Genomic DNA, 72,089 nt, shown 5'->3' with positions numbered 1-72,089 from the left:
ACAATGCTACCTTGTTGGTTTTCTGAAAATAAATCTACACCATCCAACTAGGCTAGCGAAGTTGGATGGACGAGATGATTTGCGGCAGTTGTTTATTGCCGTTGATGTAATTTTAGGGTTTAGGGGCCGTGTGGCCAACCCTATTTTTGCTAAACGATTTGAAGCGTTGCGCGCTAGTTCAAGCAGGCCGATCGACCCTATTCAAAAGCGGGGAGCCAGTGCCTCTTTTGGTCCGTCTGGAATTGAATCTAAGCCACTTACTTTGGCTGGCAAAGACGGACGATCGTGATTAATTTGCGACAGTACCTTGTTGCTACAAACGCAACTTAGGGTTTCTAAAGCAGCGCGTTCACCCTACTTTGGGTGAACGATTCTATACGCTCCTGGCTTGTCGTGAGCAAGTCGATCAACCATGGGTGTAGCTGGGTTGTCGGTGAATGTATTCGCACCCTACTTGTTGAGTGAGATCGAATCTAAGTCGTCTGATTAGGCTGACGAAGATGGGCGGCCATAATCGATTTGCGGCAGTAACATAATGCAGCAAATATAAATTAGGGTTTCAAAGCAGCCGCGTCCGTCCTAGTTCGATCGGATAGTTTAATGCGCCATTGACTTTCTATGAGCAAGTCGATCGACTGGGAATAAAATTGGACCACCTGTGAACACATTGACACCTCTTTGATTGTTCGGGATACGATCTAAGCCGTCCAAGCAAAGTTGGACGGGCGCGATGTATTTTGAAACCGTTTTTGCCGGTCTTGGCTCGCTTTGCCAACAACGCGATCACCCACAATGGGGTTAGCGTTCAACGACGTTGGAGTGCGCTAGATGGAGCTCGATGGGTTGGAGTATTATTGGGCCCGCCAGTGGTCGTCTTGTGATCGAATAGTTCCGCTAGAAGTAGACTAGGTCTATTGGAAAATCATGTGGCCGTGATTGTTTCTTAAGACTGATATGGACGTACATTCTAGATTTCCTTTAAGGAATTTAAACGCGTTCGATCGCGCTAACTTTTAATTAAAAGGTGTGTGAACACGCCGATCTCTTTGTCAGAGGGTGATGTAGCATATGTGAGTATTTTCATGCAGGTTTAATATTGACACTTCGGGAGATTTATGCTACTCTGTTGCGAGTGAACATTAATCGTCATGTCATGTCAATATTGAGAGTTCAGCTGAGAACATAGCATAGGAAAACACTAGGAAGGCTCTTACATTAGTGAGTAATGCAACTAGGAGCTTAAATACTCATTAGGCTCTATACTAGTGAACAATTCATCTAGGAGATTTTCAATATAATGTGAAGAGAGACATAGGCACTCATCAGATTCTGATATATTCTCCAAATTCCTTGCGAAATATAAATATATCACGGTCTACTACTTCTGATGTCGGGTCAGGTAGACAAACTTTTACAGTTTTCTCCCTAAGCTAAAAACCACCATCAACATTAAGTCCCCTGCTTAGCACGTAACAGTGACATTTTTGTGGGGTATGCACTCGATGGTGACAGATGAAAAATAAAATTGAAAATACGAAGCATGTAGATATTACCAGGGAAATCCAAATCGACCTTCAGCAGCGGGATCATGCGGCCAGTGGCTTTCGTAGTAGCGTTTTGATAGCTCATCTATGGGGTATGGGTGCGATGCGCTCAGTCATCCATTCCTGTTCATAGAGCAAGAAGGAATCCTTCGTCTGTTCAAACTCTAGAAACTCCGTTCATATGAAAAGGGGTATCGACCCTCTTCTGTCTTTGTTTCTCGTCTGGATCCGTGCTTTCGTCTGCAGCGTCCGACTCCTCTTCATCACTGTCAGCAGCTCGATCATAAGCGTGCCAATCCTCAGCGGCAAGGTAAGTTCAACTTGTCTTCGTATCTTAGTTGTGAGTGTAATATCCATGGGTGGTTGATCAAACTTGGATATTTAGCTCGGTGTGAATGACTTTCTTCGTTAGCGGCGGTAGAGCGAGCGTCAACGGCAACAAAGCAATCTCTAATAGTTATAATCAGCAGCAAGGCGATCCAGGAGAACTCAAGGTAGGTACTCTTTTCTATTGTGCGCATGTAGCCATCCAACAGTACCACCGATCTTCTCCATAATTTGTAATAAGGTTCTGACTCCAGAAGAATGAGTATCTAACCTCTCCAGTGGGTTTCGAAATATACCAAACTCCATTGCGCTCAATTACAAGAGGCCTTGACTTTAAGTTGCTTAGTGTCTGGACTGCTGAGTTGCAATTGAAATTTTCTTTAAACTCGTGAGCATTGACTGATACGAAATTGTATTTATTCTGACTCTTTAGCTCATAGACCTATTCTTTCCTTTCTGATTGCGATGATGACATGCTTGGAAAGCTTGTACGAGCAAGATCTTCCGGAGCCGTTGAGTGAAGTAGATGAGATGAGAGGCGTTCCGTTGCCGACGTGCTGCTATCAAGTCTTCAAGGAATTCGTTCCAAGAGACATCCTTTGAATCATCTTCTAAATCTTGGATTGTTGTATGGAATGGGATGCGATGAGCAGTCCCTAGTTATACTTCTGTCTGGTCACTAGAGCTATATTTTTGAGTCGAATTGGGAATAAAATGCGATCTTGTAAGGAGGTGTAGATGTGTACTAGATCCGATGGTGTGTCCGGATACGTGAAAATATCTCTGCGGCGTACTTTGAAGTCTTTGATGTAGTGTACGGCTTCATGTTGAGAACTTCCTGCAGCTCGTAAAGCTTTGACAATGATGATGTTATATCAGAAATAACCTGGTTGAGGGACGTGAAGGAATCCCGTGCTGGCAGTCCCCGGGTGTAATTATCCTGAGCCTATTTTCTCTTGAAAGACGTACTTCCATTGCATTTTCTGGTAAGGTGGTTGACGAATTGATGAAGGCGGCAATCTTTTGGATTCTTCACTTGTTGATAAGATTCGTGTTTGATAGATCTGTATTGTATCTAAACTTTTTGCAGCTCATGCACCCTATCCATAGGAATTGGAAATCTAAAAATACCGATTCTGATTTTGTCGGCAATGTGGCAGACATGATGCAGTTGTTCTGTGTGGCTCGCTGAGGTGTTGAAGCGGCTTCGGCCTCTGAAGAGAGAGCTGAAGCGGCTTCAGGAGAGAGCGCTGAAGCGGCGGCTTCGGGAGAGTGAGTGTTGAAGAGGCTTCTTCTAGAGAGAGCGTTGAAGCGGCTTCAGGAGAGAGCGTGCGTTGAAGCGGCTGCTGGAGAGAGCGTTGAAGCGGCTTCTTCTAGAGAGAGCGTTGAAGCAGCTTTAGGAGAGAGCGTTGAAGCGGGTTCTTCTGGAGAGAGCGTTGAAGAGGCTTCAGGAGAGAGCGTGCGTTGAAGCGACTTCTGGAGAGAGCGTTCGTTGAAGCGGATTCTGGAGAGAGGGTTGAAGCGGATTCTTCTAGAGAGAGCGTTGAAGCGGCTTCTTCTGTAGAGAGTGTTGAAGCGGCTTCAGGAGAGTGTGTGCGTTGAAGCGGCTTCTGGAGAGAGCGTTCGTTGAAGCGGCTTCAGGAGAGAGCGTGCGTTGAAGCGGCTTCTGGAGAGACCGTTGAAGCGGCTTCTTCTGGAAAGAGCGTTGAAGCGCCTTCAGGAGAGAGAGAGTGCGTTGAAGCGGCTTCTGGAGAGAGCGTTCGTTGAATCGGCTTCTGGAGAGAGCGTTGAAGAGGATTATTCTGGAGAGAGCGTTGAAGCGGCTTATTTTGGAGAGAGCGTTGAAGCGGCTTCAGGAGAGAGCGTACGTTGAAGCAGCTTATGGAGAGAGCGTTCGTTGAAGCGGCTTCTGGAGAGAGCGTTCGTCGAAGCGGCTTCTTCTGGAGAGAGCGTTGAAGCGGCTTCAGGAGAGAGCGTTGAAGAGACTTCAGGAGAGAACTCCAGTGAGGGTGCCCTTAACCCTTGAGTTCAAAAAATGAGTTCTTTTCATTCTTCTGAGGCAATATGATATGGTAGATGGGAAGACGACACACAAATAGTGCTGGGCGGCAAGTCGTGTTTTCTCCTCATGGGAAAGAATATCGTTTCTATTGTAACATCTCAACGCATGCAACGCTCTCTCTGTGATTCAAAATAGGGGAGGTAACAATAATGGTTAAGGATTCGACCAACCTTCAGTTTGATTTTTTCCTTGCAAATTACATGCTTTTTGATTGACCGTCTCTCTTGTGTTGAAGAAGTCCTTGACTGAAGGAATTTCATGCTGAGCCTCAGTCCCCAGTTTACGTGGTTCTATCCTGTATGGTCGATGGGTTGACCATGATAAGGGCATCACCCTCTTACGTCCATGTTGATGACTATGTACAAAACAAGTTGGCTGGAGCTTGGATGGCTACGATCAAGATCCTTGGTCAGCCACGACCATGGACGTGCTTTGATAAGTCACCTATGTGAGTTTATTCTGCCTTCTTTATTTTTGGAGAAGCAGCTTCTCCTTGATTCCCTGCGTGCGGAAACTCGCCTATTTTTGCTTACATAAATGCTCCATCATGGTCTGTATGGTTTCGTAGACGGAATCCCCAGAAACTATGAAAATCCTGACTGGAAGAGGATCTCTATGCACTCCTTCAGCGCTTAGTTGAAGTTCTCCTGCATCCACCTCCTCTTTGAAAATACGCTTCAATTTATTGCAATCGCTGGTGGGGTGATGGAAAAACCTATGGTAACGACAATATTTTGGATTTGCCATTTCTTCTTCGGTTGGAGGACGTCTGGTAGGAGGCATCTTGATGACGCCATCTTGAATCCACACTTCTAGGATTTCGATTACCTCTTCAATTGTACACAGGAAAATTAGAGCAGCCTCTCCAGTTTTTTGTTACTGTGCAGGCGTCTTAGTCGCAGCTTTCCGGGTTTGAGTTGTCTGCTGCGCTAGTGCCGCACGTTTGGGTAGTTGATAGTCGTTCCCCAGATGCATTCTCTTTCATCCCTCACTAGCGACTGTCTGGAGTTTGGATCTTTTATTGGAAGGACGCTTGCTTTCCTGAACATCTTTACGAGTTTTTTCATTCTGCGACGGTTCGGATCGACTGAGTAAAGCAACAGCTGATCTCTTAACAACTTCTGATTCAATATGGGAATTGATATTTTGCAGGAAGGACGCACATAATGAAATCACCTTTTCATTGCGAGGACTCTGATGAGAACGTGATAAATCCCACGAGTTTTCTTTCTGAGTTTGAGGAAACATCTCTCGATCTTCATGAGCAGACACATTAGGTTGGTGGATGCCTTTCCATTCGACGTGAGCATAGGCTTCATCTTCCTCACCAGGAATAGGAATACGAATCTTGGAAGAAGGACTACTACCATTAGTATTGATCCAAAATGAATTGTTGGTAGCGTTTCCTTCAAAGTGAATGTGCGTTGGTTCCTTTGATAGTTGATCTGTGAGGACTTTCAAAAGCGCAAATACTCTGTCATGCGTCTTGACAATAGTAGCTTGATTCCTAACAATATCATTCAGATTTTTCATCAAATCATGAATAGTTGTTAAATATTGAGACTCCATAGCCTCGACGAGGGTTTTGAATGAAAGAACGGATTCAAGAATAACATGTCAAGAATAACTCCTTGATGAATGTTGTTAGCTTCGGCTGTTATATTGCATCTAAATTAAGTTGGTATGTATTTTTCTTTTGGTCATGAAATGTCTCTTGTGGAAATTTCATTATGATCCCATTCTTGTACCTTTACCAAGTTTATTGATAAAAAGGGGGAGAAATAATGTAGTTCACACTACAAATACATATGGTTTTCGGATCATTGTGTAAGGGGGAGTGGTTTCCATAATCGAGATGGAGTATTGACTAAGGGGGAGTGATACATATCACTATAGTATTATTGTCAAAGTTGTGATATAATGAAACTTTGATGCTGTGTAATAATACTATGATGGATCTTCAACAAGTACAGGATGAACACATAAAGATTTGGAGAACCAAGGAAAACAAGATTGTAGTTTTTACTTTTAACAAGTACAAGCCATATGTAAAATGGTTTTGTCACTAAAATTGACAAAGGGGGAGATTGTTAGAGCACTGCTCGGTTCAACCCACTAGCGTTGGTATGTCAAGTTAGTTGTCAATTTTAGTTGCCAAAATGAATTCTTGATTTAGCATACTAAAGATAGTTTCGAACTAGATTAGGTCTAAGAAGTTGAATCGAAGCTATCCTTAAAGGATGAAGATTGAACACTACAAGAAGACATCAACAAGTACTTCATAAACAAAGGTATGTGATTGATTTCATTTGGATTCTTGTTCAATTCTACCTTTCTAATCTATCAAGATATATGCTCACTACATGGAACAATTCCGATGACGGTAAATGTACATTTATGTATATATACTTGAGGTTATTTGATTCATGCCCTTGGTGATATTAACCTTTATCCCTATAAAGGATCTCATGTTATAGTGAATGAGCTTGCGAATCCAATGAACCAAGAATCACTCAATTTCGAGTTATAACGACAAAGTTATGAGTGATTTAAGGTCATTAGTAGGAAACATTCCATGGGCTTTGGAGTGGTCCGCGAACTTGGGCCCAATACGTGACTAAAAGGGATTTTTGGTCATGTTGGTGATGTTTCCTTATCTAGGCAAGTTAGCTATTGGTCCAAACACTTTTGATTACCATATTAAAGTGTTTGTGATTCCTGCCTAAGTTAAAATGTGATTTATTCACATAAATATAATTTTTGTTAAATAAGTTATTTATTTAATTATTTTGGCAAGAGTTTTAACTTAGGTAAGACTCCCATATTTAGGAGAGTCTTGTAGAAGGAAAATAGCTTTGCTTAGCTTCCAAGCTATTGTTCATTATAAATAATGAGTTCGCAAGTTTACACGTTTTCATCCCTTTGGAAAATTGGCGTAAGCTCTGCAGGTCGTTTTCCACGTCTTCCATTCTTCGTGAACGAGAGTGAGATAAAAGTCTTTGTATTAGGGATCACAAAGCCAAGTTGGATTTACTCTTCGTGATTGATCATACAACTTGTAATCTAGGTTTTCACCTCTAGTCTATTCTAAGGTTTTCTCTTCTGAAATAAAACCATTCAAGAGTTGTTGATCATAAACCCTAGGTTTTGATAGATTTCAGTTTCCGATCGTATACAAACACTTGTTAGTCGAAATCGGAGACTAGAAAGAAAAACTTCTTTTGAGGCATCTCGTAAAAATCCTTGAGAAGTTTTAAACAAGATATCTCTAGATTTATTCTAGTTGTTCTTGTGGTAGATTTATTAGGGTTTTCTTAACTTGGAAATTGATCTTTGGAATCACCCAAGTTTACTTACGAAAATAAAGTTCACGGACTCCTTGTGTGTATGCATACTGATTGTAAGTTAAAACCCTAATCTACAAGTTTTTTTTGATATTACTTTTACCTAGTAATTGTTTTTATCAAAATAAACACAAGATTTCCAAAACCTTGATTCACATCTAAAGGGAAATCAAACTGGTGTTTTGTGCAAACAAAATATCAAATCGTATCGATCGTTGTGGTGTATCTTCTAAAGAGAACTTTGGGTTCTGCTAGAAGATTTGTGTGAAGAGTTCCTAAAGAGAATCGGTGTTCTGCTAGGAGTTCTACAAGTGCTGAAGAAGGTATTAAATCTAGTCCGAATAGGTAGTAGAAATTTGGTGTAACCGCTTATTATCAGTGTGTGTTTATTCTGGACTAGGTCCTGGGGTTTTCCTGCATTTGCGGTTTCCTCGTTAACAAAATATGGTGTCTGTGTTATTTCTTTTCCGCATTATATTTTATTTATATAATTGAAATAATACAGGTTGTACGTTAATCAATCATAGTTGTTAAATACGACCTTGTTTGTTGGATAAGACTTGATTGATCTTGAACAATTGATTTTGTTATTTTCACATAGTTAGACCAGTATGGAATAACCCTATTTCAAGTGGACACTGCGTTGAAATATTCCTTTAGTGATTGTTGCTTAAAGAGGTTTATACACAGTGGATATTGACTAGGTTGTTATTAAAACAAAAGACTTTGTTTCAAGAGCTTCACACTAAAATCAGGTTTACGGACTTGTTTCTGTTTAACTTTGATTGTGTTGAAATAGAGATATTAAACTCTTTGATATACTTTACTCTGGATTGAGTCTAACTGTCTAATTGATTCTCTAGAAAGTATATTGGAGTTTGTCTATTCAGATTACCAAACGAAATATTGGGTGGTGGTGTTAGACCCCCGCTTTTTCAGTTGGTATCATAGCAGGCAAACACGCGAAGACCTCATAAGTCTGTGTTTGTAGCAATCTGATTCTATGGACAGAGGTGCTATCTCTATAAACGTACCACCAGCCTTCGATGGCACATTACTTATATTGGAAAATTGCTATGCGAGCTTTTCTTCAAGCACGTGATTTTCAATCATGGGTATATATAGTTAATGGCTATGATGCTCCCGTTGTGGCAGTTTGAGATGTAAACGTTCCCAAGAACATTGGTGAATACAGTCCTGCTGAGATACTTGCTGCAAAGCAAAATTCCGACAGTTTGAATGCTATCATCCATGCCATTAACCTAGATCTTCAGCACCACGTGACTACGTGCAATAAGTCTAAAGATGCTTGGGATATCTTAGAAACCGTATTCAAAGGGAATGCCGCAGAGAAAGAAGCAAGGCTTCAAAATCTAGCTTCTGACTGGGAAAACCTTCGCATGTCGGATGATGAAACGTTTGATGAGTTTAATCACAAAGTGTGTGAAATTGTTAATGCATCTTTTGCATTGGGTAAGACTATTCCTGAAAAGGACATTGTGATGAAAATTCTCAGATCGTTACCATCTAGATACGATTCTAAGAAATATGCCATTGAAGAAGCAAACGATCTTTCTACACTCTCCAGAAATACTCTTGTTGGAAAGTTAAAGATCTTTGATAATGAACACGCTAGAAAAGAGGTGATTTCTCTTAAAGCTGCAAACAATTCTGAATGGGTATATTAATTATATGTCCCTACTTTTGACACCCAATAAATATATCCTTATTCAACAATAAATATGTCCCTACTTTTTTATAACCTTATCCACTTAATATTACATTACCTTAATACCCTCGCTTTTATTTTTTTTTTCTTTATTTCAAAATGGAAAAAATTTCTTCCTCTACCACTTCACCACCACCACTAGCACCACCACCACCAACATTCAACTACCATTCCACCATCACCGTTCAACAACCACCACCTACCAACCGCCACCACCACCAATATTCCACCACCACTCCTTTACCACCACCATTATACCACCAACAGTCCTCCACCACCACTAATCCGCCTCCGTCACCGCCGCCGCCACCACCACTACTCCGCCGCCGTTGCTGCCGGCGCTGCCGCCGCCGCCACCACTGGTTCAGATACTTTTGTATCAACAAAAGTAGTTGATCCATTTCAGTTGGATCAACAATGGATGTTTATCCTTTTCAGTTGGATCAACAGTAGAAGTTTATCCATTGTAGTTGGATCAACAATGGATGTTTATCCATGCTGATGGAAAACATGCTACCATTTCATTAGCTGCAGTTTCAGATACACCAACAAAACCATCAACCACCATTAAGTCCCTAAATTGTTAAAAAATGGGTATATTTTGAAGTCTCTAAATTGTTGATGGGCCTCTGATGGGATTATTGATAAAGAGGGACATAATTATTATATGATAAGGATATTTGTATAGACCATCAAAAGTAGGGACTATAATTCAATTACCACATTCTGAATCCTCTAAGGATAAATCTTGTTCGCCAGATACTAAGGATGTTACTCCTCGACAATTTAGAAAATTCTTGAGAGACAGGAAAAAGAGTTTTTCTAAAGGTGCAACATATCCTAATGATGATGTACAATGCTATAATTGTCGAGGTTTTGGGCACTTGCCTGCAGGATGTCCTAACTGAAGTCGTAGACAATCGGCATATGCAGCAGACTTGCCTACTCTTGATGATGGACCTGAATATTATAATTCTCAAAAGCTCATAGGCGAAGTTGCATTAGCTTCTGGAAAAATTATTTCTGATAATGATTATGATTCTGACGAAGAAGTGTTCCATGATGATCCAGTAGCTAATAATCTTCTTAAAGAAAGTCATCGGAAACTCTCGGAGGCTGAAAGCACCATTTTCAGTGAGAAAGTTAAATATGACAGATGATAGACACATTTTTGTGTCTAATTTGTCCTCAATGTCCGTATTGTTGGCACTCGATTTTGTACTAATTTTGTTATTTTATGTATTTGTAGGTATTTTTTGGAAATAAATATTTTAAGAAAATTCGGCTCGAAAAGTTGATTTTGGCACCCGGAGGACAAGTGTTATTCGGACTCTCGCTTTTGGATAAGGGGCGACCACTGGATAAGGGGCGACCTTCTTTCAAAATTCAAAATTTGTTTTGGCGGAAAAATTCTTTCCTTTACTGGCAGATTTTCAATTCGACATTTGAAGGTGTTTTAACGAGATTAAAGATCTGAGACTTAATGGGTATATGTGATATGAGTATATGAAGATATTATGGTGGTTGGGATCGATCAAATTTGTCCAGAAAATCAATTCCCAATCAAAACAGAGAAAAGAATATCGTCTCATTTTTGGAAAGAAAATCACGTAAAAGATGTTGCATGTTTGTGTAGTTAAGCCCAAATATTCTCCTAGGATGCGTATCAATCAGTTTATGAAGATTTCCAAGACAATTAACGTACACAGAGGAAGAAATAAGAAATTATTCTCAAAAATATTTTTCTTCATTGTGAAGATTTTTGAGGAGTTATGGCGAGATTCAATGAGGCTTAGGTGTATAAATAGGTTTCCACTATCACAGGGAAGGGCTGTCGAGAGTTTGGGGAGGTTTGGAGGCGAGCAGAGAGGCGCAGGAGGAGTTGCAGAGAAGTTACCTGCTGCTGCCATTAACACGCCTGAAGAACACGAAGAACGGACCAGCCAGAGCAGTCGTTCTTCAACAGTGACAGACAGCGGCTCGTGGGTCGTAGTGTGGGTCTTAAAACGCTACAACGACAGTTTATCTTTTTATCGTTCTTCCTTTTGTAACGGTGAACAGTGCCTTTGCAACAGTTATTTCTGTTGCAATTTTTCTGTTCACTTGTTTTACTCCCTTTAATCAACTTTTTGAGCTTAATACATGTATGATTAATATGAGGAGCTAAACCCCAACACTGGGGTGATGGAGAAAGCCTTATTTCACACTTGGGTAATTATATTTAATTCTTCTCATGACTTTTGCACTAATTTTAATTGAAATTATGATTTGAAAAAATTAGTTGTCATTTGATTTGATGCGGCGTGCTTAGCTTAGATGATTTGATGCCTCATGCTTAACATTTACATCTAATATTTGGAGAATTTATGTTGGCAAAAATAAGAGTCAATATATTTTATATATTTACTGAGCTATAATTGTTAAAAGAATCATTATTTGAACCTTAAGAAATGAATTCGGTGGAATCCTAAACCCCAGTACCTCTTGCACCATTGTTAATATTTTTGTGTATATAATTTTTATTAAATCTAAAAAATTATGCTTTCACAAGTCTGAAAAGAACCCTATTTTATAACCACTATTACTACAACCCCACAGAAAATATTTAATCAAAATGGCGCCGCCGACGCGGACTTGTATATAGATTGATTTATTTTTTTTAGGTTTATTATTATTTTATTTTTTAGAATTGTTTGTTCCCTTTTACGTTTCTTTTTGTCTTTATTTTGCAGGTTCAAAGGGAAAACTAAGGACTTGGAGAGGAAAAATCTTAAAGCGAAAAGCGAAAAGAGAAGAAAAAAAGGACAATTTTAGGATTTAATTTTTAATTTTTTTTTTTTAGAGTGTGTGAGGAAAACTGTAATTTTTTTTTCTTTATTTATTTATTTGGACTTTGGACTGGACTCTTGGACTTTGTTATTATTTTTTTTTAACCCTACGGAAGGGTATTATTAAAAAAAAAAAAAATTATATAAACTGTGTGCAGGGAAGGACGACGATTACTATATCGTCTCGGCCCCTCGGGTTCGTACACGGCATAGGAGTCGTGGCCCGAGTCGACGACAACGGTTCATCGCCCGTCTAGTACGGGAGGTAAGTCCAATCGAAACACCCGCGAATCTTCTGCAAGCGGGTTACTGTCTGCCTTAAGGTGATAATTGTTTGAGGACGAACCGGACTGTCTTTATTTTCCTAGTAAAGGGCAAGGCCTGGCCTAAACAAGATAAGGGTTCGGATTTCATCACCGTTCCCTTCTTGCCCGCCTTAGGAAAACGAAACCTAACGCGAACCTAAGCTTAAAATTTGGAATAGAACGAGACCGATAGGGTAACGAGCTTAATAGGAAACTCGTTCGAAAAATATTGGTTGCTCTTTAAGCACACTCCAAAGTTCATGATGGTTTCTGTGGGTTGAATGCGTGACTGCGCCGCCTTGTGATAGCGGTGAGGCCTTGGGTATCAAAGCTCCACTGAGCTTCCCTCGCCTCAATTCAACTTACTTTGACTCGGATTGATTCCAGAGGGGTTTGCTCAAATTGCAACGAATTCCCTTTCGAAAGATAGAAGCTGGTCTAGAAACAATCTAAGTGGAGCCATCATGCTTTTTGTTTGCTAGAAATCTTTAGGTTTGCTTTGGTGGAGTCGAGTCGGCCTTGTTTGTGATTGTATAGAATCCCTCTGTAGTTTATATTTCTTCGGTGATGAATCCTTTTGAGGAGACGCCACCTGCGATGACGTTGCGAGAATATATGTCTAGAAATTCTCGTTATCAAGAGACGTCTTCGGAAATGACTCTTGGTGAATATATGCGTGGGCAGCGATATATGGATACTCCAACTTTTATTGAGGAATCACCTCTAACGATCTATGAGAAATATTATAAACATAGACCATGTAGTTTGGAACAAAGATTGAGAATTCTTGAATTTCAAAAATTGTATCATGATGATGAGGATAGTGATGATGAAGAATCTGAAATATGTGGGAATAGTGATCAGGAATTTGTTACCCCAGTTGAGACTTATAATGATTATATTATTTCTGGTTCAGATCCTAATAATTTTAAAAATTATTCACCTATTCAAAAGGACGAGGATTTGACTAGAGATACCCTCGTTTCAGACGATGTAGTATGTCCTGTTTACGAAACCGATGATGGTTTAGAGGAACCAGTTTATCTTGAGATCGAGTCAAACGATTTAGAAACAATAGTCTTAGATGAACTCGTAGAGATTAGCGAGGATGAACCTGACTTAGAAAAATCAATTGCCGACCTAGAAATTAGGGAGGTTGTGACCAGTCTATCTAGAGACGCCAAAAACTCTAAGTTTGGGGGTGAGTATCATTCTCCATGTGCTTTAACTCTTAGTAAGGTCCCTCACTTGGGACTTGACATCAATGCCTCAACCATCTTACAAGATTATCTTCATAATCGTTTTCCAGAACCTAATGATATCCAACAAGAGTCTCAAATGTTAGAAACCCATCCTCTGGTTGATGTGGTTAACCCAGGCAATAATACCAAGATTGATTTTGTTTTCCCACCAAATAGTTTTCTTCCAACTGTGGGAACGTTTATATACCAAATGTGTCGAATATTAAGTTGTGAGACTAAACCTGAATGCCTTAGGAAATTAGAATCGATACATTTGCTTAAGAATGACCACTATTCTCACTGTGGTCAATTTTGTAAGTCATATCTGATTGACTTAGAGGATCCGCAATTATTTAGGTTATTACTTTGTGATTCCAAGTTCTTATTTGAGTTTTTCCAGACTCTAGGACCTAATAATTTGGATCCAACCTATGAAGAAACGCAGCCAATGAAAATATTCTATTTAGACCCTTTCATAGAGCCTGAACCTGAACCACAATTAGCGATAGTTATCAGGAAACTAGGTAAGGGCATGCTAGTGTTGTTTATTTCGTTGGTTCACTGCAGTTTCCTTTTGTCATCTTTTTTTGGTTTTAAAGACCCACAGTTATTCCGGCTACTTTTATACGGTTCGAGTTGACTAAACCTTTCCTACGTCTGGCTGAAGACTTTAAACTTAGCACTTCTTGGGAGGTAACCCAATATTCTTGCGACATGGTAATATCCTTCCTTATCTCTTTTGCTTCAAGTGGTAACAATTTCTCCTTGTTCATGCTTTTAGTTTCATCTTTAGAACATTGAGGACAATGTTAGATTTAAGTTTGGGGGTATGGGAGAAACTTTTTAGTTGCAATAAATAAACTCCAGAGCCTAGAAATTTATGCGTATTAAGGATAGCACTAACCAATCTAAGTGGATGGAAACATTTTTGTTTTAGGAGTTGAGGAACCAATCTGACTAGATGGAAACATCTATAGAGTCTATTCATAAAAGCACAGAGCTCAGGTGTTAGAAATAACATGATAGTTTCGCCATATCTTGTCGAGTCCTTTTCACTTTCTATTTTTAGTTTTCTTTTATTTCAAGTGATTTGGTGGGGCACACGATTCAAGTTGTTACCTTTGCTAGGGTGAAATAGAGTGACTGAGTTACCTTTGCTAAGTTGTTACCTTTGTCGAGAGTTGGGAGTCGAAAGGAGGGCCAGAGGAGCAGAAATCAGAGTTTTCATAACTCTGTTGCTGCTGCTGCTGCCCGTGAAGAACAAGGAATCGGCCACGGTTCCTTCATCCATTCGCAACAGTTTCTTCATCATATTTTGCAACAGAGAAGTAAACCACAGCATTTAATTTTCCGTCACCATTTGTTTCTCTGTAACAGTCCAACATCGTCTTCGCAACAGGAACTGCTGTTGCGATTTCTCTGTTGCATTGTTTACTCAATTGTAATCAACTTTGGAGCAATAATAAAACATTTTGAGATTATGATTAATATGAGGAGCTAAACCCAACATTGGTAGACGGAGGGAGTCTATTTTCGTCATTGTGGTAAATTTAATTTATTCTTTTTATGACTTTTGCACTGATTAAAAATTGAAAAATGATTTTAATTAATTAGTTATCATTTTATTTGATGCGGCATGCTTGCTTAAATGTTTGATGTCCCATGCTTACGATTTATAACTAATATTCTGAGAATCTATTTTGGCAAAATAAGAGTCCATATATTTATGTTTTGAGCAGTAATTGTTAAGAATAAATAAAATATACCACATGCATGAAGAATTGGCCAAGTCCTTAGTCCCAATACCTCTCGAACATCTTGTGACAAATTTGTACATATATTTTCGTTTTAAAATCTATTCAAGTCCGAGCAACGAACTTTTACTACCACTTTCAATATTATAACAACAGACTTCGTAGACGGAATAAAGATTTGAAAGACCAACTTGATTCTATTGGTGCAAGAGATTATCTTAACGAAATACGAAAGCTTAAAGAAGAAATTGCCGAAGGTCGAGATCGGGAAGTTACTCTTCAAGCAAAGCTAGATAACTTGGAGAATATTGAGATGAACTTGTTATTTAATTCGTAACGAGAAGATCCGAAAGTTCAATGTGAATCATCCAAGAATGATCTAGTTATTGCACTTGAGAAGGTCAAAAGTTTGGAAGAAGAAAACTTGAGCTTAAAAGAGAGTTTGTCTAGAAATAACAGCTCAGATAAATTAACCTCGATATTGGGAGCATGTAGAATTCATCGTGATACACGAGGATTGGGCTATGAAGGAATAGACGCTCCTAGTATTTGCAAAGAGGTAAAATTTGTCAAAGCTAAATATTCTTCTCAACCAAAACCTTCCACGGTTGACAAAAGTAAAGTATCTCTACCAACTACGGATGGAGAAAAGAAGAAATCCTTCCAAGATCCAAAGAAATTACATACACATTCTGGTAATACTAAACATAACTTTTTCCATTATACTAAACATTGTTTCTAATGTGGAAAACCAGGTCACTTGCAAAGAAATTGCAGATTTCTTAAACGAGATAAAACCAAATATGATTCTGTTAGGATGACAATATCTGATGTTCCAAACTGGAGAAAAACTGAGTATCATAATATCAGTTCTTTCAGTATTCCACCAAACAAGTTTCACAATTATATTGGGGAGAAAAAGAAATACGTTGCTCCAAAAGCTACTCAGAAATGGGTACCAAAGAAGACCAATAAAGCAACGAGTTCCATTAAGAAGGATCTCCCAGAAAAGAGTTTGACAAGGGATAACATCTTAAAAAGGTATGAAACATTTATTGAAAGTTTCAAGGAAGTTTTTAATTTTCTAGAGTCCATGCATGATTTTGTTTCGAATACCTGTAGTGAGCAAGATTTTGCTCACCTCAGCACAACCTGATTGTGTTGAAAGTGCATCCTCGCCAAGAAGCCCTAATAAATGCGGTGAGGATTGCAAAAGAACTGGGGTGCACATATTAAGTTGGGAAATTTCTGAATATGTAGAACAATTTATTGTTTTGAGCTGAGTTTAACTCGCTTATATATTCCTCGAAACGTGTGTTGGTAAGCTTTCGCTTCAATCAAGTTTATCTTCACCTAGTGACGAAAGTCATGAAAAGTTTCAATTACTTTGAGAATTGCTCTGACGTGAATCGGTTTGTGAATAACGGCTACATAGCACCCTCTGAGAATGTGTCAATGATTGAAATGAGAGTTTAGATTACATAACCATGTATTCCTTGAACCGAATTTTTTGAACTTTGTTGATCAAGAGAAATCGGAAGGATTGTGGAATTGGCTTGCAAAGTCCGCGAATCCATTCCGCAGACTCAGTCTGCGAACTGTCGGAAGTTCTCGACCGAGAATTTCTGCTGGATTTTCCAAAACTCATTTGTGTGCTAAGTCCGCGAACTCAGTTCGCGAACTGGCGGAAGTTCTCTTTCCGAGAATTTCTGTTGAGTTTGGAAAACTCAACCGATTTACTTAAGTCCGCGAACTTGTTTGTGAACTTAAGAGGTTATGATCTAAAGATGTGCTCTGAACATGAAACATTAAATTACTAAGAAATGCTTTATGCAAACCGTGGCTATAAAGTTCATGAGTCGATTCAATCGAATCGAATCATCTTTGTTTCAATTGTGTCTTGTGTAGTTACATAAGATCTCATAGCAATTGAACAACTCTCTAACTATTTAATTTGATTCAATTGAACTAGTTATGGTGAATAAGAATATGGTTTATATGGAAGTGATCATATGGCTAGATACCACATGTATGAGTCTTAATTACCTAACTTGATTTGTGATTGAAATTCTTAAATTTAACAGGTTAGAAGCAATTATCAAAGCCATGGATGTTGATTTTTATTGTCAAAGAAACTTTTTCATACTCTTATGGTAACCATTCTTGGTGTAAATCCTTGTGGAAAAGTTTATTCTTCCTTCTAAGTATTCCAAGTCTTGTTTATACAAGTTTGTATCTTAGAAAAGATGATCACATATTGTGTATTGTTACCATGAGATAGTTCTAAATTTTTTAGTAACATGATCTCATGAGAGACTTTCAATGATTGGTTCTTAAATCATATCTCCTTGTAGGATTTCTAAGATCCACTTTAAATCCTTCTATCTGGATTAAGGCGCTCTTGTTGTTCTGTCGGGAATGACATCAAATGGTGGAGAGTTCTTTTGAACTTGTGCTTAATGGTAATATCTTGCGGGGAGTGAGGCTGTGGAATTTTATAGGGGTTATCTTGTATCTTAAAACTCCTTGATGAATGTTGTTAGCTTCGGCTATTAGATTGCATCTAAATTAAGTTGGTATGTATTTTTCTTTTGGTCATGAAATGTCTCTTGTGGAAATTTCATTATGATCCCATTCTCGTACCTTTGCCAATTTTATTGACAAAAGGGGGAGAAATAATGTAGTTCACACTACAAATACATATGGTTTTCGGATCATTGTGTAAGGGGGAGTGGTTTCCATAATCGAGATGGAGTATTGACTAAGGGGGAGTGATACATATCACCGTAGTATTATTGTCAAAGTTGTGATACAATAAAACTTTGATGTTGTGTAATAATACTATGATGGATCTTCAAAAAGTACAGGATGAACACATGAAGAGTTGAAGAACCAAGGAAATCAAGATTGTAGTTTTTACTTTTAACAAGTACAAAATGGTTTTGTCACTAAAATTGACAAATGGGGAGATTGTTAGAGCACTGCTCGGTTGAACCCACTAGCGTTGGTATGTCAAGTTAGTTGTAAATTTTAGTTTACAAAATGCATTCTTGATTTAGCATACTAAAGATAGTTTCATACTAGATTAGGTCTAAGAAGTTGAATCGAAGCTATACTTAAAGGATGAAGATTGAAGATTGAAGACTACAAGAAGACATCAACAAGTGCTTCATCAACAAAGATATGTGATTGATTTCATTTGTATTCTTGTTCAATTATACCTTTCTAATCTATCAAGATATATGCTCACTACATAGAACAATTCCGATGACGATAAATGTACATTTATGTATATATACTTGAGGTTATTTGATTCATGACCTTGGTGATAATAACCATTATCCCTATTAAGGATCTCATGTTATACTGAATGAGCTTGCGAATCCAATGAGCCAAGAATCACTCAATTCTGAGTTATAATGACAAAGTTATGAGTGATTTAAGTTCATTAGTAGGAAACGTTCCATGGGCTTTGGAATGGTCCGCGAACTTGGGACCAATAGTGACTAAAAGGGATTTTTGGTCAAGTTGGTGATGTTTCCTTATCTTGGCAAGTTAGCTATTGGTCCAAACACTTTTGATTACCATATTAAAGTGTTTGTGATTCCTGCCTAAGTTAAAATATGATTTATTCACATAAATATAATTTTTGCTAAATAAGTTATTTATTTAATTATTTTGGAAAGAGTTTTAACTTAGGTAAGACTCCCATATTTAGGAGAGTCTTGTAAAAATAAAATAGCTTTACTTAGCTTCCAAGTATTGTTCATTATAAATAATGAGTTCGCGAGTTTACACGTTTTCATCCCTTTGGAAAATTGGCGTAAGCTCTGCAGGTTGATTTCCACGTCTTCCGTTCTTCGTGAACGAGAGTGAGATAAAAGTCTTTGTATTAGGGATCACAAAGCCAAGTTGGATTTAATCTTCGTGATTGATCATACAACTTGTAATCTAGTTTTTTACCTCTTGTCTATTCTAAGGTTTTATCTTCTGATATAAAACCATTCAAGAGTTGTTGATCATAAACCCTAGGTTTTGGTAGATTTCAGTTTCCGATCGTATACCAACACTTGTTAGTCGAAATCGGAGACTAGAAAGAAAAACTTCTTTTGAAGCATCTCGTAAAAATCCTTGAGAAGTTTTAAACAAGATATCTCTAGATTTATTATAATTTTTCTTGTGGTAGATTTATTAGGGTTTTATTAACTTAGAAATTGATCTTTGGAATCACCCAAGTTTACTTACGGAAATAAGGTTCACAGACTCCTTGTGTGTACGCATACTGATTGTAAGTTAAAACCCTAATCTACAAGTTTGTTTTGATATTACTTTTACCTAGTAATTGTTTTTATCAAAATAAACACAAGATTTCCAAAACCTTGATTAACATCTAAAGGGTAATCAAATTGGTGTTTTGTGCAAACAAAATATCAAATCGTATCGATCGTTGTGGTGCATCTTCTAAAGAGAACTTTGTGTTCTGCTAGAAGATTTGTGTGAGGAGTTCCTAAAGAGAATCGGTATTCTTCTACCAGTTCGACAATTAATGATCGCATTGGATGTTGCTAAAAATGGGCGACCTATAATCACTGGTATCTGGTTCTCTGGGTCAGGGACATGTTGGGTATCTAGTATAACAAAATCCGCTGGATACGACCTCAATAAGAACATCCTCGATCACACCAAGAGGAATTTTAACGGACCTATCAGCTAACTGAAGTATCATCTGGGTAGGTTTCATATCACCAAGTCCTATCTAAAGTTACACATGGTATGGAAGTAAATTCACACTGGCTCCTAAGTCAAGCAAAGCTTTCTCAACACGGTATTTACCTATTGTGCAAGAAATAGTAGGGGACCCTGGGTCTTTATACTTAGGAGTAGTGGTATTCTGAATAATGGAACTCACGTGATTAGCTAGGAAGGATTTATTTTGGACACTAAGCTTACGCTTTCGTGTACACAAATCCTTAAGAAACTTGGCATAAGCGGGAATCTGCTTAATCGCATCCAACAATGGTAGGTTGATAGTTACCTCCTTAAAAACCTCTAATATATCATTAAAGTTGGACTCCCTCTTAGTTGGAACTAGCAGCTGGGGGAACGGGATCTGGGAACAAAGCCGGGCTCAACAGGACCCTCATTGGTCTATTTAGAGACTCTATCAGTCTCCTCATTTTCTGGCTCAGAAGGGTGAACTACAACATGTTCACTTTCAGGCATGGTGACCTTATTGTCAACTTTCTTCCCACTCCTAAGGGTTGTAACAGAATTCATATGATTGTACGATTTCTCTCCTTTTGTATTAGGATCAGTATGACTAGGGAACCTTCCATATTCTCTCTCAGTGAGAAACTTAGCTATTTGGCCAACTTGAAGTTCTAATTTAGCAAGAGACTGGGTACTATTCTTAAAATTCTGCTTGGTTTCCTCTTGCAAATTAACCTGGCTCTTTATTAACATTTCCTGGCTTTGTGATAGCATATCCTGGCTCTTTTTTAATATACTAAGAGATTCCTCTAAGCTAGTCATTCTATTCTCAGAAGGATTCTGGAACTGGGCTTGACCTGAAGAGTTCTTAGCATAACCAAAACCTGGGGGAGGCTGAGAATTACTAGACTGACCTTGATTCTGGCCCTTAGACCAAGAAAAATTAGGATGGTTTCTCCAACCAGGATTGTAGGTCTCTGAGTATGGGTCAAACTTCTGACGGTTCTCAAACCTATCATTGTTATAGACATCATGGGCTTGCTATTCACTAACCCGACCTTCCCAAAATGAGTTATCGGGCTCTATTCCATAACTAGAGACTTGAGAGGCTTTATTGGGTTCAACAAGAGACCTATGTTTAGGCTGATTTAATTCCAAAGCTTCTAACCTTCTAGACAAAGCAGCAAACTTAGCATCTGACCCGATGCTTGTATCTACTACATTGGTGCTAATTTTATTGTCCAAGAGTCTTTGAGGGGGTTCAACACAAGACTCCCACTGTTGGGATTTTTCAGCAATAGCTCATAAGAAGGTAAAAGCATCATCAACATTTTTACTGGTGAACTCATCAGCGCACATAGACTCGACCATGGCTTTGGTCGAATAGTCTAAACCATTATAAATAATCTCAACATGTTTCATCTTATCAAATCCATGGTGAGGACACTGGGATAGGAGATCATTGAATCTCTCTAAAACCTATAAAGATACTCTCCCTCTTGTTGCACACTAGCACTCATTTTCTGCCTAACAGCTGCAGTTTTATACTTAGGGTAGAATTTCATATAGAAAGCAGCAACAAGTTCCTACCATGTTTCAATGGACTCAGGTGGTAGGTTATTCAGCCAGGTCTTGGCTTTATCTCTCAAGGAAAAGGGAAACATCTTAAGTTTCAAAACTTCATCTGTGAGGTCTTTTATTCTAACTGTCCCACAGATTTCCTCAAAGTCCCTAATATGAAAATAAGGGTTCTCATCATCTTTTCCTAATAATATAGGGATCATCTGAAGAATACTAGGTTTTATCTCGAAATTAGCCGTATTGGCCGGCAATTTAATGCACGAAGCTCGGTTGGTCCTAGTTGGGAACATGTAATCTTTCAAAGTTGTCATCGCTGGCACAGCTGAAGTACTAGGGGTACTTTCCTCACAAAGAGACAGATTCTCAAAACTGAAGTTTCCAAAAACGGGGCTCTCAAAAGAAGAGTCTTCGAGCTCCCCGCCTTCACAAGAAGATCTACTAGGTTTATCACTAATCAAACGACCTAGAGTGTTTCTTTTCCAAGCCCGCTCTCGAATAACCTCGGGCATACACTAGAAAAACAAAAGAAAAAAAAATCCTAAAAGGAAGGGAAGTTCTATGCAAACACAAACAAGGCTGACTCCACCACAGCAAACCTACTGATTTCTAGAAAACAAAAAGCATGATGGCTCCACTTAGATTGTTTCTAGACCAGCTTCTAATCCTTCGAATGGGAATTCGTTATAATTTGAGAAAACCCCTCTGGAATCAATCCTAGTCAAAGTAAGTTGAATAGAGGCGAGGGAAGTTGCGTAGAGCTTTGATTCCCAAGGCCTCACCGCATTCCAAGGAGGCACAGTCACGCATTCAACTCACAGAAACCATCATGAACTTCGAAGTATGCTCAAAAGAGTAACCAATATTTTTCGAACGACTTTCCTATTAAGCTCATTACCCTATAGGTCTCGTTCTATTCCAAATTTTAGGTTTAGGTTCGCGTTTGGTTTTGTTTTCCTAAGGCGGGCAAGAAAAGAATGGTGATGAAATCCGAACCCTTATCTTGTATGGCCAGTCCTTGCCCTTTACTAGGAAATTAAAGCAGCTGTTTTCAAGTCCTCAGCATATATGCAAACGAAGGAATACAGTAACTCGCTGACAGGGGATTCGCGAGTGTTTCGACAAACTTACCTCCCGTTCCAGACGGGGGATGAACCGCTGAAGTCGACTCAGGCCACAACTCCAATGTCGTGTACGAACCAGAGGGGCCGAGGTGATATCGTAATCACCGTCCTTCTCTGCAAACATTTTAATATTTAATACTACCCTTCCGTAGGGTTTAAAAATAAAAGAATGTCCAAATGTCCAAGTCCAAAGTCCAAAAGAAAAGGAAAGTCTAAAAAAATATAAAAAATAAATAAATACAAAATAAAATGTCTCTCTTTTTTTATCTCTTTTTTTAATAAAAAAAAAATTCTTTCGCTCCTTTCGCTTTGTCTTTTAGTCCAAGTCTTTAAGTATTCACCAAAGTTTTGGCAAAATTTTCTTTCGCTCCAAATTCCAAAATCTGTAAGGAAAAGAGAAAAACCCAAAAACGTAAAGAAGAACAAATAAAATAAAAACAAATAAAAACCTAAAAAATCTAAAAACTCTAGCCTAAAGACAAGCCCGCGTCGGCGGCGCCAAAAATTGATGTGACTCAATAATGTTGTAGTGATAAGGTTCGTTGAGTCTTGTGAAAGTAATGGATTTTTTGACTTATAAAACTTAAAAGTAAAGAAAACTTATTACAAAATTGACTTCAAGATATGAGAAAATAACCAAGACACTGATTCCACTATTACACATGAATTAATGATGGTAAATAATCCAAAACTCTAATTATATTTTAAGTCCTTTATATCTTAACTCACTAATAATCAAGCAAATTCTCAAACATCAATTGTATCCCTTAAGCATAGATTATGTAAACAAAGCATAACCTATCTAATTGAATCACAACTGATTAGGAAAATTACACAAACAATTTAAAACTCCGCAAAAGCAGTGATTGAGTGAATTATAATTAAATATTAGAGAAATTAAAATAGTTACCAATTATTCATGCGTAAATAGCTTCCTCATTTCCCTGGTTGTGGGAGAATTAGCCGCTCATCATGTTGGAAACACGCTCAAAAATCATTATTATTTCTCAAAGTGTGTTTACAAATGATGAAAATGGAGAAATAATTCAAAACCGGGTTTTGTAACAATTATATTTGTTACAAACCAAAAAAAAAGACGATACAGAGGATGTGTCACTGTTACTGTTGCTCTAAGACCCACGGCTCTGTGTCACAAACGTTGTAGCAAATAAGTCTGCCTCTGATGTACGAACATCAGTTGTGAGTCGTTGTTACTGTTGGAAAACGACGGTCTTGAATGGTCTGTTCTTCGTGTTCTTCAATGGCAGCAGCAGCAGGTCTCTCTGCAACTTGGTGTTTCGATTCTGTGGTGCTCTATTTCTCTCCCAAACTCTCTGTAACCTCTCTGTGGTTCCCTAGGACTCTATATATACTCGACAGGACCACGGATTATTCCTCATAACTCCAACATATCCGGCAGTTAATCAAGAATATATCCATGCAAGATTCGGGAATATTTCTTCCCTGATTTAATTCTTCATGCGTATACAGCTGCAAAACTCTCCTTTTTTATCCCTGACACGGCCTAACTGGTGGCTGGATCCTTCTAAGCACACGCAAAGAACAACAAAGCTTGGGAAAATCCGTGAAATACTTCTCTCGTATACGTTTTGCTTTGCTTCACTCCATGACAAGATTGAGCCAATTCTGATTCAAACGAACACCCATGCCAGCTTTCTATTGTCATATCACGTCTACCCATGAAGTTTCAGCGACTGAGTTAACGTTTAACCCCTCCAAATTCCGATCGAAAAATCCACAGTTTGAGAATGAAAATTTCCCGCCAAAACAAATTTAAACGAATAAGAAAGGGTTGTCCCTTATCCAACAGCTGGGGTGAGAATAGCAAAGAAGGTGCCCCTTAGTAATTGAGGTGCCCCTTAACCAACGGTGAGAGTCCGAATAACACGTGTCCTCCAAGGGTGCCCTGGGCAACTTTTCGAGCCGAAATTTCCAAAAACATTTATTTCCAAAAAATACCTACAAATACACAAAACACCATAATAAGGATGAAAACGAGTACTTACAATACGAAACATTGAGGACAAATTAGACACATAAATGCGTCTATCAGTTAACCATATGAGCATTTCATATTAACCTTGTTCTTCTTCACCATAACTAGTTCAATTGACTGAACTAGTTAAAGAGTTGTTCAATTGCTATGAGATCTTATGTAACTACACAAGACACATTTGAAACAAAGATGATTCGATTTGATTGAATCGGCTCATGAACTTTATAGCCACGGTTTGCATGCAGAATTGCTTAGTAATTTAAGTTTCATGTTCAGAGCACATCTTTAGATCATAACCTATTAATCTCACAAACAAGTTCGCGTACTTAAGACAACCGGTGGAGTTTTCCAAACTCAGCAGAAAATCTCGGGAAAGAGACTTTCGCCAGTTCGCGGACTAGGTTCGCAGACTGAGTTCGCGGACTTACACGCAAACGATATTTTGGAAAATCCCAGCAGAAATTCTCGGTACAAGAACTTCCGAAAGTTCGCGGGCTGAGTTCGCAGACTGGGTTCGCGGACTTGGCAAAGCCAATTCCTCCGTTTAATCTCAATCAACAAAGTTCGAAAACTTCGGATTAAGGAATACATGGTTATGTAATCTAAACTCTCATTCCAATCATTGAGACATTCTCAGAGGAAGTTATATAGCCATTATTTACAGACCATTTCACATCAGAGCAATTCTCAAAGTAATTGAAACTTTTCATGACTTTCGTCACTAGGTGAAGATAAACTTGATCAAAGCGAAACGCTTTACCAACACATGATTTCGAGATATAGATAAGCGAGATATACTCGGCTCGAAATATCAAATGTGTATGATCCAGTCTATATAGCAGACGACTTTTGTCTCATAAGAAGTAGGAGATAGAAGAGATAGACTTTTGAGTGATAGATAAGTTCAAGTCTCCACATACCTTTTTTTTGATGAAGTTCCACGGTTCCTTGAGTAGATCTTCGTCATTGTATGATGAATCGCCATGAATTCCTTGAGATCAACTACACTTTTCTATCCTAGTCCGAGACTTAGCTATGTAGTCTAGAAATCAAGACTTATAATTTTGATCAATAACATTTACAAACATGCTTGAGATAGCAACGCATGCGAGGTCGACCGAGCTATGCTCTAACATATTAGTTAAAACAAGGATATGTGATTCTAATCTCCAGAAGCTCTTAACTAATATACGACATCGTGATTTTAATAATCTAACCACCTACAAGAATCAAGATAGATGTGTTTTAAAGGATAACCCTTTGACTATTATTCGGTCAACATCATCCAACGATGATTGTCTCTTAAACAGAGAAAAAGATCAACTCATGAATACAAAAACAAATGATTTCAGATCGTGCTGCTTTGTTGTTGATCAACTGTCTAAAATAGAATCCAGGAAACAATCTCATCAAATGATGATGTCATATTCCAATGTATTCCTGGGTGGATATAAGAGTTCCGGCTATTTCGCAACTTAAAAAACTTCAAGTCACGCTTATGATTTTGATCATCGATCTGATCATTCTCTTAAATCATATCACTCCAACTGTGACACAATGAAAGAAGTTTGCTCTTGGAAGAATCCCAAAATGATAGATATTCAAAAATATCATGATGGATCATGTTCCATAAATCTGAGCTATCACTAGCTCACTCCAACAACTGATGTTGGTCTTTGGAATTCCCCTAGATGTGCTCAATTCGAATAAAAAGGGAAATTCTTTAAAAGAGCACTAGAATATGAAGAACGTATGATATTACACTCTTGAATATCTAAAGTATTTTTCTTTACTTGGAATATCTTTTCTATTTTTAGAAAAATACTTTCGATCTTTGGAAAGTCCATGAGAAAAGTTGGGAAAAAGTATTTTCAGAACTCCTAGGTTATACTGGTTCGGAAAAACTCTATGATGTTTCCAAAAGTTTATATTTTCACAAATAAAAATACCATGATTAGGTATTTCAATATTGGTAACCAAGTTTGGATTATTATATAAGCCATCTATAGGACCGAGATGGGTGAAAATACTATTGACATTGAATCTCAACTTCGAAAACTTGAAACCTTTCCAGTTGAGTTCAAATGCTACTTCTCAAATGAACATAAAAAGAATCATATTTCTTTTGAGCTTATGCTTATGTTAATGGGAGATTTTGAAGTCGCTCGTGATCTTTTGGAAACTGCAGTAGTGAATGAAAAACTGCTCGAGTCAAACATCTTGAAATCGATTGTGGAATTGAATCTTCTGAAACAAAGACTCAATCATCTGAAAGATAAAAGAAGACTCAAGAATCAAAACACCTAGGAATCGTCGGTAAATAATGGAAGCACCACTAGAGATTAAGTTATATGCTGTAATACTGAATCCAGGAAAATAGACATCAATTTTTGATTTCTTTCAATGATTGTATTAAGTCTATTCTGAATAAAACTATTATGAATAAAATTATTTGATTTATAATTTTTCTTGTGATAGTTTTTGATTTACATAGCCTGTGCTTGAATGCTTTATGATTATTGCTATGTATGTTTATGGGAGGTTTGATTTCGGTTTTATTACCTTGATATTCGATCTCATAATGTTGTGAACCCTTATGGTTTGGATGACTTTTTGATTTAGCAGGATTAAGTTCTAGCCCATGTTGGTAGGATTTCCCAAAGGATCATGAGGGGTTCTGATAGAAACAATATGTGAAAAAGTCACAATATGTTGAATTGGATTTGGTTTAGCATAAAAGCATATGTGTTACGGGGGTTTTCAACTTTTGCTTGCAATAGTTAAAAACCGGTTTTCAACCTTTCTCTGGTAAAGGTTGGTTGTTGTTATTCTTTTGTTTTACATAAGGATGACAACATAATGATATTTCGATAGCAATTCTCCCTGGAAGAAGATGCAAACATATTGGAGAAAAGGATGTGAAATTTGAGGTAACAATCTTGTTAGTTAATTGTTTTCCTGTTTAAGAAAAGCATGATGTTATTTCATATATTTATTGCTTTTGCTTAAAAAAAATTCGGTACAATTGATGTTTTATTCCATTATGTGTGTATGGATGTGTGTGTGATTCAATTGTTTCCGGTTAAGAAAAACTATTGTTATCTTGCTTTATTGTGTGGTATCAATTGTTTAGGCTTATAAAATTTCGGTGCAATTGCGGTGCTTTAATGTCTATGTTGTTTCAATTGCTTCCGGTTTAGGTGAATAATTATGCAAGTTGATTTATTTTGGTTTATGAATTGTTTATGTCTTAACGAAAGAAAAGGTTTACGGGATGAATTGTTTAGTCCAATTCGATTCCGGATAAGAGAAACTAAGTTAATTTTGATCTTAGTTAGACTTATCAAAGTGGAGGTTTCGGTTATTCAAGTCTAATCGAATGCCTTAACAAGAAATGCTAGTTAACTAACCTAGTACTTGTCTTGTTTAAAAGTTAAAGGTCTAAGTTATATGGATAATTAGAACCTGATAAGAAAATAGAGTTATCTTTATTTTGGTCTTATCGAACAAGCGATTGTATTTGTACAATCGATTTAGCAAAGGAACTAAGGTGCTTAGTAGATTTTCGGTTTACTAAACTATTAGGGAAAATTGCTTCGGGAAATTATTTCCTTGGTAACATATCAAAACAAAATTACTTTGTAGTTTCGGTTTTGATATTGGTTATCAAAAATGGTGTGTGGAACCCTCGTGCTTAACTCTATAGGTTGCAAGTCTATTTTGATATTTGTAAGATCCTTTTTAGTTTGTCCTTTATTTTTTCGTTTTTTTGTCATTTTGTGACAAAAAGGGGGAGAAATATACGGAGTAAACAAGTGATACTGGCATTGATTTTATATTGATTGGTATCACTAAGGGAAAGGACAATTGTGTTTAAACGTTTATTTAAGGAAAGAGTGAAAGCATAGACTAAGAGGAAGTAACATATCATTACAAAGGAATAACAAAGACGTGCGGATTGATAAAATCTACCTGTCTTACCTTTAGGGGGAGTAATATTCTTTGTTATTATAATGTCAACAACGACATTTAAGGACTGAATGTATACAGGTTATTGTGTTGTTGAATTCGGGAATCAAGCGTATGTGTAATGAATTCTTGTAATTTGTTTATCCATATGATGTAAGAGTTTTGTCACTAAAATTGACAAAAGAAGAGATTGTTAGAACATAGCTCCGTTGAACACACCAAGCGTCGGTATGTCAAGTTTGGTTGTCATATTTTAGTGAATCAAAACTCATTTAAAAGAGTCGCTTGATTATGTACTAGAGTCAACTTCGTATAGGTTATTGAAAGTATTAGGATATGAGACATTACAAGTATTGCGAAGACTTGAAGAAGTGAAGAAGTAAGAAGCTACAACGACAACATCATCCTTCCACTTAAGGTTAGTGATAATTGACTTGAACTGTTTCATTCCCTAATGTATCTTTCAAGTCGTGCATATTGAAAACAAAACTGCGAAACATCAACACTCTAGATAGACATAGTATTATGTATGGGTATTAGGTGAGGATTTCATCATAGGAAACAATGTTTTATATGTGTTTTAAGGAAGTAATTTCATGAACTTGTTTTGTGAATCGAAAAGGAACTCGCCAGGGGTTATTGGTATTATTATTCATTGCATATCTTGTGAAAACCAATATGTGTGATTAGTATAACCTCTCATGACTTGTTAGTGTTCTTGGTAAAACTGTTCACAAAGTCCTGACTTTTGTATTGGTATGACTTTTATAGTGAAACCGATCTTAAGTAATCACCTGAGATGGTATGATCGAGTTTGTGATTTGTGTAAGACCGACTCTGGGTAAAGGGGAATCGATCTTAGTAAGAGGTGCAACACATCACAAAGGAGAACCGATCCTTGTATGAGGTGCAACATGTTTTAGCAGAAAGGGGAACCGATCCTATGGACATGTGCAACACGTTTTTAGGAAAAGGGGAACTGATCTAATAGACATGTGCAACACATTCAAGTTAGGTACCATATATATGTGGGGAACCGATCCTAGTACCTAGTCAACTGAATTTTGGAAAGCTAGTGTGACTATGCACAGTACTCACATGGAGGTAGAACCGAAACTTGTTTTGGTAGAACCGTTAAACCGATGATTGGTGATTGAGTATTCTTGATCAATCACATAGTTCTTGAAAGTCAGATGTGTTAGTGCATAGCTCGGTCAACCTCGCATGCGTTGCTATCTCAAGCATGTTTGTCAATGTTAGTGATCAAAACTATAAGTCTTGATTTCTAGCCTACATAGCTAGGTCTCGGACTAGGATAGAAAAGTGTAGTTGAGCTCAAGGAATTCATGGCGATTCATCATACAACGACGAAGATATATATAAGGAACCGTGGAACTTCATCAACAAAAAGGTATGTGGAGACTTGAACTTATTTATCATTCAAAAGTCTATCTCTTCTATCTCCTACTTCTTGTGAGACAAAAGTCGTATGCTATATAGACTAGATCATACATATTTGACATTTCAAGCTGAGCATTCATTGCTTATATTTTATCTCGAGATCGTGTGTTGGTAAAGCGTTTCACTTTGATCAAGTTTATCTTCACCTAGTGACGAAAGTCATGAAAAGTTTCAATCACTTTGAGAATTGCTCTGACGTGAATCGGTTTGTGAATAACGGCTACATAACGTCCTCTGAGAATGTCTCAATGATTGAAATGAGAGTTTAGATTACATAACCATGTATTCCTTGAACCGAAGTTTTCGAACTTTGTTGATCAAGAGAAATCGGGAGGATTGTGGAATTGTCTTGCCAAGTCTGCGAACTGCCGGAAGTTATCGACCGAGAATTTCTGCTGGGATTTTCCAAATACTCGTTTGTGTGCTTAGTCCGCGAACCCAGTCCGCGAACTGGCGGAAGTTCTCTTTCCGAGAATTTCTGCTGAGTTTGGAAAAACTCAACCGATTAACTTAAGTCCGCGAACTTGTTTGTGAACTTAAGAGGTTATGATCTAAAAATGTGATATGAACATGAAACATTAAATTTCTAAGGGATGCTTTATGCAAACCGTGGCTATAATGTTCATGAGCCGATTCAATCGAATCGAATCATCTTTTCTTCAATTGTGTCTTGTGTAGTTACATAAGATCTCATAGCAATTGAACAACTCTGTAACTAGTTCATTTGAGTCAATTGAACTAGTTATGGTGAAGAAGAACAAGGTTAATATGAAATGCTCATATGGTTAACCTTTTGGGTTACTATGTTGAACCAACATACACGTACACGTTTGGGCATGGTTTTCACGAACCCAGTAAACGTCTACCCAAGTGTGTGTGACAAGCTAAGTTTTCGATCTAATGGTTGAGAAATATTAGCTTGAATCTAAATCAGGTTTTCATTTAACGGTGAATATGGATTGCATTGTAACTAAGGCAAAACCCTGATTTGAAGGCTATATAAAGGAGACATTTAACATTGTGCAAAACTAATCCCCACACGTCTGTGTGCTACTAGTGCGCCCGCTAGAGTCGATCTCCATTAACCTTTGATTTTCTTCTCTAAAATAAGGTTAACGACTTAAAGACTTCATTGGGATTATGAAGCCAGACCGATACTACTTTATCGTAGTTGGGTGATCTGATCTTGCATCTTTTATCGTACGAGTACAATCGATTGATTGGCTTGAGATCGTGAGAGTTCTCCGATAGGCAAGATAAAGAAGTCACAAACATTTTCGTCTCACTGTTTGTGATTCCTCGACAATCCGCTTGTGTAGTCAGGAAGGATTGTAGAGAGGTGATTGATTAATCTAGGATGTTCTTAGGGAATATAAGACCGGATTATCAATTGGTTCCTGTTACCTTGATTTTATATCTAAAGACGGAAAAAAACCAAGGGTTTATCTGTGGGAGACATATTTATCATTTTATAGACTTTTCTGTGTGAGACAGATCTGTTTATTATCAAGTCTGTGATTTTGGGTTACAACAACTCTTGGTTGTGGGTGAGATCAGCTAAGGGAATCAAGTGCGCAGTATCCTGCTGGGATCAGAGGCGTAGGAGTACAACTGTACCTTGTATCAGTGGGAGATTGATAGGGGTTCAACTATAGTCCAGTCCGAAGTTACTTTGTAGTAGGCTAGTGTATGTAGCGGCTTAACACAGTGTGTATTCAATCTGGACTAAGTCCGGGGGTTTTTCTGCATTTGCGGTTTCCTCGTTAACAAAATTTCTGGTGTCTGTGTTATTTCTTTTCCGCATTATATTTTATATAATTGAAATAATACAGGTTGTGCGTTCGTGATCATCAATTGGAAATCCAACCTTTGGTTGTTGATTGATATTGATTGATCCTTGGACATTGGTCTTTGGTACCGTCCAAGTATTCCTTGTATTTAATAAAGACTCGCTATTCTTTTTAGCTTGAGTAAAAATCAAATCAAAAGAGAGATATTAACTCCTTGAGATACTTTCTATCTAGATTGAGTCTGACTGTCTTGTTGATTCTCTAGCAAAGTATTTCGGAGTTAGTCCATACAGATTGCTATTCGAAATATTGGGTGGTGTTGTTAGACCCCCCGCTTTTTCAATTGGTATCAGAGCAGGCAAACACATTAAAGACCTTATAATTCTGTGTTTGTAAGCGATCTGAATCTATGGACAGTAGTGTTATCTCAATAAATACACCACCAGATCCAGGGATTTCAGAATTCTCTTCCATGAATGATTTAATTAAATCTGTAGAAGAAATTCTATCTAAACTTCCACCAGGTTTAAAATCCTTTGAAGTGTTTTTAGGGATTGAAAAGAAGCTTGAGAGCTTATCTCTTGATGTTGAGTTATACCTCCAGAAAGAGCAAGAATCTCTTGACAGGCTAAATCAAGTTATGATGAATAATATTTATGTTGAGGTTGATATTTATTTAATAATCAGTGAGAGCAATGCTCCTCCTCTGCGTAATCCAATTAGTTGTAACAAACTAAACGAATTACAAGAGGAGTTTAAATCTCAGTCATCTGAGTGTATCACCTCAAAGCATGAATTGATTCGTTGCTCAATTCCCGATACTTCATATAAAGATAGTAGTATTGCCTTCTTCTATGAAGAATCTAGGATGTCTCTGTTTATCAAAAGAGTTTCCCCTCGCAGTACTAAAAACTATCTGCAGAAACTGTTTCTTATAAGTTGGAAAACAAGAAATCAGAAACACAAATCCTTTTGGGTTCTCTTGAAGTTCTTTGATAGACTTATAAAAACATTTCCTTGGGTGTTTCTCAACACTACAAGATGTAAGAGTTGCTGGAAAGAAACTCTCTCTTGGTGCCATGGTGAGCAAGATAATGTTCATCTCAACACAACTTGTTTGTGTTAAAAGTGCATCCTCACCAAGGAATGCCCTGTTATGTAACGGAAGCACGAGAACTGGGGCACACAGATTGTGTTCAGTAAGGCTGTAGAATTCGATTGAATTCTTCTAAAAAGGTATGACTATAAACTTGATCAATTTTTGTGTTTATAATAATCCATGTACCTTGCTTATCTTTCATTTCTACCTAACTTGATCTGTGTTTAAGGTTCTTATATGTTTAGGTTTGAAAATAGTTGTTCGGGATGTTTGGACTTCATGGTACACATTCCAGGGATGCATACTATCATCTAAAATCAAAATCCAGGGGTTTAAGTTCGCAAACCCAGTCTGCAAACTTTTTTTGTCATGAAAATTCGTTTGCAAACCCGTATGCATACTTGACGTCGATATTCGGTAAAATTGTCTTAGCCGTAACTTCTTCGTCCGAACTCAAAATGAACCCACTATTTTTGCATTATATTCCTCTTTGAATTATCTTCAAAGTGGAGATAAGAATTATTGATTTTGGATGAGTTAAGATTGGAATTTGTCCTGTCTCTTGTTTTTGAGTGTTTTGCTCCATTTCGTCGCACTTGTTCCACTTCTCTTGGACTTGGGCACTTGGATTCTTGGAGTAATACTCTTCTAAGCTAATTTGTAGCCTTTACTAGAATGTTGTTGGTAAATCACAAAGAAGGAAGTTCAAGAATGGAAATTAGTACGCATTGCTATGGGATTCTTGAATGTTCACAATCATCCTTTGTGAACTATGGTGCATGGTCGTTCGTGACTTTGTATGTTCTTCTTTGTGAAAATATTTTTATACGCCTTTGGTAGCTATTCTTGGTGTAAATCCGGGCGGAAAAGACTGATTCTACCCTCTAAGGACAAATCATCTTATATGTGCATTCCGAGTTTTTCTTGATGCCTAGGAAACTTCTTATTAGAATTTATTCTTGTTTTTGAGAAGGATTACTAGAGTTTGGAATAGCCATTATTGTGATTACACATAGCTATGTCAACTTTTTCATCTTCATTTTTTTTAGGTTTATTGGTTTTTAAATTCTAAAAATACTTGAAGGATGATGTTTATTGCAGTATTTTAATGGTTTGTGATATTGCAATATTTTTATGGGATATGTATTGTTTGCGTCCGTGAACTTGAAGGTCCCATATTTTGTCAAAAGTAAAGTCGTTCATGAATCAGTATTCTTATTGATGAAAGATGAATGTACTTTTGACATATACAAAAGTTAAGCCTATGTAATCATGTATTTGATTGAAAATAGGATAAAATCTTTTGTTCAACAAGGATAAAGTCTATTATGTCGTTATGATGGAAAATAGAATAGATCCTTGTATGTTATCCACGGTATTGATCTTCATTGATCCATTTTATTATGTTTTAACGTGAAGGCTCCATTGTGTTTTTTATGTTGAGCACCTTACAACTAAGTCGATTTATCTTGGCTTTGTTGGTTGTTCCATAAGATGCTATATGTCGAGCATTAGAAACTAAATTAATCAACTAGTTTGGTTATTTAGTTAGTACTCCATAAGTCTTCTTTCTTATGTTGAGTACATGTACGGTTAAGGTTGTCATATTCTATGATGAACTTAGTCGGGGTTCCATAAGTTCTCTTATGTTGAGCCCAAAATAATTAAATTAATTACTTCGGTGATTAGTTTGGTTGTTTTTATTCCAATTAGATTAATTATAGGTTATCTTGTAATGGATCTAGTTGAGTTTTCATATATTCCACAAGTTTTTGTATTGAGTATATGAAAGGCTACACTATCATGTTCTTTGGTTAATGTAGTCATATATTCCGTAAGGTTTTCCTTATGTTGAGTATTTGAACGGTTAAGTTAGTCATCTCCGTATGATTGACTTAGTCGTAGCTCCGTGAGTTTACTTATGTTGAGCACTTTCAATTAAATTGATCACTTTTGTGGTTTGATTTAGTTGCGTATTCCAATTGAATTAATCATGGGTTTACTTATGGTTAATTTGGTTGAGCTTTGGATATAGAAAATTCCTATGGTTTATGGTGTTCAATAAAAAAATCCTTCTTTTCTTTCGAAATTAAGGTCGCTCTTGTTATTCTCTCGGGAATGACATCAAATGGGGGGAGAGTTCTTTTGAACTTCTGCTTAATGGTAATATCTTGCGGGGAGTGCGACTGTGGAATTTTTAGGGGTTATATTGTATCTTAAAACTCCTTGATGAATGTTGTTAGCTTCGGCTATTAGATTGCATCTAAATTAAGTTGGTATGTATTTTTCTTTTGGTCATGAAATGTCTCTTGTGGAAATTTCATTATGATCCCATTCTTGTACCTTTTCCAATTTTATTGACAAAAAGGGGGAGAAATATCGTAGTTCACAGTACAAATACATACGGTCTTCGGATCATTGTGTAAGGGGGAGTGGTTTCCATGATCGAGATGGAGTATTGGCTAAGGGGGAGTGATACATATCACCGTAGTATTATTGTTAAAGTCGTGATACAATTGGACTTTGATGTTATATAATAATACTATGACACTGTATAATAATGATCGAGAATCTCGATTTCTCGATCATTATAGCTACGAATCTTCAACGAAGATGGTGCTAAACTTACAACCTTTAGGATCATTGGAGTACTTGGAAGGATGAAGATTTCAAGGAACGTTGAAGATTAGACTATGGAATAGGAGCCACTAAAGTTTATCTTTTTTGTATTCCATATGTATTAATAGTTTTGTCACTAAAATTGATAAAGGGGGAGATTGTTAGAGCATAGCTCGGTCAACCTCGCATGCGTTGCTATCTAAAGCATGTTTGTCAATGTTAGTGATCAAAACTATAAGTCTTGATTTCTAGCCTACATAGATAAGTCTCGGACTAGGATAGAAAAGTGTAGTTGAGCTCAAGAACTTCATGGCGATTCATCATACAACAACGAAGATCTATACAAGTGTTGATGGTGGATTTTCGTTTAAGGCTAAAACTGTAAAAGCCAAAACTATGCGCTAACATTCTGCAAAGGATAAAGCCAATGATAAAGTGGAGAATACTTCTTCACTATAAAACTTATAGAATTACCAATTAATGCATGACCATCCTTGTATTTCCTGTACTACTCCATTCTCATTATTGGTGCGGCATGACGACTGAGTGACCGCTCTCAGCAGAACAACACGAATCTCCAAGCATTAAATAAGGAGGCATGTACGAAATACCCATACAGGCTACAACTCTAGGAGTGTTATTCTAGCCCGATCGAGCATCTGGACTGTCCGTATCAGTCTCAGAAACGATCACGACCATCCAACTTCACCAGCATGATTGGATGGCTTGGATCGGATCCATAACCCCAGGAAGGTATTGGAGTATTCACCATCGACCCAATGCGGGCCCCGCATGGTCGGCCTCCCCAAAAGGGTAGCATGGCTTTCCAAATCGTCCAGCCAAAGCAGCGCGGACGAGAAACCCTAATTTAGGGTCTGCGGCACATTACATGTGTCGCAAAGCAGTCTCAACCATCCATCTTCGCAGGCATAGATGGAGGGTGTAGATGTAGATTCAAAGGGCCCAGAGCATGTCAACACAATCACCGTGGGCTTGCCTACGCACATGACTGATCGGTCAGGACCAACTATAGTTGATCGTTCCAGTTCGTGCGCCCAAACAAGGCATGACGCACGTCCGGTGAAACCCTAATTAGGTTTGAACATCACGAGCGTCCATTTTCTCCTGCACGAACGAAGAGTCCAGGAATAGACTAGGCAGGTCCGGTGCGCATCAACATGATCACCGTGGGCCCATATATCTCCACACCGATCGTCCAAGGCATATCATGTCTGGTTTCCTCGATTTGCACGCCCAAACTAGGCATGATCACACCTCCCAATTGTAAACTAATCTCGACCACTCAAATTTTCCGAACAAATTGAGTGGCTTAGATCACGTTTCTATGGGATAATGAAATACAGGCCTGTACACCATACCGTCGTCTGCACACCAGACTAATCGGCCAAGACCGACCAGGTTTGGTCGCCTCGAAACGCGCGCCCAAAGTTGGCATGACGCGCGGCCTTTGCGGCACAAAATCTCTATCACAAATCAATCCTAGCCGCTCCTCTTTGCCGGACAAATTGAGCGATCTAGATTACACTTTCACGAGATAATGAGGTATGGACATGTACACCGACATGTCGTGTACACGCATGCCCAATCGGCCTTTCCAAAATCATGTCCCAAGCTTGGATTCAACCAGGCTGAAGAGTGATGCTTGCGCACCTTAGCCTATTTCTGATGTATCATGTTTTCTCGTATTTTTTGTCGACATGTTTTATCATTCATGTGGGGGATTGTTGGAAAAAAAACGTGTTTTTGTTTTTTAAAACCAAATGTGCATGGACTATGATTTGATCCCTAGACCTATTGCCCAATAATTGTTTTCTTCATGTGAAAACAATAGTCCCACATAGACTAAAATCTAAAGAGTTTTAGTCTTAAATATCATAGAATTGGCTAAAGGGAATGACCTTTTGGGTCAACACACTTTTGTGTGAGGGAGAAGACCTAGACTAGGGAAAGGTTGCCTTTACCGTACACGCGGTGCTTCGCGCCGAAGCACGCACGCCGTCGTCCGTCCGGTCGGGTCGGGGTCAGGTTCGGGTTCGGGTGTGGGTTCAATAAGATCCTATCTTTTTGCTGAAAATTTTCGTACGTGCTTAGAAGAATCTCTTAACGTTTTGTCTTTACATGTTTGTCGCACGCGCGCAGAATCTTTCTCCTTGTTTTATATATCTGGCACGCGTGATTCTTTGTTGACTGACACACTGTTTTCACATGCTTCTCTGATACATACAAAAGCTTTTACTTTACACGGTCTTCTCTGGGACAGACAAAAGCTTTTACTTTTCACAGTCTCCTAGCTTGTCAGCTTTGCAGCCTTTTCTTTACACAATTTTCTTAGTGACTGTTTTTCTGTCTTTTGTGATACGCATGGGAATCTTTTTGCATTATTTCTAACGTCTAAAACACTATATAAGAGAGGAGTCTTCAGCTCATTTGACACAACAAAGAAACATCTCTTCTTCTTCTCTTCTTCTTCTCCTCTGTTTTCTATAAACAGTTTTGCTATCCAGTTTTTCTCTGTTTTAAGTTTGTTAATCATTGCTGCCAAGTTCTAAGGGTGTTCTCTTGTATGCTATAATGAGGAACGCTAACGATAGTTGTATCCTGGAGGCATCTCGTCAATAGGGTTATATCATCTCTCTACAGGAGAAGTAGCCGGCGAATATTGTCTTTAGGACAACGTATTCATACGTGCCTCTATTATTCTGCAACAATTTGTTGTTGCATCCGAAATCAACCATTTTTCGATCTAAGTATTCTTCACAGTATTTTTTCAATAAATTGGAGGTAGAAAAGGTATAGTAGTTGAAAATGAGTTAGGGAAAACTTTGGGTGTAGGCTTAAGTGTTTTATGTTGCATCAAAAGGGTTTTTTCTTGCATCCTAGCAAGTGAAAAAGCATGTAGAAGTGTTTTAGGATCAAACATTAAAACTGAACTTCTAAGTTCTTCTTTTAACCCTCCAATAAAACTGGCAATGAAGTATGACTCAGAAAAATCCTGTTGAACACTCAGTAATAAGGCCTTGTAATACTCAAACTCTTCAAAAAGCATCAACAGTTGTCAGTTGGGCCAATTTATTTAATACACCAACTATGTTATCCTGAGCAGGGTTCTCAAATCTTGTCGAAATATTATCACAGAAACAAGACCATGGAATATCAGGTTTATTAAGACAAAAGTTATCATACCACTTGTTAGCTTTACCATCCAGATGTATGGCTGTCATCCTGGTTTTATGAGACTCCTGAATGTTGTGCATCTGGAAGTAGTATTCACACTTATGGATCCAATTTTTTGGATTATCGTCATAAAATCGAGGAAATCAAGCTTTGGCATTCGATGAAATTGAGTAGAGTATCGACCACCAAATTAAAAATTAGAATGAAATCCACCAGTATTAGAACCTAAAGGATCTGGATTTCTGTTTGGATCTTGAGTAGAATTTTTTTTTTCTAACTGAGATTGAATACTTTTGTCTAAACTTCTTTCATTGTCAGTTTTAAGATTCAACATACTAGTATCCATTCCCATTTTCATCGGCTAAAGGTCATCTTTAGTTGACATAGTACTGAGTTGTATGGCTAGAGTGTTTACCTTTGAATGTAGTTTATCGATTTCGATCTGTTGTTTATTGTTGGTTTCTTGAAACTCCTTGCAAGTTTGAGCCACCTTGATGCTAGGACGAAACGACTCTGATGCCAGTCGTACTGTACTTAGTGAAACGAGAGTGAAAGCAACGAAATTAATCTGTAATTGGACGTAGAACGAACGTAGAAGATAACTCTGTCGCAGCATCCTAAACACTCATTAATTCATTCTTACCCTAAACTGGGTTTCTTACAGTATAAATAATCCAATGATTGGAGGACAAACCCTAATAACAACTAATCTAAGCCAAACGCGTGTCACATTACTAACCGGCAACAATTGCCAAATGAAAAGGGGACACGTTACAATTATTAAGGGAAAATTGATAAAGGCAGACGATCTTTTATTAGGGACAGCCGCGAGTACACTAGCACAAGGAAGGTATATGACAAAGTATTACTAAGAACATTGAAAAACGGATCCATACGAAGTTACGAACACACTACATTGAAAACAGAGGAAAAATTAAAGATAGAAAGGGAAATTAATAATAATACCATGTACTCTGCATATAGAAATTTAATGAAAAACAAGTCAGGGTCAAAATCACATGTGTCATGATCTCTTCTTCGTTTTCTTCATTGGGGAACTAAATTAAACCTCTAGATCTCGTATGAAATAGTTTTTTCCGATGGGGGAAGGTGTTGTTGTTGTGTCAATTAACACTACAAAAAAAAAGGCCTCTTGGGACGGTCAAAAAATGTCCCAAGAGGACAAAAAACTGTCCCAAGAGGTATTACGGACGGTTTATGTACCGTCCCCTGTTCCACCGTCACTAATACTATTTGGCCATGTTTTTTTTTGGGACGGACATATTTTAGCCTTGATTTAAATATTCTATGACTATTAGGGACGGTCAGGCCATCACCGTCCCAAATATCTTTTTTTAGGGACGGTTTTTCCAAAACAACCGTCCTTAGAAGCTACTTGTTTTTGTAATGTAAGAATACGGTGGTGGCAGTTGGTGGTGGGATCATTGGGAAAGATCATGCTGGCGGATGGAAAAGATCATGCTGGCGGAAGGAAGAGAGACATAAATGTTAAACGTAGCTAGGGGTTATATCTTCAAATAACTAGAATTTGTGTAGCAACTTCTTAAGAAAATCGAACAAGTGGACGCCATGCATTTGGTACGCTCCCACGCTGTCCACAATTGAATGGACCGATAGTGACCTCCACAATTGTTTCTAAATGTAGCTAAACACAAAATATTTCTTAGCTCCAAATTACTCGTTAGTAACAATAACATTAGGATTAAATGTTCGGTGCACTTGACTGCTAGATGAGGGAAGTATAAACCCATCAGTTGGACATGTCTTCAAGGTATTATAAAAAAATCTCTCTCTTCTCTGTATAACCGTATTTTCCAAATAACTCTCTGAAAAAAATTTTCTTCAATCTTCTCCATCTTCAAACCTAGATTTGCTCGGATTTATCCGAGATATCAGATTTTCCGAATAGATTTGGGTTTGTGTAATTATTCTTTAAGTGTTTTCAATAAAAAATTACATTATCCGTGATTTTAGATTTTAGTGTTTGTTTTATTTTTTAGTTTTATTGTTGATATCTCATGACTTTTCTATGTCATGCAATATTCTCCATTATTGCGATTTTCTATAGCCCTCGAGCATTTCAAATGGAACCCGATGATATATTCAAGTATATCTCCGAAGACAATCAATTTCAGTGTGACGATGATCAAGATTCAATCAAACAAGATCAATGGCTACTGGCATTATCCTTTTTATAAAGGATTTTCTCTTAATGAATAAGAAGAATTTTCCAGATGGTGGATGCATAATCAAAAAACCTCCCCTCTGATTACATTGATTACTTTTATGATCAACAATTATGTACTTTTGTTATGTTAAAATTCTTATGTTCTTGTAATATTTTGCTTTCGTACTTTTTTGTTGTATCTATTTGATGTACTTGAATTAGTCTGTTCATGGCTTCCAATTAATATAATCAAAAGGAGGTTCTTCCTTTTTTTTTCTTCAAAAAAAAATAATTTTTGGACATGTCTAGGGTCAATATAAATATATGGCGTTTAAAAACGAGTAGGCATGCCCCCATACATATTTTAGCGAACATCATTTTCATCCTATAAAAATAACAACAACAACAACAACATAAAACAGTATTTTCATGGACTTGTCTTGCGAGCCTTGCAGTTGTTTCTTCGCGGGTCCTCATCACGCGCAGTCATCTTTTGGTCGCCCTCCACTGCTACAACAAATTTATGGTTTTCGTTACATAGATATCTTATTCCATAATTGGTTTGCAGAAATGTGATGGAGACCAAAGTGATGTATGGACGTCGGTTTCTCCGTCGGCCTCCCCACCGCTCGCGGTCATCTAGTTGTAAACCCAAATTTCTCATCGTAAATTTTTCTTCTCCAAGTCAACATAACAGTAATAGGCGAATTAGTGAATGATCAGACATGGGGGAGTAAGAGTATCTAATCTTTTTATTTTTATTTTTTTTGATAGTTTTTCTATCGGCGGATTTATAGTTCTTGATCTAATGGTGAATCTAACATAATTTTTATCCCGTTTGATTTGATTCACCAGTCACCACATCCGATATTTTTATCGCCCTTCTTTAAATTGAATTGTTTTCTTTTTAACTAAACAATATGGAATTGTTTTTTGTTTATGAAAGATCATGCAATAAGATTGATGCTGTGACTCAAATTGCCAAAAAGAAAAAAAATCCAAAAAATAAATAAATAAATCTTTGATTGATCGACCAAATCACCTTTAGCTTCTATTTTTTTTACAGTTTTTTATAGATTTAGATGAAGAAAAAAAGTACTCATGAGATCACAGTAGCAAGAACAACATCGGTTTACATCAATGGGATTGACAATGATTGTAACTGGTAATGGACAAGGTTAATTTTGTCCAACTCATACAAATTTATTAAATCGCCCCGTATTGGTGAGTCAACCACGATTTTTGTGTTTCTTAAATCCGTTTTTGCTCTCCCTTTAACAAAAAAAAAAACATAAGTACTTGCTCCGTGCCGTCCATACATATTTTGGTTCGTGCCTGGGATGTAGAATAATAGAATCGTTACCCAATTAACCCTTGAAATCCATAATTTATATGGGCTGATACCAGCTCTATTAAGGGATGATACCAGTTCATATTGAACAAAAAGATCCTGGGAATCCTGACCATCGGATCGATGGACCGGTATCAGCCCCTAGTAGAGCTGGTATCAGCCCATATAAATCATCTAGAAATCTCTCCATGGTTTTTTGCCCATGATCTTGGGCATGTGTCTGTAAATCGTTCTAAGGAACCATGTTGGTGGGTTCTTCTTCACGGCCACAACAATCCTTCCTTATAATAATGGAAAGTTTAATGAAGGGCCACACTTTCGATTCTATGTTTAAGAAAGTGTCATTATTTTTCTCAGAATTTATAAAATGCCACGCTGTTGACCTTTTCCATCCCATTTGTTTTGAGAAAACGGCTAACGGAAGTTGAAGTATACGTGGCAATGATTCAGCCTTGTTAAAAGACATCAAAACCCTCAAATTATTTGACTCCGACTTAACTAAATCGCATCTTCATCCCAAACGCCGCAAGAAAAAAACAATCCGAAATTGTTGAAATCCCCAATGTTTTTCAGTGTATATCATGCCTGGGATGTAGTCATGCACCACAAGAAGATTCCTGTTAATGCTCCATGGCCTCTCATCAATAACCTTGTTTAACGAATTCCGGTTATTAAACTTGAAGATCATTATGTTGGGATTTGTTTCAATGATTCTAACATCTTCAACAGTCATGAATGGCCATGTAAAGCCAATATACTTAGCCATTGTATCAGCTTTCATCCTTCCTTCAAAGATTATCTTTCCAATTGCGCTAGCCTCCCATTTTGTGTCTTCATCAGCTTCAGATCTTGCTACTTGACTAAGATCTGCAATTTCAGAAACGTCTCCCAGATCCGAAACAGCTTGCTTAAACTTATTAACCAAATCTCAAACTTATGTTGAGTTTTCATATGCCATGTTTACAGTCATAAAGAATTTGGTAATGGGTTTAGAAGACTGGTTTGCAGTTGATATAGAAAAGAAGAAGATACTAAGATTTTTTTGATTGTTAAGGAGCCGTATGTTTAGGTTATTCTCATTGAAACAGAATGTGATTACGTTCCAATCAGAAAGGTAAGTATTGTAGCTGGCAATAGACCAGAGAAATCAGAAAAAAGAAAAAAACTTAAGTACTTGCTCCGTGCCGTCCATACATATTTTGGTCCGTGCCATGATGGCACGGGTTATACTATCGTAAAATGAAAACTTTATGTAAGATGGAAACTTTCGAAAACTTAACACAAACGAGTTATTCTTTAGGTCCTATTTTTTCTCTCTTTCTTCTTCATTTTCTCTCTTTCTCCTTCATTTCCTCAAAAAGAGGTAAAATTGAGAGTGTAGGAGGGAGAGATCGACTGAGATTTGTTTGAAGATAAATCGAAGACGAAGTTTGGATTTGAAGATGAATGCATAAAACGGGTTCGTTAATCAATCAAACCCATTTTTTCCCACTGTGTATCACTCACATCTATGATCCATGTAGATTACTTTTATTTTTTAATCCTAACATTGAATTTAGGGTTTTCAAAAATTAGGGTACTTGTTTGACACATCAAATTCAGCATGTTACTTTGTGTTCAATAGTCACTTGAAATTAGGGTTTCTGCAAATATAGAGTTTAGGGTTTATGAAATTTGGGTTATATATCTGAAACAACCATATTTATGTGTTTATCTTGTATGGATTGTTCTTTCAGGTCCAAGAGGCATCCTTGAGGACAATGCCTGTTGTTGTCGTTCCCATTACAGGGCGAATGATACATCATTTCCCGAATTCAGTGTCTTCTATCAAGAGTAAGTTTGTGTATTAGGCTAAGAGAGCTGGTTCAAAGTTGAGGGGTTGCAAAACAATCAACATCCAAGGGGTTCCAGACAATTGAGTAGCTGGAAGACCGAGTTGTGGTGGTTCTTCAGGCAGTAGGGTTTGCACTAATCATTTTGAAGATCTTCAGCCTAACTATGCATCTTAGTCGAACGAGAATTTCATGCAGAGAAGACCGAGCCAAAAGAAAAGATAAAATATAATCTACAAAGGTTTAAGTTCTTCCCCAATCGTCATGTTCTTTCTTTCTTATACTGCATATTTCCGACTGATGAAGGCATTTTTTTTATGGAGTGAAGGATATTACGTGGCAGTGGAGGTGTTTTTCGTGGTCCTAAGCTCTTTGACTTTAAATGAACTTGATTTTGGATGAGGATGATGCATGGAGAGGTAGATGGTTGCATGGATGTATCTGGTAATAAATATTATGAGCATTCCAACTTTGGCCGGGACTAGGGAGGAAGCTAAAAATGAACAAATCAAAGGAAACAAGTCAGTCCAAGTGTTACTCAATTTGTCACTCTAATTGATAAAAGAGAAATCAATTCTAGGAAATGGGAAAAGACATAATGGATTTTTGGTGGATAGATCCTAAAGCCAAAGGAGTGGTGATTAAGGATACTGATAACACAACATGGGAAAGAAAGAAACGTCTAAAGACAAGAGGATGAAGAAACAGATTCAGATGATGAAGTTAAGATGGTGAAAAAATATTAGGAGAAAGATAAATTCATTGAGAAACTCTTGAAGGGAAGACATCAATTACAAGGCTATGCTTGGCTTCTAGCAGGCTACATTCAGTTGAGAAGGAAAAATCCCAGTGAGATCGTTTCAAATGCTCTTTCTTATGGTAATATGGAAGCTGGTTCAGTAACTAATATCAGTTTGAAGGTAGATGAAGCAGTCTTATTAAAGGAAACCATGGTCCCTGAGACAGTGATGGAGATAAAAGTTGCTAAGCAAATTTTGAGTGCTGAGAGCTCTGTCAAGGTAACTCATTTTCACTGCTCTTTCTTTTCGTACCCAGTGTTTTTCGCTTATTTTTTTTTGGTGTGATAATTTTACTTATCATGTCTTAGTTTGCAATCTAGTTTTTTTATACTTTCTTTTACTGCACAATTTCATGATTTTTCACATTTTGTAGTTCTGTTTTCATCCGCATCCTGTGTTCTTGTGTGCACAATTTTAGCACCTTTGTTTTGTGTCTCGTTATTTGTCCTGTATTTGATATACTGGTGTTTTATAGTATTGTTTTGATCCCATTTAGTCAACATGATATTGATTTTCTGGAATGCTGAGGGTTGTAGCAAACCTCCTCTTATCTAAGTATAGGCCTAAAATTGATTTAATTACTAAGTCAAATATGGGCTGCATAAGATGGAAATTATTGCTTCAAGTCTGCAATTCAGAGATTGGATAACTATACCTTCAGTAGAAATATTTTGAGGGCTCTTAGTGGCTTGGAATAGCAATGTGGAGGTTAACTTATTGAGTTTTGATGTGAACATCATAGACGTGCCTATGAAAATTAGAGGTCTACTTTGTTTTTTCATTTATGGGCTACAGTTTCTCCCGACAAATACACTCAGTCACAGTGGGGGTACATTACTCAGCAATTTGAGCAACTTAGGGGGTCCTTTAATGTTAGTTGAGATATTAATTATATTTTAAGTTCGAGTTTTAGTGCAAAAGGTGGAAATGAGTCCATTTGAACCAGGGCTGGTGGATTATTCAACAATTAGGGCTGGTGGATTTGTGATTCAAGGGATTATTCAACAGCTAGAGATGGTGGATTTGAGATTCATAGGGGATCCTTTCGCTTGGACAAATAAGAGGGAATGTGTTGAAAACATTAGGGAAAGAATAAATAGACACTTGGTTAATATACAATGGTTGGACTCATTCCCAGAGGCTGTCGTGCATCATTTGGAAAGAGTGGCTTCTGATCACATTCCTATTTTTCCTACCCTATTAACCTGAGACTAGAAAGTCTGCATAAGTATTTTAGGGGTTGGATTGAACACAAAGAGTATATAAGACTTTCTTTGAAAATGCCTGGCATGTTAGTAGTTTGAATGCTGATCTTTATGTGTTGAAAACATTAGAAAATCCAGCAAGAGCCTTATTACTGAGTGTTCACCAGGAGTTTCCTGAGTCATACTTCATTGCCAGTTTTATTGGAGGGTTAAAAGAAGAACTTAGAAGTTCAGTTTTAATGTTTGATCCTAAAACACTTCTACATGCTTTTTCACTTGCTAGGATGCAAGAAAAACCCTTTTGATGCAACAGAAAACACTTAAGCCTACACCGAAAGTTTTCCCTAACTCATTTTCAACTACTAGACCTTTTCCACCTCCAATTTATTGAAAAAATACTGTGAAGAATACTTAGCTCGAACCAATGGTTGATTTCGGATGCAGCAGCAAATTGTTGCAGAATAATAGAGGCACGTATGAATACGCTGTCCTAAAGACAATATTCGCCTGCTACTTCTCCTGTAGAGAGATGTTATAGCCCTATTGACGAGATGCCTCCAGGATACAACTATCGTTAGCGTTCCTCATTGTAGCATACAAGAGAACACCCTTAGAACTTGGCAGCAGTGATTAACAAACTTAAAACAGAGGAGCAGAAGAAGAAAAGAAGAGATGTTTCTCTGTTGTGTCAAATGAGCTGAAGACTCCTCTCGTATATAGCGTTTTGGACGTTAGAAATAATGCAAAAAGATTCCATGCATATCACAAAAGACAGAAAAACAGTCACTAAGAAAACTGTGTAAAGAAAAGGCTGCAAGTGCACCTGCTCAATCTACTCACACTGTAGGCAACATCAGGTCTTGTACAGTTCATCAAATACATAAGACTTCCAATAACGCGAGAATACTCAAGTTGACAACATGTGTACCACTGAAATATCTCTCAATCTACCAGTCTCCTAAGGTTTGGTTAATCTTCCTTGTACAGTCTAATGGTTTAAGGTTTAATTTTGCCAAGAACAACGGAGTTTCTATACTTCCAGGTGTGCCAACAAATGATGCTATAAAAGTCTTATTAAAAACAATCCAAGTATTTTGAAACCAATTTTTAAACCAGTTTAAGAAACCTGTGCGAGCATCAGGACAAAGAACATTTAATCCAAACCAAACAGCCTTAGAATATGCACAATCAATGAAAAGATAAATACTCCCATCAGTCCTCCGTGCTTCTATTTTTTTTCCATGTTTTTATTTTCTGATGCTGTCTCACCTGATTAGAAATACGTCTTCAACCTCACAATACAAACACATAACCACCGTCCTAACCCCGTCTCAATCCTAGCACCACCGTCACTGTTTATGTTAAAATTTAATATTTGTTGTTTCAATTACATCAGAACCATGACCATAACCAGTATTTCACCAAACAACTTCCTCAATCCTAGCACCACCATCATCGTTTATGTTAAAATTTAATATTTGTTGTTTCAATTACATCAGAACCATGACCATAACCAGTATTTCACCAAACAACTTCCTCCGCCTGAAGCACCGCCACCTTCTTTAATGTCAATGGGAATAAATTCAAACCCAAAATTGAGATAAACACCACTAGGATTCTCAAATTTCCATTATTACTGCACCTCAATTACAAATTCATATCATTCATTCAACAATTAGAAAACCATATGTGTTGATTAAAAGAAATCAAAGAACCCGAATTAGGGTATCAATCAAAGCTATACATGTCTTTCCTCCAAAAGACACTTTTGATTGTATCAGCACCATTTGTACGGATGATCTAGGCTTAGAAAAAAGTAAGACAATGTCGTGCCAACAGTTTTTTTTTAAAGAAATCCTCATTATTATCGGACCAACAACAGTTTTTCCAACAATGATGTGGCATTATGGCACGGTTATACTCTAGCCTTGCGTATTCAACTACACCTTGGTTATTCTAAACCATCCAGAGGTCTGTTAATACCACGAATGTTTCTCTAAATCTTCATCTCTTAAAGAATGAATGGAGTTATGGCTTTTAGCATGTGAAAATATTTAGTACATCCATCATGCTCAATTAAAAATTTATCCCTGCTACTTTCCAGTAGATAGACTCCATGTTACTCCAATTATCTAGTTCTAATTCAAGTTCGTGCAAAAAAAATTCTTAGAAACTAGGTGTTCTGGTGTTTTATTTTCCTGATCTTTTTTCTTTAACACTGACTCCTTATTTTTAAACATGTTTTAAAATATCTGCCAGTTCCATGTCTAAAACTGGCCTGGATTTTCTAATGTTTTCAACACATAAAGATCAGCATTCAAACTACTAACATGCCAGGCATTTTCAAAGAAAGCCCTATATACTCTTTGTGTTCAATCTAACCCCTAAAATACTTATGCAAACTTTCTAGTCTCAGGTTAATAGGGCAGGAATCAACAAAAATAGGACTGTGGTCAGAAGCCACTCTTTCCAAATGATGCACCACGGCCTCTGGGAATGAGTCCAACCATTGTATATTAACCAAGTGTCTATTTATTCTTTCCCTAATGTTTTCAACACATTCCCTCTTATTGTCCAAGCGAAAGGATCCCCTATGAATCTCAAATCCACCATCTCTAGCTGTTGAATAATCCCTTGAATCACAAATCCACCAGCCCTAATTGTTAAATAATCCTCCAGCCCTGGTTGAAATGGACTCATTTCCACCTTTTTCACTAAAACTCGAACTTAAAATATAATTAATATCTCAACTAGCATTAAAGGAACCCCTAAATTGCTCAAATTGCTGAGTAATGTACTCCCACTGTGACTGAGTGTATTTGTCAGGAGAAACTGTAGCCCATAAATGCAAAAACAAAGTAGACCTCTAATTTTCATAGGCACGTCTATGATGTTCACATCAAAACTCAATAAGTTAACCTCCACATTGCTATTCCAAGTCACTAAGAGCCCCCAAAATCTTTCTACTGAAGGTATAGTTATCCAATCTCTGAATTGCAGACTTGAAGCAATAATTTCCATCTTATGCAGCTCATATTTGACTCAGTAATTAAAAAAATTTTAGGCCTATACTTAGACAAGAGGAGGTTTGCTACAACCCTCAGCATTCCAGAAAAGCAATATCATGTCGACTAAATGGGATCAAAACAATACTATACAACACTAGTATATCAAATACAGGACAAATAACCAGACACAAAACGAAGGTACTAAAATTGTGCACACAAGAACACAGGATGCAGATGGGAACAGAACTACAAAATGTGGAAAATCATGAAATTGTGCAGTAAAAGAAAGTATAAAAAAAAAACTAGACTGCAAACTAAGACATGATAAGTAAAATTATCACACCAAAAAAAATAAGCGAAAAACACTGGGTACAAAAAGAAAGAGCAGCGAAAATGGGTTACCTTGACAGAGCTCTCAGTACTAAAATTTGCTTAGCAACTTTTATCTCCATCACTGTCTCAGGGACCATGGTTTCCTCCAATAAGACTGCTTCAGCTACCTTCAAAATGATATTATTACTGAACCAGCTTCCATATTACCATAAGAAAGAGCATTTGAAACGATCTCACTGGGATTTTTCCTTCCCAACTGAATGTAGCCTGCTAGAAGCCAAGCATAGCCTTGTAATTGATGTCTTCCCTTCAAGAGTTTCTCAATGAATTTATCTTTCTCCTAATGTTTTTTCACCATCTCAACTTCATCATCTGAATCTGTTTCTTCATCCTCTTGTCTTTAGCCGTTTGTTTCTCTCCCATGTTGTGTTATCAGTATCCTTAATCACCACTCCTTTGGCTTTAGGATCTATCCACTAAAAATCCATTCTGTCTTTTCCCATTTCCTAGAGTTGATTTCTCTTTTATCAATTAGAGTGACAAATTGAGTAACGCTTGGACTGACTTGTTTTCCCTTGTTTTGTTCTTTTTTAGCTTCCTCCCTAGTCCCTGCCAAAGTTGGAATGCTCACAATATTTATTACCAGACACATCCATGCAACCATCCACCTCTCCATGCATCATCCTCATACAAAATCAAGTTCATTTAAAGTCAAAGAGCTGAGGACCACGAAAAACACCTCCACTGCCACGTAATATCCTTCACTCCGTAAAAAAAAAATGCCTTCATCAGTCGGAAATATGCAGTACAAGAAAGAAAGAACATGACGATTGGGGAAGAACTCAAACCTTTGTAGATTATATTTTATCTTTTCTTTTGGCTCGGTCTTCCCTGCATGAAATTCTCGTTCGACTAAGATGCATAGTTAGGCTGAAGATCTTCAAAATGATGAGTGCAAACCCTACTGCCTGAAGAACCACCGCAACTCGGCCTTCCAGCTGCTTAATTGTCTGGCACCCCTTGGATATTGATTGTTCTGCAACCCCTCAACTTTGAACCAGCTCTCTTAGCCTAATACACAAACTTACTCTTGATAGAAGACACTGAATTCGGGAAATGATGTATCATTCGCCCTGTAATGGGCACAACAATAACAGGCATTGTCCTCAAGGCTGCTTCTTGGACCTGAAAGAACAAGAAATTCCATACAAGATAAACACATAAATATGGTTGTTTCAAATATATAACCCAAATTTCATAAAACCTAACGCAGAAACCCTAATTTCAAGTGACAATTGAACACAAAGTAACATGCTGAATTTGATGTGTCAAACAAGAACCCTAATTTTTGAAAACCCTAAATTCAGTGTTAGGATTAAACAATAAAATTAATCTACATGGATCATAGATGTGAGTGATACACAGTGGGGAAAAAATGGGTTTGATTGATTAACAAACCCGTTTTATGCATTCATCTTCAAAGCCAAACTTCGTCTTCGATTTATCTTCAAACAAATCTCAGTCGATCTCTCCCTCCTACACTCTCAATTTTCCCTCTTTTTGAGGAAATGAAGAAGAAAGAGAGAAAAAACAGGACCTAGAGAATACACTCGTTTGTGTTAAGTTTTCGAAAGTTTCCATCTTACATAAAGTTTTCATTTTACTAGAGTATAACCCGTGCCATCATGGCACGGACCAAAATATGTATGGACGGCACGGAGCAAGTACTTAAGTTTTTTTCTTTTTTCTGATTTTTCTCTGGTCAATTGCCAGCTACAATACTTACCTTTCTGATTGGAAAGATAATCACATTCTGTTTCAATGAGAATAGCCTAAATATACGGCTCCTTAACTATCAAAAACATCCTAGTATCTTCTCCTTTCCTATATCAACTGCAAACCAGTCTTCTAAACCCATTACCAAATTCTTTATCACTGTAAATGTAGCGGACGGGTAAATTTTCCCTCTGACGGGTTGGATTTCAACCCGTCCAGCAAGGCCAAACCCCGGTCACGCTACTCGGAAATGAAAATGAAAACAGTTATAAAAGAAAATAAACGAAATAATTTATACAACAAGAAAATAGTTTATACAGTGGGAAAAATGTGTAATGCTTGTCCGAACAAATCCAACAGATAGTGATAAACAAAAATAGGACCTGCCAGTACGTATCGGTTTGACGATGCACCAGTTTGAAAACTAAAACAATTTTAATCCTAATTAGTTTTGAGATTTTCAAACAAGAATTTGGAATACTTGCTAGATGTTAACGTGTGATCAGCAGAAATACGCAAGGAGTAAGGGTGCTAGCAAGACTAGATAGCGTGTATCAAGCGTTTAAGGAGAAAGTACGGCAAACAACATCATAACAGAAGCATGAAACAAAGTACGTGCTTAGATTCACAAGAGTAGATGAATGGATTCATACAAGCTATATACTGGGTAGAAGTACGTAGCAAATAATGATTCATAGGAAAATGAATCTAAGTAGCTATTTAATTACACTTAGAAGTTCACTGTACAGATCTAATCTTTAGATTAAACAAATGCCAAAATGAAACAATGGAAAAAAAATGTAGTCGGTAAAGCCAAAAGCCAAGACCATCTAAAATGAATTCAAAAACTAGTCTGTATAGCCCGAGACCAGACCCATCGTACACGAAACTGGCTAGTTTCAATTCAAACCATGTAAAGATCTGGTAGATGCGAACATATATATAACATCACAGTGCAACAAAAATGACACAGGATCAAACCAAGCAAACTGAAGACCATTCCAAATCACTCCCAATACCCGCTTTTTTATTTATGCCATGACATGTATATATATAAGGACAACAAAGTAAATACCACCTTTGCATCCCTAGCTTTCGCAGCTTAGTTCACCAAGCCAATTCCTATCTCTGTGGGGGAAAAAACACAAAACGGGGTGAGCGAATGCCCAGTAGAGGGTATAAAGATAAAAACGTAGTGCCAGTGCTAAACATAAAAAAAATAGACAAGAGCAGCAGCTAATTCAAAATGAGAAATGTAAGTCTTGCGCAAATACAAATAATAAACATATTCAAGGCCGCAAATAAATTTACTCTACTATTCTCATGGACAGTGCCACCGTCAGGGTAGTTCTGGTTACCAGCCATCGTTGCCGCAACGATCTTCCGGGTTGCCACCGAGGTGGTGGGGTGCCACTTAGGCCCGACGTTCTTAGAATAGAGTCGCCTAGCTTCGCATCGTAATAAAACGACAAAATGTAAATTCATACATACATCTCAAGACAATAAGGTGGCTCCGAAAACAAATGATTAACCAATATAAGTTTAAGCGCTGCAGTTTCAAACTTACTAAGAAGACAGTTCCAAAAAGGGAAATTCAAGTATCCATAGCCTGGCAAAAACATGGAAAAACATTTCCAACATACTCACATTTGAAAATTCAACTGATAAGGTTAGTCCTAATTGCCGAGAGAGTTTTTATAGAATTAAAACGTAAATACGTTACTGGGTATAAATTTCAAACACGTTCAAAATGGTTTGAAATACAAACAAGTGCAAACTGGTATGGATGCAAGCACATTCAAATTGATATTTAATATTCAAGGACATAGTATGACTAGTTGAACTTTAGTATTGGCAACCCATTACTTCCTGTTTGAAAAACTTGCCCTAAAATACAAAATAGCAAGATATTGTACTTCAAACTAAAGCACAGAGTAACTATTTAAAACCATCATTTTTAATCTAAGAAAATATGCAAACAGGGCTTTTAGGAAGACACTAAAGACAAAACGTTGAGCTGAAGTTTAAAATATTTGAAATGCAAGGTAAATCAATGAGTTGGATATTTTAATTGAAGGGTGGGAGGGAGATAAAATGCAAAATCCATAAAATAATTACAAATTTCATTTAACAGTTGAGTTTCAAATCGAAAACTCTTTGGGTCAATTTCACAAACAGGTGATAAACAAATTCATAAATTTCAATGCCAAACTGGATTTAAGTTGGGGAAAGCACTATAGCTGCAAAATTCATTTTAATCTTTACGAAATCATTTAATCCATTCAAGATTATGCACAGTTCAATATATAAGAGTTAAAGCAAAAAGAATTAATGGATTTCAAACCAATTTCAAAATGAATAACAGTTCAAAGGAAACCAAATGCATGGGTGTTTTGAAGAAAGTTTACGAGGAAAGTTTGTCTAGTTCATGATTTAGAAGACAACCCAAATCACCAATTATTAAATTGCATGGATTGTAATAGTTTTGAAAATGTTTTGCAACTGAAAACAGATGCTCTCAAGTCATGGTTTAGTTTATCGAACCAAAAATGACACAGAGGTGGTGAAACGAAATGAAACAGTAGCTGAAAATGAAAGTGACATTTGAGACCAAGGTTCAACACAGTAAATTAACTGAAAATTTAATTAGTAAGAATGGATCTCTCGGCAACGACAAGCAACATTTACCTTTAGACATTGAAATCAAATAACAGTAGCTACTACAGAAAAGTGATAGGAAATAAAAATAATTAAATCAAAATTTGCGAATCAAAGCACAATTTAATCACAGTGAAAACAGTGGAGAAAACATGAAATGAAAAGTTGAGACAGAACCCCCTACCTTTGCGGGACGACTGCTAGCTGAAATTGGAGAGTGGGTTGCTTAAAATCCAAAAGTTCCTCTTGCTTGAGATCGTCTTGAAAAATCAGTAGATGAGATTTGGTGAGAGGAAAGAGAACGTGGAAGAACAAAGAAAAGAAAATGGGATTTTTCTTTTAAGAAATTAGAGTCGGTTTAATAAATGGCCCAAACTGGCTCATGTTTGTCGCGTGGCAGTCATGCTAAAACAAAATTTTCGAGAGTTCTACAAGGTATATACTAATCACGCTTACTGATATTGCTAAGGGATAACCACTTAGTTAAGACATCTATACCGGGTTAGGCTAGGGTTCAAATCCCAACGAAAATTTAAAGGGTCGATACAGTAAACATGACAGACGAAAACTCAACACAAGTTGGAGATTTGGTTAATAAGTTTGAGCAAGTTGTTTTGGATCTGGGAGACGTTTCTGAAATTGCAGATCTTAATCAAGTAGCAAGCTCTGAAGCTGATGAAGACAAAAAATGGGAGACTAGCGCAATTGGAAAGATAATCTCTGAAGGAAGGATGAAAGTTGATACAGTGGCTAAGCATATTGGCTTTACATGGCCATTCATGACTGTTGAAGATGTTAGAATCATTGAAACAAATCCCAACATAATGATCTTCAAGTTTAATGATCGGAATTTATTAAACAAGTTTATTGATGAGAGGCCATGGAGCATTAACAGGAATCTTCTTCTGGTGCATGACTACATCCCAGGCATGATATACACTGAAAAACATTGGGAATTTCAGCAATTTTGGATTGTTTTTTTCTTGCGGCGTTTGGGATGAAGATGCGATTTAGTTAGGTCAGAGTCAAGTAATTTGAGGGTTTTGATGTCTTTTAACAAGGCTAAATCATTTCCATGTATACTTTAACTTTCGTTAGCCGTTTTCTCAAAAAAAAAAATGGGATGGAAAAGGTCAACAGCGTGGCATTTTATAAATTCTGAGAAAAATAATGGCACTTTCTTAAACATAGAATCGAAAGTGTGGCCCTTCATTAAACTTTCCATTATTATAAGGAAGGATTGTGGTAGCCGTGAAGAAGAACCCACCAACATGGTTCCTTAGAACGATTTACAGACACATGCCCAAGATCATGGCAAAAAACCATGGAGAGATTTCTATATGATTTATATGGGCTGATACCAGCTCTATTAGGGATGATACCGGTCTATCGATCCGATGGTCAAGATTCCCAGGATCTTTTTGTTCAATATGAACTGGTATCATCCCTTAGTAGAGCTGGTATCACCCCATATAAATTATGAATTTCAAGGGTTAATTGGGTAACGATTCTATTATTCTACATCCCAGGCACGGACCAAAATATGTATGGACGGCACGGAGCAAGTACTTATGTTTTTTTTTTGTTAGAGGGAGAGCAAAAACGGATTTAAGAAATACAAAAATCGTGGTTGACTCACCAATATGGGGAGATTTAATAAATTTGTATGAGTTGGACAAAATTAACCTTGTCCATTACCAGTTACAATCATTGCCAATCCCATTGATGTAAACCGATGTTGTTCTTGCTACTGTGATCACATGAGTACTTTGTTTCTTCATCTAAATCTATAATAAAATGTAAAAAAAATATAATCTAAAGGTGATTTGCTCATTCAATCAAAGATTTATTTATTTATTTTTTGGATTCTTTTTTCTTTTTGGCAATTTGAGTCACAGGATCACAACATCAATCTTATTCCATAATAAGTTAACCTCAATAAGTTAACCTCCACATTGCTATTCCAAACTCTATGATGTTCACATCAAAACATGGCAGACGAAAACTCAACATAAGTTGGAGATTTGGTTAATAAGTTTAAGCAAGCTGTTTTAGATCTGGGAGACGTTTCTGAAATTGCAGATCTTAGTCAAGTAGCAAGCTCTGAAGCTGATGAAGACACAAAATGGGAGGCTAGCGCAATTGGAAAGATAATCTCTGAAGGAAGGATGAAAGCTGATACAGTGGCTAAGTATATTGGCTTTACATGGCCATTCATGACTACTGATGATGTTAGAATCATTGAAACAGATCCCAACATAATGATCTTCAAGTTTAATGACCGGAATTTGTTAAACAAGGTTATTGATGAGAGGCCATGGAGCATTAACAGGAATCTTCTTGTGGTGCATGACTACATCCCAGGCATGATATACACTGAAAAACATTGGGGATTTCAACAATTTCGGATTGTTTTTTTCTTGCGGCGTTTTGGATGAAGATGCGATTTAGTTAGGTCGGAGTCAAGTAATTTGAGGGTTTTGATGTCTTTTAACAAGGTTGAATCATTGCCACGTATACTTCAACTTCCGTTAGCCGTTTTCTCAAAAAAAAAATGGGATGGAAAAGGTCAACAGCGTGGCATTTTATAAATTCTGATAAAAACAATGGCACTTTCTTAAACATAGAATCGAAAGTGTGGCCCTTCATTAAACTTTCCATTATTATAAGGAAGGATTGTTGTGGCCATGAAGAAGAACCCACCAACATGGTTCCTTAGAACGATTTACAGACACATGCCCAAGATCATGGGAAAAAAACCATGGAGATATTTCTACATGATTTATATGGGATGATACCATCTCTACTAGGGGCTGATACCGGTCCATCGATCCGATGGTCAGGATTTCCAGGATCTTTTTGTTCAATATGAACTGGTATCATCCCTTAGTAGAGCTGGTATCAGCCCATATAAATTATGGATTTCAAGGGTTAATTGGGTAACAATTCTAGTATTCTACATCCCAGGCACGAACCAAAATATGTATGTACGGCACAGAACAAGTACTTATGTTTTTTTTTGTTAGAGGGAGAGCAAAAACGGATTTAAGAAACACAGAAATCGTGGTTGACTCACCAATATGGGGAGATTTAATAAATTTGTATGAGTTGGACAAAATTAACCTTGTCCATTACCAGTTACAATCATTGTCAATCCCATTGATGTAAACCGATGTTGTTCTTGCTACTGTGATCACATGAGTACTTTGTTTCTTCATCTAAATCTATAAAAAACTGTAAAAAAAAATAGAAGCTAAAGGTGATTTGGTCAATCAATCAAAGATTTATTTATTTTTTGGATTTTTTTTTCTTTTTGGCAATTTGAGTCACATCATCAATCTTATTCCATGATCTTTCATAAAAAAAAACAATTCCATATTTTTTAGTTAAAAAGAAAACAATTCAATTTAAAGAAGGGCGATAAAAATATCGGATGTGGTGACTGGTGAATCAAATCAAACGGGATAAAAACTATGTTAGATTCATCATTAGATCAAGAACTATAAATCCGCCGATAGAAAAACTATCAAAAACAATAAAAATAAAAAAATTAGATACTCTTTCTCCCCATGTTTGATTATTCACTAATTCGCCTATTACTATTATGTTGACTTGGAGAAGAAAAATTCAGGTTTACGAAGAGAAATTTGGGTTTACAACTAGATGACCGCGAGCGGTGGGGAGGCCGACAGATAACCCGACGTCCATACATCACTTTGGTCTCCATCACATTTCTACAAACCAATTATGGAATAACATATCTATGTAACGAAAACCATAAATTTGTTGTAGCAGTGGAGGGCGACCAAAAGATGACTGCGCGTGATGAGGACCCGCGAAGAAACAATTGCAAGGCTCGCAAGACAAGTCCATGAAAATACTGTTTTATGCTGTTGTTGTTGTTATTTTGATAGGATGAAAATTATGTTCGCTAAAATATGTATGGGGGCATGCCTACTCGTTTTGAAACGCCATATATTTATATTGACCCTAGACATGTCCATTTTTTTTTTTTGAAGAAAAAAAGAGGAAGAACCTCTTTTAGATTATATTAATTGGAAGCCATGAACAGACTAATTCAAGTACATCAAACAGATACAACAAAAAAGTACAAAAGCAAAATATTACAAGAACATATGAATTGTAATATAACAAAAGTACATAATTGTTGATCATAGAAGTAATCAATGTAATCAGAGGGAAGGTGTTTTGATTCTGCATCCACCATCTGGAAAATTCTTCTTCTTCATTAAGAGAAAATCCTTTATAAAAAGGATAATTCCAGTAGCCATTGATCTTGTTTGATTGAATCTTGATCATCGTCACACTGAAATTGATTGTCTTCGAAGATATACTTGAATATATCATCGGGTTCCAATTGAAATGCCTGAAGGTTATAGAAAATCGCACTAATGGCGAATATTGCATGACATAGAAAAGTCATGAGATATCAACAATAAAACTAAAAAATAAAACAAACCCTAAAATCTAAAATCACAGATAATGTGATTTTTTATTGAAAACACTAAAAAAATAATTACACAAACCCAAATCTATTCGGAAAATCTGATATCTCGGATAACTCCGAGCAAATCTAGGTTTGGAGATGGAGAAGATTGAAGAAAAAAAGTTTCATAGAGTTATTTGGAAAATACGATTATGCAGAGAAGATAGAGGTTTTTCTATAATACTCTGAAGACATGTCCAACTGATGGGTTATATTTCAATCATCTATCAGTCAAGTGCACCGAACATTTAATCCTAATGTTATTGTTACTAACGGGTAACTTGGAGCTAAGAAATCTTTTGTGTTTAGCTACATTTGGAAACAACTGTGGAGGTCACTATATCGGTCCATTCAATTGTGGACAGCGTGGGAGCGTACCAAATGCATGGCGTCCACTTGTTCGATTTTCTTAAGAAGTTGCTACACAAATTCTAGTTATTTGAAGATATAACCCCCAGCTACGTTTAACATTTATGTCTCTCTTCCTTCCGCCAGCATGATCTTTTCCATCTCTCAATGATCCCACCACCAACTGTAAGTACCGTATTCTTAATTGACACAACAACAACACCTTCCCCCGTCGGAAAAAACTATTTCATATGAGATCTAGAGGTTTAATGTAGTTCCCCAGAGAAGAAAACGAAGAAGAGATCATGACACATGTGATTTTGGCCCTGACTTGTTTTTCAGTAAATTTTTATATGCAGAGTACATGGTATTATTATTAATTTCCCTTTCTATCTTTAATTTTTCCTCTGTTTTCAATTTAGTGTGTTCGTAACTTCGTATCAATCCATTTTTCAATGTTCTTAGTAATACTTTGTCATATACCTTCCTTGTGCTAGTGTACTCGCGGCTGCCCCTAATAAAAAATCGTCTGCCTTTATCAATTTTCACTTAATAATTGTAACGTGTCCCCTCTTCATTTGGAAATTGTTGTCGGTTAGTAATGTGACACGCGTTTGGCTTAGATTAGTTGTTATTAGGGTTTGTCCTCCAATCATTGGAGTATTTATATTATAAGAAACCCAGTTTAGGGTAAGAATGAATTAATGAGTGTTTAGGATGTTGCGGCAGAGTTATCTTCTCCGTTCGTTCTACGTCCAATTTCAGATTAATTCCGTTGCCTTCACTCTCGTTTCACTAAGTACAGTACAACTGGCATCAGAGCCGTTCCGTCCTAGCATCATGGTGGCTCAAACTTGCTAGGAGCTTCAAGAAACCAACAATAAACGACAGATCGAAATCGATAAACTACATTCAAAGGTAAACACTCTATCTATACAACTCAGTACTATGTCAACTAAAGATGATCTTCAGTCGATGAAGACGGGAATGGATACTAGTATGTTGAATCTTAAAACTGACATTGAAAGAAGTTTAGACAAAAGTATTCAATCTCAGTTAGAAAAAAAAAATCTACTCAAGATCCAAACAGAAATCCAGATCCTTTAGGTTCTAATACTGGTGGATTTCATTCTAATTTTTAATTTGGTGGTCGAGACTCTACTCAATTTCATCGAATGCCAAAGATTGATTTCCCTCGATTTGATAGCGATAATCCAAAAAATTGGATCCAGAAGTGTGAATACTACTTCCAGATGCACAACATTCAGGAGTCTCATAAAACCAGGATGACATCCATACATCTGGATGGTAAAGCTAACAAGTGGTGGAAAACAGATGTTCCGCGACCGTCAGGACAAGTCATATATACGAGTTATACGACCATTTCCAACCGTCTCTGTTGGGGTCTCTGATAAAGCGCCGCTGTTTTGTACGACCCTTAGCCGTGGGTCTCAAATAACGACGGATTTTAAGGGTTACGAGGTACAGACCCTTAGCCGTGAGTCTCATATTTAAATTATAATATAAAAAAAATATAAATTCAGACTTGCTGAAATGCCTGAATGGCTAAATCTGAAATAATCTGACTGGAACTCAAAGTTAAGTCAAATGAAACTCAAAAAAAGTCAAGTCGGTCAAGTAAAATGGAACTCAAATGAAATCCAAATTTAAACTCAAACTTGAGAATTCCACATTCATTCACTTTATCCATTTGGTTTAAAATTACACAAAAAAGATGAAATTTTGGCTCAATACAAAACATGTCCAAGCTAGGTAGCTAATAAGTTCTAACAACAAGATGCTAAACTAATAGACAATAAGCTAAAAACAACATGTTAAACAACCAAACGATAAGCTCCTCCGATGACGATGAACTTAGCCAATACTTCATAAATGATATCAAGTAGAGCATCCATGTGTTGTGTCCCTGGTTCACATACGACAAAGAAGGTCGTTCCTGCAACATACACCAACCACCAATACCATAAATGTAATGTTCAAGGTATAAGGATCATGTAAACAACAGTTGGCTCATTAGTCAAAATTAATATCTGTAGCTGACAGGGAAATCGAAGGCAGATACAAAGAAATGGGTTGAATCCTTTGGAAACTCATGTGTTTTTATTTTTTGTAAGTAACGACATCACAGGGGAACAGATAGATCATTCTAATGCAACAGATAAAACTCAAAATCAAATCACAAAAGGAGGTTCAAGTTTTGTTGTCAACTCACATGTGTGGGAAGGGGCAGCTACATTCCAATCTACCAGAAAGTAACACCAGCTACATTCCAATCTACCAGCTACATACATGCCGTCAAGATGTTCTTTGTAAATTCCATCATAAAGATGACAAATCTCCATAATCAGGTACAGTTTACCCTGCAAAAAACCACAAGTAGTGGATTAGGCCAAAAGACGACAAATCTCCATAACTGAGTGCATGTTTTCTCATAAGTGCATATTGAAGACTAAAGACAATAGGCTCTGAATTGAAGACTGAGATTTAAGGTAGACTTACTCCACCATCAAAAGCAACATGCTTGCCAAAACGAATCAATTCCGCCTCTAGTTCAGCAATACTTTTATTAATTATCGACTGGAGGCCTGGGATGCGAGACTTGATTACAGTTCCCAAGTGCTGCAAAATCGACCATTATGCATCAGTTTGAGTATGAAATAAACCAAAGCTCATAGATAACCAAGTATAATTTTAGGAACAGCCAGACAACACGAGTTTTCGCATTGCCAATCTTTATAAATTGCAACCTAGGTCACATATAACAAACCCCTGATATTAAAAATGTACGTTAAGATGAGGATGGTCTAAATCTAGACAACGAGATTTACAAGTTAAATAGAGTATACACAATCAAACGAGACACTCTGACATTTTAAATAAATTTGGGAGACAACCCATTTAACATGAAGAATTCCTAGCTTATCATCAGTACCCAATGGAATTTATTTTGTATTTGAAATAAAAACCATCCATCCCAACCGCCGTAACAGCCATCATATTCTATGGAGACATTCGCAGTATTCCCATTTTAAAGACAAACAAGGAACCAATCCACAAGCTACGATACTCCTACCCTATACCACTTGAATATCATTGCAGTAGTTTGCCAAAATAGGACTAATCAATCTACCATATAGAAATTTAAAAGATAATCCTAGCTACCAGTTTGGACTAGCTAGCCATACCACGTTCAATCTGGCACGATATCATTCTCAAATTCTAGTCTTCTAGTCGTTGATTATACATGAATCCCATAAACTAATTAATTCCAATTTATATATAAAAAAATGCATTTATAAGATATCATGTGGCAGTATAAATATAGACCCAATAGTTGGCAGAATACATGTTACCATATCCAGGACCGACATAGCCTTGGTTAGGATACATGTTAGGATCTTGAGCAGCTGAAACATATCCATAGCCTCCATTGTTTTTGTCCACTGTAAACCACAAAAGCACACAGGTTACATCGCCAACAATTCCAAACGAAGGCTTAACATGATCAATTAAAAACCCAATTTTAGCATCAACCCCTGACTACTATAACCCAATTTGAGCAACAATACCAAGATGCATGTTCTTGTCAAAAGACGGTTCTAACAACACAAAAGTAATGACAAGAAAACCACACATCAAGGATGTATCAGTACTTTGTATAATATGTAATACTGTTGTGCCTGCTTCCTACTTTTACGAACCAAAACTCAAGAATCGTGACCCATCCCTAAAACCAAAACCGAATGCACTTAGGCAAGAAAGAGCATTTGATTACAGATATTAAACCAACAGACAAACATTCTTTGTTGAAAGTATACTTGTGCTCTGTTATAAGCATATTAGACTCCCAAAACACTAGCTATGGCAACTCCTGCAGTACCCTGTAAAAATATATTACAAAGTCAGATCAAAGATGAATTAAGGATCAAAGATACCAAAGCTAACACGAGGACACCCCCAACAGCTGCAGAACCAAACTCTATACAGGTGGTCCCCCAACATACTACTAATCCACTCAGGTTCTTTCCACATTTTGGAGTTTATTAGATGGAATCCCATGATTCACACCATATATACATCAACAAGGTTTATAAAATCTATACCCTGCAAAGTCACTTGCAAACCATAAATATCTGACAAAGCTCAGTAATATCAACAGACCCCAACAGAACCAAAGTGACCAATCACAGTTTGGAACAAGGTGGCCAACAAAAAACCCACCATTAACACTATGAATACTAGAACAAGGTGGAACATGTGTTTCGTAATTATTTACCTTTGTCGTGAGAACAGTTTGGACCATGCATATGCATTATAAAGTTGATAGTTCGAAACCCGGAACATCTCCGTCAGCTTGCCATAATAAATGACCATCACTTATGGCTTGGGAGTTTTCTTTACCATACATCAAACCATGAATGTCTTACACAAAACGAAAAGCTTCCTGCACAAGATCAGATAACAAAATTCAGATAGAGAACCGAGGTAGTTTTTTCCACGCAAATACTTGGACTATGGAACTAATTATTCTCCACATACCTGCCAAAGTTCAATCTCAATTAGTCAGGTATGTCTTTCTGGTCCTTGTATTTGTTAACATTTGCAAGATGGTTTCTGATTATGTCGCAAAGCCTACAGAATTCAGTTGTTTCTTGTGCTTCTTACAAAACTGGAAGACTCGGTGTGCAGTCATCATTACAATAGAGAGAAATATTACACTCAAACTCATCAAGACTGAAAAATCAAAAATGCCTAAGAGATAAAAAGCGGTTGAAAGGAGGTAAACCTAATTAAAATATCAGATGGCTTACCGCGTAGAATGCTTCTAGTTTAGTGTTGTTACGGAGAATTTCGAGAACCATTCTGTAGGCCTCTAACCACAGAGTAACAAGCTCGCGGTCAGATATATCCTTTCCCTTCTCTCCACCAATATAGCTCAGCATCAAGTCTTCAGGCCTCTTATCCGCTTCCAAGTCATCAATGTCTAGAGCTTCTTCTAAAGCCTCTGCCTGGGTCTTTGCATTCTCAACTTTCTCAGTTGAAAGATGCAAAAATGGTTTGATCACCTCTTCCAGAAACCAACATTAACTTGTTGGCATACAATCTGGTACTGAATCAGTCCGTTCTTTGCAAACCGACCTCTCCTCATATCATACTTGTCTACAAGAAAATTACTTTGAAAGATTAACAAAGTAACAAAAAACCTAGTCAACTTGGATTAAAAATCATCATTCTAAGTCATATTGGAACTAAGAATAACATCATACGTAATCAAATACTAATATACGTACAACCACTGAAGTATTCATTTTATAACTATCATGTTGTTAAAACAGAAATCCCGTTACATTTGACATCAACCAAAAAAAAATTACTTCGAAGAAAACAGAACGTGCTTGTACATTAACATCACCAAACCAGTAATCCTTTCACATGAATTGAGACAAAATCAGTTAAAATTAAACATATTACTTCATTACCTAGACCCTAATACATGATCAGTAGACTAAATCTAAACAAACAAACCCCAACTTCAGTATCATGAAAACAACTAACATCACCCAAATACCAAAATCAGATAAAACTTTTACCTGATGAAGATGTTCCTATAACTTAAGTTGTCTGACTGAAATCAAACAATAAATACCCGAAATCAAACAAATACAAATAATGGTTAAAACCCAATGAAGACAGCCAACTAAAAAGAAAATCAAGTTGAAAGAAAAGAAAAAAAAAAATAAAACTCAAATTTTGCACCTGATGAAATTTGTAAAATCAAACCCTAATAACCGCACCAAATTGAGAAATCAACCTGAAATCAACCAATAATCGAAAAAAGCTTAAAACCCAACGAAGAGAATCAACCAAATCAACAAAAAATAAATAAATTAAAACTCAAATTTTGTACCTGTGAAGTTTGCAAAATCAATCCCTAATAATCGCACCAAATTGAGAAATCAACCTGAAATCAACCAATAATCAAAAAATGATTAAAACCCAGTGTAGAGAATCAACCAAATCAACAAATAAAGTTATAAGAAAAGAAATAACGAGAACTTGAATTGAAACCTAATTGTACCTGATGTTGTTTGAAAAACCAAACCCTAACTTCACTAATGACCAACGGTCTAACTACAAGATCGATGTTGTTTTTGTGCTGAAGATCGGTGTTGGTGTTGTTCATGGATGTGGTAGATAGATGATTTCTTTGAAGGTAGTCGGTGGTGGTTGGAGGGAGAGGGAAAGACAAGCTGAGGAGTGAGTGTGAAGAGGAGAAAAATGAGGCGTAGATAGAAGGAGAAGATATCTTTATCCTCGATAATAACGAGGTCTCTTCTTTCCGATCCAGCCATCCATCTCATCTCAATCAATGGCTCAAATCTTAAACATCTACAACCGTTCATCAGACATCTAAAACAGTAACTGCAATGTACACCTGCGGGTCTCTGAATTGGAGTTCCAAGAGGGATACAAGGGTAAATAAATTTTGTTATTCTGAGACAGCTTATTAAGCTCTCGGATATGGTCCATTTTCTTATTATATCAGAGACGGTTATTTATGGTCGGCGGTCCAACTACCATTAATGAGTGTCTCGGATGTGGGTAGTTAAACACCCATTTTCCACTAGATGGTATGATAACTTTTGTCTTAATAAACCTGATATTCCATGGTCTTGTTTCTGTGATAATATTTCGACAATATTTAAGAACCCTGCTCAGGATAACATAGCTGGTGTATTCAATAAATTGGCCCAACTGACAACTGTTGATGCTTACTTTGAAGAGTTTGAGTATTACAAGGCCTTATTACTGAGTGTTCACCAGGATTTTCCTGAGTCATACTTTATTGCCAGTTTTATTTGAGGGTTAAAAGAAGAACTTAGAAGTTCAGTTTTAATATTTGATCCTAAAACACCTCCACATGCTTTTTCACTTGCTAGGATGCAAGAAAAAACCTTTTTGATGCAACAGAAAACACTTAAGCCTACACCCAAAGTTTTCCCTAACTCATTTTCAACTACTAGACCTTTTCCACCTCCAATTTATTGAAAAAATACTGTGAAGAATACTTAGCTCGAATCAATGGTTGATTTCGGATGCAACAACAAATTGTTGCAGAATAATTAAGGCACATATGAATACGCTGTCCTAAAGACCATATTCGCCGACTACTTCTCCTGTAGAGAGATGCTATAGATTTATTGACGAGATGCCTCCAGGATACAACTATCGTTAGCGTTCCTCATTGTAGCATACAAGAGAACACCCTTAGAACTTGGCAACTAACAAACTTAAAACAGAGAAAAACTGTTTACAGAAAACAGAGGAGCAGAAGAAGAGATGTTTATCTGTTGTGTCAAATGAGTTGAAGACTCCTTTCTTATATAATTTTTTGGACTTTAAAAATAATGCAAAAAGATTCCCATGCGTATCACAAAAGACAGAAAAACAGTCACTAAGAAAACTGCGTAAATAAAAGGCTGCAAAACTGACAAGCTAGGAGACTGTGAAAAGTAAAAGCTTTTGTCTGTCCCAGAGAAGACTGTGTAAAGTAAAAGCTTTTGTCTGTCCCAGAGAAGCATGCGAAAACAGTGTGTCACTCAACAAAGAATCACGCGTGCCAGATATATAAAACAAGGAGAAAGATTCTGCGCGCGTGCGACAAACATGTACAGACAAAACGTTAAGAGATTCTTCTAAGTACGTACGAAAATTTTCAGCAAAAAGATAGGATCTTATTGAACCCACACCCACACCCGACCCAACCCGACCGGACGGACGGCGGCGTGCGTGCTTCGGTGCTTCTACGGGAAGGCAACCTTGCCCTAGTCTAGGTCTTCTCCCTCACACAAAAGTGTGTTGACCCAAAGGGCCATGCCCTTTAGCCAATTCTATGGTATTTAAGTCTAAAACTCTTTATATTTTAGTCTATGTGGGACTATTGTTTTATCTATTCACATGAAAAACAATTAGTGGGCAATAGGTCTAAGGATCAAATCATAGTCCATGCACATTTGGTTTTTAAAAAATAAAAACACGCTTTTTTTCCAACAATCCCCCGCATGAATGATAAAACATGTCGACAAAAAATACGAGAAAACAGAATACATCATAAATAGGCTAAGGTGTCCTAGAGATTGAACCTTAACTTAGTGAGAGGTTACCGGAACTGCTTGTTGAAACGCTGAACACAATGTCTTGAACCTCCAGCAGTGAATGCAATTCGGAAATAACAACCACGCCTGATGTCTCAAAGAAAAGCTGCCAAGCTCTTGCCGTTGTGCCCGTTTTGGCCGTTGGCTAAATCCCGGACTTAATGAATGTCTCTAGAGAATCAGTTCAAATTCTCATAGGAAGCGGCCTCACTTCCAACATCCACATAGGTGAGTCCATTAAGAGTGTCCTGCTACACCCCACTTTAAGCAAAGCCATGGTACTCATTATGATCTCAACGGATCATCCTAAATCATGCAGGTTGCACTATCACACAGTTACACCATAGGGAGGGACTAAGATAGTGTTGTCGCGACATCACCAAAAATTATCAGAAAGATATGGATTTATTTTTACTCCATAGGAGTTGCCCTAAGGCGATGACCTACAAATACGTGATTATGTTCGTGATGGATACGAGCTGCTATACAAAGCAGTCATCGAAGATGAATGGAAAACGGGAAGAGATATTTACATGGTAATTAGGAATCAGTGCAAGAAGCCATCACAGCTGATTCACGAACAGTATTACATGTAGCCTTATACAACAGTCGGTTGAAGTTCGCGGTGGAGATTGTGAAACTCATGCCACTTGAAGCACTTCAACTCAAGGAAACAGGTTTATTTGGTAGAACAGCGCTTCATGTTGCTGCAGAGTGTACGGTAACAGTGAAGCTGCTAAGTTGATGGTTAGAAAGAACCCTGCTTTGACTCAGATACGTGATACCCGTGGAAGGGTACCACTGGAACTTGCTATCCAACACGTTACTGTTGGACAAAAGAGACAGTTGAATATCTTTATTCTGTAACTAGAGACGAGGGCCAAAGCCCATTCTCTGGTTCAGATGGTGCTAGGTTAATGTTTCATGCTATTGATGCCAATTTATACGGTATGTTCTTTTTTTATTTGTTTCCCTGAAAGAAACTTAAGATGCACTCGTCTGCATACTTGCATGCATGCATAAATAAATAATTTAGCAAATATTCTTATTTCACTACTAACTGTTTTCTTATATTTGTAGATTTGGCGTTGACACTTGTGGAACGATTTTCGAATCTAGTTATCCAAGAAACACCGGAAACGAAATTATCTGGTTTAGAGGTGATGGTTCAGAGGCCGTTTGCATATCTTAGTGGATCAAAGCTAACACGGTGGCAACAATTTTCATCTATTCAAGTTAGTTAGTCACCCTAACTCCTTTTTTTATCATAAATTGTTTGTGTTAAAAAGCCAAAACCAGCCAGTTGATAATCAGTTAAATCCTTAACTTGCATATCTCCTCTTCTTTCCTCGTTTTTATCTTAATCAAATATTTATGTAAATGAAAATGTGGTATTACGTACAGTAATCCAACTGGATAATGATTCGACATATGAACGCATAACCAGAGGAGACGAGGAAAACCCTCTAGAGATATCAAAGGATCCCTCAGCTGGTGGTAAAGGACTGACGACCAAGTTTATATTGTTCCATCTCATATCCTACTTACCCCAAGGTGTTGTGTTTCCCTTTTTTCTGGTTGGAATTAACTCTGATAATTTCATTATATCTTATAATTACTAGAACAAGTAGTAGTGGCAGCAGTATGTTGCATTACGCTGCCAAGTTGGCTCCTTCTGCTGAACTCAATTCAGTGTCTGGGGCATCTCTCCAGATGCAACGAGAACTACAGTGGTTCAAGGTAAGGAGGGCCTTTATATAAATCGTGAATTCATAAGTACCTAATTAATTTGGTTACAGACTATCAATTTTAAATCGATGAAACCACCCACATTCGTACGAGCTAATCTAGTTTTTGTCAGGGAGTGGAGAGTATGTTACTAGAGAAAGACAAGTTCAAGAGAAATAAAGATGGGTATACAGCTCAACTCATATTCACAAATGAACACAAGGACTTGGTGGAGCAAGGAGAGAAATGGATGAATGTTACATCGGATTAAGCAGATTTCCATCGATGGAGTACTTGTCACCGATAAAGATTCAATTGTTGATCATATCACAAATTTCTACTCCAATTTATTCTCTGAAGAGTTCCCTCACAGGCCAAGAATTGGTGACGTACATCTACATCAATTTCCAGAAGTAGATGCAATTAATCTGGAATCACCAATCACGGAAAATGAGATCTTACTTTCCTTTTGGTAAATGATAAGGCCCCAGGCCCGGACGGTTTCCCTATAATCTTCTTTCAAAAATGTTGGTCTTTTATCAAACAAGAGTTCATGGATATGGTTCATGAATTCTCAAGTACTAGCTACATGGATACGAGGCACAACTACACATTCATAAAATTGATCCCAAAGAAGAATCATGTGGAGACAGTCAAAGATTTTAGGCCTATTAGCCTTCTTTCCAGTGCATACAAAGTCATCGCGAAGGTATTATCATCTCGTCTGCAACCATTAATGACTCAATTAGTTGATCCAAGTCAATCTGGCTTCATAGCTGAAAGACAAATCATCGATGGAATTTTAATTGCGAATGAGCTGGTGGATTCTCGAATCAAGGATAAAGCCCTTGGACTAATTTGCAAGGTGGATTTAGAAAAAGCGTTCGATAGTGTGAGCTGGTCTTTTCTTGAGGATTTACTACGTAAAATGGGCTTCAAAGAAAAATGTTTAAGTTGGCTGAGATACTGCTATGGCTCCCCAACTTTCTCAATCCTCCTAAATGGCTCTCCTTTTGGAAATTTCACGGCTTCTCGCGGGCTACGACAAGGAGACCCACTCTCCCCTCTTCTTTTTGTTCTAGTCATGGAAGGTCTCTCGAGGATAATTGACAAGGCTGCAGACATTGGACTATTTAGTGGATTTTCGGTGAAACCAGGATCCCCTCCTATTTCGAATCTACACTATGCTGACGACTCGGTATTCTTCATCAACCCCTCATGGGAGGAATTATGCAATCTAATGCGCATACTTAAATGCATTGAAGGAGTCTCTGGACTTCGAGTAAATCCTTCGAAAACCAAGTTAATTCAAGTGGGTCAGGTTCCAGACTTGCATCAGTGGGCTGCTAATATTGGATGCACAACTGAAGCCCTGCCTTTCATATACCTGGGAATGCCTCTTGGGGCTAAATCAAAAGCAAAGACACTTTGGGACCCTATTGTTGAAAAATTTGACTCAATGCTGGCCTCGTGGATGAAAGGTTTTATCACAAGGGCTGGGAGAATCACCCTAGTTAAATCTGTGCTCTCCAGTCTCGTTATATTCTACTTTTCCGTGTTCCTTGCTCCAGTTGCAGTTATAAAGTCATTGAGAAGATCATGCGAAACTTTATATGGGATAGTGGCGGAACTAAGCAGATACACTTGGTTAACTGGGAGGAATTGTGCAAGCCTCTTAAACTAGGTGGGTTAGGAATAAAAAGTTTAAGGATGATGAACAAAGCTCTGCTAGCAAAATGGGTTTGGAGATTTGGTGAAGAGTCGCATTCTCTTTGGCATTGTATTATTCGAGACAAGTATGGCGGACCTCAATCCGTATGGACTCCCCAGATTCCTTCTTCTCCTTACGGTTGTTCCGTGTGGAAACATATCACCTCTCATGCACATCTAGTAACATCTCTGTCCAAGATATCTATTGGCGATGGCTGCACAATCTCATTTTGGCTTGATAGATGGGGTTCTGTTGAATGCTTGAAAGACATGTTTCCTTCCTTATACAAAATTTCTGGACTGAAACATGGTTTCTTCAAAGATCATGTATCTCCAGATGGCTCCAGCTGGTCTTTTCACTTTAAGAGACTCCTTAAAGAAGCTGAAGTAAATCAACTGGCCTCTATGTTGACAGTCATTGGTGACTCTCCACCACAGCTCTCAGATCATCCCGACAGTAGAACTTGGAGGCCTACACCTATAGGTAATTTTTCCGTCAAATCCACCTACAACTCCTTAATGGAACTTGTGCAATCCCCACTAGTTCCTAATTTCCCTTACAAGACAATATGGAATCCTCATGTTCCCCCGAAAATCAACCTATTCTTTTGGACTGCATCCCTTTCTAAAATTAGCACTCAAGACTCTCTTAAGCGAAGGAACTTCAAACTAGCCAGTCGATGCCCTCTTTGTCTCTCTCATTGTGAATCCACTGAACACTTGCTCTTGAGCTGTCAATTTGCTTGCAAGGTATGGTCTCTTATCCTCCCTAGCCATTCTTCTTGGATTCCACCATTATCAATTCTGCAATTGGCGTAAACCTGGTCAAGTAACACCATCACAGGACCTGCTAAACTTATTTGGGACTTGGTTCCTGCCGCCGTTCTATGGGCAATTTGGAATGAGCGTAACGCAAGAATTTTTCAGGAAAAATCCCAGTCATACTTTCAAGTAAGTGTTTAAGTCAAAGCGTCTCTTCTTGCATGGAGTTTAGCCTTCAAAAGAAACTTTAACTTCAGGTTATCCCACTGCATCTTTTCTTGGGATAACATTTTCGTTAACACATAGTTGTAATACTTTTGTCCCTCTCACTTCCATCCCATTCTGGTTGGAATGTATCCCATTGTTATCTCTTTTCGTTTTCCAGTTTCCCTTTATGCTTGTATCTTATACTTGTAATTCTTTCTCCTCTTTTTAATAAAATCCTCCTTTCTCGATCAAAAAAAAAAATGTTACATCGGCATCGTGCATGCTAGTAGGCACCCTCACTGCTACAGTAGCCTTTGTAGCTGCTTTTACTGTACCAGGAGGTAATTTAAGTGAAGGCAGTAACAAGGGCACTCCAGTTTTCTTGGGCAAGAACTCCTTTATGGTCTTTGTGGCAGCAGATACTCTAGCTCTATTCTCCTCTGTCACATCAGTACTTATGTTGTTATCTATATTAACATCCAGGTATGCCGAACAGGATTTTCTCAAATCCTTGCCACAAAAACTGATACTAGGTCTGGCAACTCTTTTTATATCTCTGGCAACGTTATTGATAGCGTTTGGTGCAGCCTTAGTTTTACTTCTTGGTGAACAATTCGGCTGGGCTCCTGTTCTACTATCATTATGTGGTAGTGTTCCTGTTCTCTTGTTTTTATTCTTGCAGTTTCCATTGTTTGTTGAAATGGTATTTTCTACATACAACCCTAGGATATTATGGAAACAGAGGTTTCATATCAGAAAGCAAAAAGTTAAGAAAGAGAAGGAGAATTGAGCCAAGACCAAAT

General features: G+C 37.3%; 2 long non-coding RNA genes across 3 annotated transcripts; both read right to left on the bottom strand.

Annotated features, from left to right (window-relative positions):
* Nucleotides 1-49,199: 49,199 nt before the first annotated feature.
* Nucleotides 49,200-54,201, bottom strand: LOC113357293. 2 transcript variants are annotated; one of them, XR_003363557.1, is made up of 5 exons: nt 54,032-54,201; nt 52,501-52,637; nt 52,268-52,317; nt 50,262-50,598; nt 49,200-50,172 (listed from the first exon to the last, which is right to left on the bottom strand). It is a non-coding gene; the product is annotated as an uncharacterized LOC113357293 (long non-coding RNA). The 2 variants fall into 2 exon arrangements; XR_003363556.1 differs by lacking the exons at nt 49,200-50,172; nt 50,262-50,598; nt 52,501-52,637 and having other exon boundaries at nt 51,881-52,317.
* A 7,062-nt stretch (nt 54,202-61,263) lies between these two features.
* On the bottom strand, nt 61,264-63,121 carry LOC113361603. Its single transcript, XR_003365212.1, has 3 exons — nt 63,000-63,121; nt 62,077-62,166; nt 61,264-61,342 (listed from the first exon to the last, which is right to left on the bottom strand). It is a non-coding gene; the product is annotated as an uncharacterized LOC113361603 (long non-coding RNA).
* Nucleotides 63,122-72,089: the final 8,968 nt, after the last annotated feature.

This window comes from Papaver somniferum, chromosome 3 (genome assembly GCF_003573695.1).
Source record: "Papaver somniferum cultivar HN1 chromosome 3, ASM357369v1, whole genome shotgun sequence".
NCBI classification, from domain to species: Eukaryota; Viridiplantae; Streptophyta; class Magnoliopsida; order Ranunculales; family Papaveraceae; genus Papaver; species Papaver somniferum.
Note: the sequence above shows the minus strand (reverse complement) of the source record. Positions and strands in the feature narration are given on the sequence as shown.